Source organism: Schistocerca serialis, chromosome 5, assembly GCF_023864345.2.
Source record: "Schistocerca serialis cubense isolate TAMUIC-IGC-003099 chromosome 5, iqSchSeri2.2, whole genome shotgun sequence".
Classification (NCBI taxonomy): Eukaryota; Metazoa; Arthropoda; class Insecta; order Orthoptera; family Acrididae; genus Schistocerca; species Schistocerca serialis.
In genome coordinates this window covers 723,488,804-723,560,892 of record NC_064642.1, presented here as the reverse complement: position 1 = coordinate 723,560,892, position 72,089 = coordinate 723,488,804, and positions in this window count along the sequence as shown.

Genomic DNA, 72,089 nt, shown 5'->3' with positions numbered 1-72,089 from the left:
CGAGAGAGGCAATTCTGACGTTATGGCTAATAAAGAAAGCAAGGCTAAAGAAAAATCAAGACACTTTCATAGGATTTGTCGACCTGGAAAAAGCGTTCGACAATATAAAATGGTGCAAGCTGTTCGAGATTCTGAAAAAAAGTAGGGGTAAGCTATAGGGAGAGACGGGTCATATACAATATGTACAACAACCAAGAGGGAATAATAAGAGTGGACGATCAAGAACGAAGTGCTCGTATTAAGAAGGGTGTAAGACAAGGCTGTAGCCTTTCGTCCCTACTCTTCAATCTGTACATCGAGGAAGCAATGATGGAAATAAAAGAAAGGTTCAGGAGTGGAATTAAAATACAAAGTGAAAGGATATCAATGATACGATTCGCTGATGACATTGCTATCCTGAGTGGAAGTGAAGAACAATTAAATGATCTGCTGAACGGAATGAACTGTCTAATGAGTACACAGAATGGTTTGAGAGTAAATCGGAGAAATGCGAAGGTAATGAGAAGTAGTAGAAATGAGAACAGCGAGATACTTAACGTCAGGATTGATGGTCACGAAGTCAATGAAGTTTAGGAATTCTGCTACCTAGGCAGTAAAATAACCAATGACGGACGGAGCTAGGAGGACATCAAAATCAGACTCGCTATGGCAAAAAAGGCATTTCTGGCCAAGAGAAGTCTACTAATATCAAATACCGGCCTTAATTTGAGGAAGAAATTTCTGAGGATGTACGTCTGGAAAACAGCATTGTATGGTAGTGAAACATGGACTGTGGGAAAACCGGAACAGAAGAGAATCGAAGCATTTGAGATGTGGTGCTATAGACGAATGTTGAAAATTCGGTGGACTGATAAGGTAAGGAATGAGGTGGTTCTATGCAGAATCGGAGACGAAAGGAATACGTGGAAAACACTGATAAGGAGAAGGGACAGGATGATAGGACATCTGCTAACACATGAGGGAATGACTTCCATGGTAGTAGAGGGAGCTGTAGAGGGCAAAAACAGTAGAGGAAGACAGAGATTGGAATACGTCAAGCAAATAATTGAGAACGTAGGTTGCAAGTGCTACTCTGAGATGAAGAGGTTAGCACAGGACAGGAATTCGTGGCGGGCCGCATCAAACCAGTCAGTAGACTGATGACCAAATAAAAAAAAAAAAAAAAACTTATTGCACGGCTGAGTGCCAGAAACAAATTTGAAACAACGGCTGAGGGCCTGAACAACAAGTCAGACAAACCATTTAATATAAACTCCTCGCTTCTTATAAAAAGTTTTCGTTTAAAAAATACATACGGCTTAAGGCCTTATTAAAAGGGGTTCACGTAAATCCTCGGCTAAAGGCCACACATAACCCATCGAGCAACTAACGGCTTGCGGCGTGGATTACAAACAATTTCAGGTAGAACAAATTTTATGGAAAATATTATGTTTTTAAATGAAAACAATCTTCAAAAGATTTAACACGGTTGAAGGCCTTTATGTAAAATTTAAATAGAACTGAATTAATACATGGCCGAAGGACTCGCGCAATAATTCAAACTAAAATGAAAATCACACTCTAAAACAAACAGAACAAGTGGTGCTCAGAAGTGTTCCAAGGGTAGGCCTGAGAAGGTAGCTCGTATGTAACGTGACGTGAGACAGGCAGCCAAGAGTTGAAGTTAAATCATTGGATGCCAATCCAAATTATGGACGGCCCACAGACCGACCAACAATTTAACCAGTTCCCTTACGTCCGACCAACGGCACAATGATGGAAAATGTCGTCCGAGGACGCGGTTACGAACCGCACTACGTCTCTAGAAATTGGCGCCTAAAAACAGTCAAGGGAACAATAGCCACTCTAAGAAATATACGAACCAAACAACTTAAAAGGCTGTCTAACTGCATGCCGTGCCGGACAGCATCAACACGACGAGGAAAGACACACTGCCGGAAAACTACGCTAACGACCAGGGCAGGTAACAGGGGCGTTAACGGCCACAGGGCAGAAAATACCGCTGGTGAACTTCACTGGCAAGTAACAGTCAATAATTAATCACAATGTAGGAAGACGGCTGCAAGATTTCGCCAACTCCAACACATCATACGTTACTGCTAGCCCGAACGGCCCAGGGAGCAACAACTCGCAAATGAACGAAAGGATGTCAGAATAGCAGAGTTTTCATAACAGGTTAACAGGTTAACTTCAGCGTCCAGGTTCGGTGGGCAACGAACTTGGTCGCGCTCGCAGCTAGCGCCTCACGATCCGACAGCGCGTTCACGCCGCCCGCGGTCCAGGCCTGTGGTCTCACGCCGCGGAGACTTCCTCGCTGCTCCGTCCCAACCGACTGACCACCTCACACACCAGCACCACCTGGAAAATACTAGCGCTCACACCAATGATAGTACTACAGTACTAATACAGATAAGCGCTGCTGCTGCCACTCAAGGAGGCAAGCCAGCAACTTGGTTACACCAGTAAGTAGGGAAGACACAAGACGCCACTCGAGGTGACAAAATGCCAAAGAACATAATATATGAACTCGAGCCGCTCAGGGCCCTGGGCTGGAGGTTGCAATTAAACGATCAAAATAATTAATTAGGCAATTAATTTGAAATCAATTGGATACCAAAAGTGTAACTTCTCCACATCTACAACTGGGTCTGGGGAGGGGGAAGGATCCGCCATCATGAATAAATTAAAACTGGCCCCATATCGGCCCTATCCCCTTACTCCTACAATTCATCCTCGCAGTTGTACACGACAACAATGTGATCAGAATGTTTTATCACTCATGTCCTTTCACCGGGAATTTTAATTCAACTTCTGTACCTTCCTTGCATTTCTTTCGTTGATTCTACGCTCTACAAAGCTGAGCAGTTGTGCAGATTTACATCCCTGCCTTACACACTTCCTAGACCGAACACTTGTCTCACGTTCTTCTATTCTTATTGTATGTTACCCATTATATCTGTTCTGTTCCGAATTTCAAAAAACATTGCTCCCTTTTATAGTGCCGTAGTCTTGTTTCCATTGCGTAACATATCGGAAGCTTTCTTGTTCATTCTCGTGGCAAGCAACTTTGATATGTGAGCTGTCAGCTGTATTGTACGTCACTTCTCGCCTTACTTGCACTTGATAACTTAAGAAATGTGTGGATCATATTGTACGGATATCCCAAGTTTTCTCTGCAGATTCTTCACAATAACTTGGATAATCATTCAGCTGCCAATTCCTCTAATGTTTCAGAAATTACAAACTAACTTCATTCGCATGGTCACAAATCTCACAGTTCAGAAACTGGCTTTCACGCTGGATCATCCACGCCCTACAAATCGATACCTACCTTTTTTCTCTTCTATATTCGTAGTGTACAGCCTCTTCCACTTGTACAGTTCCTTAGCGTACTCTTTCCCCAAATCCGATCTTTCTTTTGTGATTAACATTATGGTTCTTTTTCCATTGTTAATATTAACGCCTTTGCTTTTAAACTCATCAAATGACATTTTGACTCTTCCCTGTGCTGATTCTGTCATTCCGACGATCGTTTCCTTCTCGATTACTTTTTTCAGCAGCTGTTAGGTTTTAAATACTCAACATTCTCTCTATTGATTACATTTCTAAGCGTGTAATATTGCTTTCATTTTCTCAACATTATTGTATTCCTTTTTTTCGCCTATCTTCTGAAGTGTTTCTCATCTTTCCGACATTTTCATTGCCTTTACGTTTCTTTCACCTTTATCTATCTGTCCAGTTTATATGTTCACATTTTTTGACATGTCAGTTCCTCCTCAACAAACCTACCTACTATAGCATTCAATATCGAAATACCTATAAATTGAAACACTTCTGTGTCTTACTTCCTGTCGTGATGATTGTAACCGAAGCTTCTCTTGAATTTCGGCCAACTCTTCTGCGGCAACCCTTACAGATTGGAACATAGTTGTCTATCGGGTGACGTGTGGTATGAAATTGTGATCTCTGGAATGCCTCGGGATCAAGCTCTCCTTCTACCTGATAAAACCTGTGTCCACATACAGTCGAATAAAACAAATGCACCTCTGAGGAAACTTGTCCGTACTCTTCCAAGAAAACATCACCAACTCGACTTCGTATTCTAACGAGAAAAATTACATTTGCAACATTTCATCCCCAGTAGTTGATCCCACTCGAAAATTTGGGCCCTTATTCTGAGCCGGCCGGGGTGACCGAGCGGTTTTAAGCATTACAGTTAGGAGCTGCGCGACCGCTACGGTCGCAGGTTCGAATCTTTCCTCGGGCGTGGTTGCGTATAATGTCCTTAGGTTAGTTAGGTTTAAGTAGTTCTGAGTTCTAGGGGACTGATGATCTCAGAAGTTAAGACCCATAGTGCTCGGAGCCATTTTTTTGAATCTTATCCTGATAACAAGCAGTTACGATTTTCCTATGTACAGCCTTAAGATTTCACGCGCATTATTTATTTGTACCTGGCTCCGGCCCGCTGCAGCATCCTAATTGCCCGAGCGCGAAGTGCTGTACTAGGGAGGGACTACCAGAACCCGCTTATTCGCGGGATGTTGAAGGCAAGGGAAGAGGAAGGGGAAATGGCTCTGAGCACTATGGGACTTAACATCGATGGTCATCAGTCCCCTAGAACTTAGAACTACTTAAACCTAACTAACCTAAGGACAGCACACAACACCAAGCCATCACGACGCAGAGATAATCCCTGACCCCGCCGGGAATCGAACCCGGGAACCCGGGCGTGGAAAGCGAGAACGCTACCGCACGACCACGAGATGCGGGCAGGAAGGGGAAGCGAACATACTCGCCAAACGCAGGAAAGTAATAAAAGTACGGTGAAAATATTCGCGCTGTATCGACTGCTGCCCTTGATACCTGGAAAGTGTATTTTTTTTCTTCCCCTTAAATATGAGGTCGAATTGTTGCTAAATAATGTGAACATGCTTTTGGTTCGATGGATACTGTTGTGATTTATAAATTCCTTTTTAACATAAGATTATCCTTATTCATAGAAGCAATTTTTTTGAAAAACATTGCAAGTTTTTCGTCATTGTGACTCATAAACTAGACACTGAAATGTTCAGCATGTACATTTGTTACCAGCCTTCACTGTAAGTGTAAATTCTTCTTCCCTTTCGCAGGTGATGTCTGCCAATGTGTCTACCCGCTTGTTACCAGAAATCACTGAGACTCTGTTGCTGGCCTCACACCCGTTCCACTTCACATGCAAGGTGTTTGGTATGATGCCATTCACGATTGATGCGAAAACTGGATCAGTGAAGAGATCAAGATCGGATCTGGTTACTGTGAGCCTTGCTAGCATATCACAGCTGGTTTCTGCGTACATTCTAGTGCATGCGTATTACAGACCGGTATCCTCAGTATTAAATGTTATTTCACTTTTCAGCATAGCCTGTATGTCAGCATTGACCTTCGTTTCGATATCATCAGATTTCTCCTACAATACAGAAAAATATGAGAAAATTCTAAAGCTGATAGTGTAATGTGACAAAGTTCTAACGACCCATATTGGTTCTGTGAATACATGTGAGGGAAATATAGTAAAACTAGAACTAGTCCTACTGTTTTTTTATGTTTGTTCGGTTTACACGGCCCTGTTCACTTTTATTGAAAGACAGGATCATATGTTGAGTCTAGCATTTTCTGTGGGAGGCTTTGTTGGAACCTCTTTATCCCTTCTGAGGTTTTTGAATTTACAGTTAGTGATAAAGCACAGAATTTCACTTTTTAATGTTTGTATTTACAACATAAGAAATGATAAGCTTTCTTCCTGTTACGACCACGTTTCAGGAAATACGCGTTCTGTGTGCAGAAGGAATCAACAATCATGTGGTAGGTTTCGTTTTTCCATATCAGAACAAGTGCTGTCTCTCACACGAGTTCATGCAAATCTGTGTGAATTGTCTGAGTTGGTCGCCTCTACTCATGAGGGTTTTCTAGTGTTCTACTTCATAGCAATTTCACTGCTTACCATAAATGAGGTTTACTACCTTGCAACGAAATTACCATTTCTAGCTTGGAGTAATATCAGTACCTGGCAAGGGAGGCTGACTGTGTTTCTCAGTGTAGGCCAGTTGTCACTACTTGTCCTGCCCGCTCACTGCGTGGAGACAGAAGCGAGGCGCTCGCGGAGGCTGTGCTCACAGCTGCTGCTGGAAGGGCGGCGTGTGGGCGGCGCCGCCCACCGAGAGCTGTGGCTGCTGGCCCGGCAGGTGTCCTCTGGACGCCCCGTGGTCAGCCTGCTGGGCGTGCTCACCGTGCGACTGAGCCTCGTCACTGATTTCATCTCCATAGTGACCACGTACAGCACCCTGTTACTAATCTTCTGGCCCTCAGGTATAGTAATTGTAACATTCTGTTGCGGGAAAGTAGTTGTATTGTATTGTATTGTATGTTAACCGGGGGCCTAGAAACGACGGAGAGGCTCCGTCCCCACCACAGCCGCAGTGGTCCAAACCCCACGACGACTACCGCAGTCCACTTCACCCCTCCGCCGCTCCCCACCGAACCCAGGGTTACTGTGCGGTTTGGTCCCCGGTGGACGCCCCAGGGAACGTCTCACACCAGACGAGTGTAGCCCCTACGTTTGCGTGGTAGACTAATGGTGGTGTACGCGTACGTGGAGAACGTGTTTGCGCAGCAATCGCCGACATAGTGTAACTGAGGCGGAATAAGGGGAACCAGCCCGAGGCACATGGAAAACCGGCTAAAAACCATCCACAGACTGGCCGGTTCACCGGACCTCGACACAAATCCGCCGGGCGGATTCGTGCCGGGGACCAGGCGCTCCTTCCCGCCTGGAAAGTCCGTGCGTTAGACCGCACGGCCAACCGGGCGGGCGGGAAAGTAGTTAATGGTAAACATTTACTATCTGGAGACATGGCGAGAGTGGCAACACCGTGGCTCTTACGCGTGAGAAGTAGGATGGGGAGGCAGCAATAGCGTAAACTCCAGTATTATTAGAACTATGGCGCTGCCACAAGTAACATAACCCCCCACTAAGTGAAGTGAACCTTTGGTGCAAGAAGAGACATACTATTTACAGTAAATCTCATATTATTTAATTATTTCTCTTGTAGGCTTCTGGTTCTCGTCTGCTTACAACGAACTTCACTAACATTTTGTATCAGCAACATGATATCGTAATACTCGCGCAAAATCTTTACCTTCTGGGCAATAAAAAACCAGTAACTTGATAAAGTACAGACAAGTAATGAAACACAGTCAAAAACCCAACAACATGAAATCGCAGACGAAACATAGATGCACTTGAACATGTGTTTATTGTTGATACAATCACTTCTTATGATTCAGCCGTAACCAGTGGCAGCCCACAACATCTGTCTTTGAACATTACTGTTGTGCACGACTTCATACACAATGGAAAGTAGAGGTGGGCTACCGAGTGATGCAGCAAGTAGGAAAGTTGAACTGGAGCAGAGATGATTAACGAACAAGATAACAGAGAGAACAGAAGATTTATTTAACTTGTATTTCTCCAAGCGTACGAAGACTCATTACAATGCCGTAAGAAATAGCGTCCAGCTCGCAGTGGCAACAAGGAACAGGCTCTCTGAACTAATCACAGACGACGGTGTCTGAGCTACGACTAGGCAGCACGTGCATAGCCCACGTGCGAAGATACTCCAAGAGCCAGTGCGCTGTGTGGCTGCCGTCGGAGGCAGAAGACGCTTGTAGTCCAGAGCCATCACTTCTCAGTGGTCATGCACCATTAGCTTCACCGAATCTCAGACGACTGCTATCGGCGTCTGACGGGAACCTGCAGTTTCGTTACCAACTTCGATGCCTATGGGGTACCTGTGACACGTGATACCACACTACAATACGGAAAAGTAAAATGTCTATATTAAGAACAAGTTAAAAATATTTTTTATAATGGGCCTACTTCCGAGCTGGGTAATGTAGATTGAGAGTGTAAGTGCGTCGTACTATTGGTCAGGGGCAGCATTAGTGAACAACGGTTATACATTGTTAGGCTGAGGATATTACCATAATCAGGAATTACATAGTTAAAATTGTGTATACTCTTCGGTCCCTACTCTTTGTGCTAGGTGTACATATCCACCTTAACACACGTCTTCAATTCAAATTTGTGGTAAGGTCTTATGGCACCAAACTGCTGAGGTCATCAGTCTCTAATCCCACTCACTACTTACTCTAACTTAAACTAACTTACGCTATGGACAACACACACACCCATGCCTGAGGGAGGACTCGAACCTCCGACGGGGTGGAGCCGCACGGACCGTGATAAGACCCCCTTGACCGCGCGGCTACCCCGCACGGCCATATCTTAAAGTGGAAATCCTTATAAAAGTCATAATTACAATACAAGTTCTGTCATTCATAAAATATAAGAAAGAGTACAGGACGTTAAAGTAGTAAACCCATACTCAAAACAGAGAAAAGTCTTTTCAAGAAATGGGAAATAGGAACGACGGGTACGGTACATTCTTCCGACAGCCGACGGCGCTGCGTTTAAGGCTGTGAGGTGTTTACAAAAATGGTTCAAATGGCTCTGAGGACTATGGGACACAACATCTGAGGTCATCAGTCCCCTAGAACTTAGAACTACTTAAACATAACCAGCCTAAGGACATCACACACATCCATGCTCGAGACAGGATTCGAACCTGCGACCGTAGCGGTCGCGAAGTTCCAGACTGTAGCGCCTAGAACCGCTCCGCCACCCTGGCCGGCCTGCTCTTAGTATCGGAAGGAACCATGCAGCCCAGACGGCAAGTATTCCGCTGTAGACCTCTGGCGCTGTTATTTCGGCTGTGAGGTGTTAATGGTAACTGGGTAGATGCTCGTAAGAGACGCCGCAGTCTGGATGGCGCACCGCAGCTCACGTTTGCAGACAGGTCGCATCGTCGGCAGGGCCCAGTGACTGCTTCAACTGCGTACTACAGGGATGTAGGGAACGGCACACCGACTGGAACAGATCCGCGACGAATTTGTAAAAGCATAGAGAACGTGATGTAACTTACTATGTTCGAAGAGCCGATGATGCCTACAGCACTAAGACATCAGCATCCAAAACGGGAGTACGGTATATTACTTTTGCTGTACCTGATTTTGTAGACAGAATCCATTTCAAATTGAGCAATCTGCCAACAGAAGTGGAAAAACTGGAGAATTTATTGAAACGGGATTCTGTCAGACGAGATTAATTATATCCCTAAGATACGCTGTACAAGAACTTCGTGATTATGCAAGGTCATATAGTATTGAAATACAGACGAGAATGCACAGGTAGAGTAATACGAAGGGAGTTCAAAAAGTTTGGCACGGTAGTCTCTAATTTTTTTAATTTTTGGCAGGAGGAGAATGAAATTTTTTGTGAACATACTTGGAACATTTAGCTATAAGTTGGCATATAAAAGTATTTTCTTTTATTTACAGGTGAGCCATAATGGACCGTGAACTAGATGTCAGGTTGCGACAAGGGTCGGCGATGGAGTTGCTCTTCAAAACCTGCGATGAATATGCCACATCGATTCATAGGAAGTTGCTCTATGTTTATGGGGAGAACACAGTGGATCGCAGCAGTATCCAGCGGTTTACTGGGATTACAGCAAAGGTCTTGTGTGACGCAGAGATGTGGTCGACATTCCCAAGGAGAAATTGAAAGATGAGTGGGCTCAAGAAGGCATAATTAATGTGCAAAATATATTGAAACGGGTGGATGGTAATGTCGTACAATCAGCTTTCTTTGTTTTTACCTTCAGTAGAACGAAACTCCAGGTCATATGATGTCATACACCCCAAATCAATGGTTTTAACCGCCATCCACTATGGTTACTGCGTAGGCCCAGGACAACTTTAGATTTAGTGCAGTAGAGGAGAGAATGCAATCCTGTATATGTTTTTAATATTTTATTTTCTGCCATTTTAACCAAGCACCAGAATTCTACAGCTGTATTTGTGGTTGGGTCAGAACAGGGGGACTCCGTTGGTTGCTCTGTTGTTCTCAACGTCTGACTGGCTCGAGACACTGCCTTCGACGCATAATTTTATACGATCTACAGGTACTGTAACAGGTGCGTGATTCGAGCGCTAAATTCCTCGTTGATTCCGACTCTCTGAGTGCCCTTCGCTGTCCAACAATTAATGTAGTCCAGAATATCCGGGACCACCTATTGCAGCAATAACAGCTGGGGAAGGGGGTATCTTTCTCCTGGGTATAAGGACACGTGGCTATTGTAGGGAACGAAAGGGTGGATGCAGCAGGTTCAAATGGTTCAAAAGGCTCTGAGCACTAGGGACTTAACATCTGAAGTCATCAGTCCCCTAGAACGTAGAGCTACTTAAACCCAACTAAGGACATCACACAAATCCATGCCCGAGGCAGGATTCGAACCTGAGAAAGCAGCGCTCGCGCGGTTCCGGACTGAAGCGCCTAGAACCGCTCGGTCCCACCGGCCGGTGATGCACCAGGTTAAGAGACATGTAGCGATCCTCAATTATTTCAGTGTACTGTCCCCTTGCAAGCTATCACCTCACTGTTTAGGTACAGAGTCATGCGTCAGTGGGAAAACGAGTTGTTGGAAGTGACTGCTAATAAGCTGCCTCTATTAATGCCCTCTATGCGGTCGTGGCGTAACTCCTTTCGGCCATGAAGACGAGGTCCTGCTTACTCGTCTATGCATAGGCATCTGCCCTCTGACGCATGGCTGCTTGCTCCGGCTAGACGATCTTGCAATGTGTCGTGCTTGTGGCGTAGAGATAAGTGTGCGCCCCATTTTAATCTCGGACCACAGTTCAGAACACATTTTCTGGCGCATCTGCCCTATAGTTTAAGTTACATTGAAACGAATGTGATTAGAAATGAAAGATTTTGTAATGTGTCCAATTTGCTTCCAAAAATTTTAGGGAGATGCTCTTAGCGTGTTACCAGGATTTTGGCAAGTGGGCAGCCAGTAACATTTTCTTGTACTTTTCTTTTAGCTCTTTTGTGGATTTACTTTTATTTTAATTCCACAAACACTACCTTTCACTCTCCTCGATTGTATATAAGATAGAGTAATTGTGTAATACATGTCAAGACGAGTGGGGTGGGACAGATTGTATGAGAGTATTTTCATAGATTCCGTCCTCATTCCGTGATAACAGTTTTATCCACATTCGTGTATTGTAATATATGTGTAAAGCCGCTGATAACCTCGACGTTGAGAGCCCATAAGCTCCAAACACACACACACACACACACACACACACACACACACACACACACACACACACACACACACGAACTCGAACGCGCTCGCGCGAGTTCGAGTATCCGCTAAAGCTAAAGGACAAATAAAGCCACATGTGCACAGAACCGATGGAAACGAGAAATCATTATTGTGGTATAGCCACCTGAACAATATTTAAGGAAGGCAAATAGAGCAAGCCTACATGGAACTCAATCTACAGGTATTGGATTCACGTCGCAGTCCTCCCATATCCGAAGGAAGTGTCACGCCAGCGTGAAACACAGACGTCACTGTATCAAATACGACAGTTTGCCGTGTGAAAGGCTGGTAGGTTGAGAGTGGAATGATATTGACTGTACAGAATATCGTACACCACACCATAAATGGAAAAAGCCGGCCGAAGTGGCCGTGCGGTTAAAGGCGCTGCAGTCTGGAACCGCAAGACCGCTACGGTCGCAGATTCGAATCCTGCCCCGGGCATGGATGTTTGTGATGTCCTTAGGTTGGTTAGGTTTAAGTAATTCTAAGTTCTAGGAGACTAATGACCTCAGCAGTTGAGTCCCATAGTGCTCAGAGCCATTTGAACCATTTTCTTAAATGGAAAAGAAATCAAAGATATCACGGAAAACGAGCATGTAAAGCCCAAGTACAACATCTGTGACTTTAAATGGAAAGAATTTAGAAGGACGATTTGGTGTATGTGAAGTCCATCGCTAGGCACAAATATAACGCTGAAGTGCAAGAACTGACGGTGGTCATACCAAGAGCAGCTGAGGCGTCCATTCTACAATCCTATCGCTACGGGGCAGTCTGGCGTAGGGCAGCGTCGGGATCTGAAGAGTAGTGGAGACGTTCGGAATGCCGGCAGCAACCGGCGGAGACGCCCACATAAGGGCATTTAGCACTTCATACAGCGTCGGGGTTTGAAAATGACCACCTTCCCTACAGCCTGGCTGCCAAGGAGAAGACCGCCGCTGTGGGTAAGTCCATTCAGGCAATAGGATGGCGAACACACACAAGAGCCCCTAAACTCACACAGTGACGGCATACAAAACGTCTGGCTTGTTGCAGAAAAGCCGACCGCTGTGGCCGAGCGGTTCTAGGGGCTTCAGTCCGGAACTGCGCTGCTGCTACGGTCGCAGGATCGAATCTTGCCTAGGGCATGGATATGTGTGATGTCTTAAGGTTACTCAGGTTAAAGTAGTTCTAAGTCTATGGGACTGATGACGTCAGATGTTAAGTCCCATAGTGCTTAGAGCCATTTGAAACATTTTGCTGGAGAAGAATAGCACTGCATAAGAAAAGCTTGGCAGACGTTAGGAAATATCCCTGAGAGCCATGGACGCCTGTGGACACTGAGACGACACATAGACAACGAGAGTGCCTTGAAGTCACTCAGGGACACCGTGTGGAACGTCGGGTTTGGGGCAGAGGTGCTTCATTGTGTAAAAACCCTTTGCTGACAGAAAGACGCAACGGAATTCTTGGTCGAAACACCAGCCCAAGCCTCGTGCAGAGACGGCTGTAACAAACAACTCATTCTGTCGTAGCATGACTGCTTTCATGACAAAAATGGAATCTGAAAGAGCTTCGTAACAATGTGTTGGATTGATTTTGGCTGAAAGTGGCAGTTGCTGCGACTTTGAAAACGTAAGAAAAACGCATCTTTTCGAGTCATTCACCATCACACCACGCTGAGGAGACGAAACATTCGGGAAGTCTGTGAGTTAAGGAAGAGTCAGGAGAGGCAAATAGACTGTAGGTCAGACAGCCTGAGAGCAAGACAACATAGAGGCAGTCAGGCCATTGCCTACTCACTCTTCTGATTCTAATTTTGAACTGAAATGAAATTTCGTGTGGCTAGGGCCTCCCGTCGGGTAGGCAGGCCGCCTGGTGCAAGTTTTTTCTATTGATCCCACTTCGGCGACTTGCTTGTCGATGAGGATGAAATGATGATGAAGACAATGCAACACCCAGTCCACGAGTGGAGAATTTCTCTGATCCAGCCGGGAATCGGACCCCTCGCATTGCATTCTGCCACTCTGAGCCCTCAGCTATGGAGGGGGACATTTTGAACTTACTCCAATCGAAAGTCCATCGTCACTTCGGTTCTTATTATTTTCCTGCTCCATGTAGAATAGACGAATCCTTGCGGTACATTGCTTGGGTCTTAAGCATTCGGCCGCACATTGCAGTTTCCTTATATGACGTGCATCTATCAAAAGTCTCGTCCGGCTGTTTCTGTGACGCAACCACTGCTGCTAGTCAACTCCTAAATCGTACATGGCCTCGAAGCAAAGCAGCGGAAAACAAAAGAAGCTAGAAGCTGCCAACTGCCAACTCGCCATGCAGCTACCGAAACAATTTCCGTGTCGTATGACCTCGAGTTTGCCCCACATGCCACCAAGCCACGATTGACTTCCCAGAATGGTGAGACATGCTGTTCTCCCTTTCTACCCCTAAATACACTACGGGCCATTAAAATTGCTACACCACGAAGATGACATGCTACAGACGCGAAATTTAACCGACGGGAGGAAGATGCTGTGATATGCAAATGATTAACTTATCAGAGCATTCACACAATGTTGGCGCCGGTGGTGACACTTACAACGTGCTGACATGGGGAAAGTTTCCAACCGATTTATCATACACAAGCAGCAGTTGACCGGCGTTGCCTGGTGAAACGTTGTTGTGATGCCCCCCTTATGAGTCCTCTACCTGTCTACCTGCTTCGGTTCCCCCCCCCCCCCCTCCCCTTTCGGTTTTTTCCTCTCCTCCATGCTTGTTTTCCCCCTCATCAGTCCAGGTCCTCCCCCCCCCCCCCCATCGGCCCTTGGCTATGGTGTGTCATCTTTGTGCCAACATTTTAATGTAGTATTTACAGTGCGTGTCCAGTGTTGTGTGTCTTTTCCGAAGTGTTGCGAACGGACATCATAATGTCGCTGGGTGTGATTTTTATATCGTGATAACAGAAACCAGACTGCCGCCAGGTTTTTTAATTATCTATCTACTGTGTTACCTGTCTGCTTCCTGTCTAGCATTGCCAATACTTTGTTTTATGATTTAACTTTACACAATTTTCAGCCGTTTTATCGCCTACTTTTATTGTTTCTTATCTTCTACTTACGTTTTAAAAAGTCTGTACGCTGCAGAGCAGCATTCTAAGCTGCTGCCAGCCCGCCCCCTTCGGGGGGAATCGAAATTCAATAAAGGAAAAAAAAAGCTCTGTCATCAAGTCTAATCGTTGCGTGGGTATCGACACATCGCCTCGACAAGACAGCGTGTTTATCGTTCTTTGATCTCGTTAATCGTGGACGGCTTGGATTCGTTTGGTTGTCTCTGTCACTCCGTTGCGTCTTGCGTGTTGTCGTCGTAAGGTCTTCTTCCATCGACCGTCGTTGTTTCGTGTCCGTCCTTTCCGTTCGTTTGTTTGTGCACGGGCCACTCTCAGTTTGGTCCCGCCGCGCTTTCTCCGCCACAACAGGTTACAACCCACTCAGTTACATTCTGACATGTGAAATTGGTACGTCACAATCTTAGAACACTAGAGTTTCTCATAGATGAAGCACCGCCATGTATCGTATGAGAGTGGCTAATCCAGCAATCTGTTGGAACCATCTAGTCTCTTGACTAGGGAGTACTATGCCACGCCCATATTACTTCTATAATGTAGCTTGTTGAGCACCACTCGTCAAGTAGTACCTTCACCTGGTTCTTGTAATATGCTACTTCCTATGTCTTCTGTTCAAGTGGTGCTTGTAGCTTAACGATCTACTCCGTCATAGCAGCAACAGAATACTCCTGCTTGTGGGACTGTTTTTGCCGGCATTTAGCGTATTCTTTCACTGCCCAAACGATAAAGGAATGTATAAAAGATAATACGCCGGAAGGAGGAACCAGCTATGGATTGCACTTTCATCTGGTAATGGCAACGTAAGCACGGAACAGGTTACATTAACATCTGATACTTAACCAAACGAGTAAGTTTTTTTTCATGTTAATTACGATTCAATTACTGCTAATGTGTCGTACATCAGTCATTCCACCCTATTTGATCTGTACCACAGTTTATTGAACCAAACCGGAAGTAAAATGAATGAACACAACGCCACGGCTTCTATCGTGCTGTGCGTGTGCCTTAACGATCGCCAGTTGCGCTGGGCTACACCGAGCCAGGTGTCGCAGTGGTGTGCACGCTGGACTCCAGTTGGGAAGGACGACGGTTCAAACACGAATCGTGCCAACCAGATTAAGGTTTCTGTGATGTCTCTAAATCGCTTCAGGCAAATGTTCCTTTGAATGTGTGCGGCCGATTTTCTTCCCCATTCTTCCTTAATCCAAGCTTGTGGTCCGTCTCTAATGACCTCGTTGTCGACGGAATGCTAATCACTGGTCTCCTCCTCGTCTTGCACTGCGCTACGATGCCTCGTCGTGACGCCAGGCGCTCCAGCCAATAACAAGCGGTTTTGTCGGTATGGTCCCCATCTGCGTCCTTTGCTACTTTCTTCAGAAACTCACGTTTTGTAATTTTATTAACAGAGGCCAATTTGTAAAGAATGTACGAATTCAGAGTGGACACGGTTTCCAAATGCGATGACGCTGCTAATGGCCGTCTTCACTTTTTTCGGCCGACGCCCTTATTACTACAAGACTGGTCACAGCAGATATGTAGATAAGAAAGAGGACAACACTGTCTTACACCCTGTGTCCATTTCGAGCATTCTTGGTCTTTATGCCGTTCACTGCCTACTAACTCCAAACCAACAGAGTCGGGAGAAGGGTGACACGTCAGTCCGTTTCTAATCCGACAGGAACTGCTGTAGACAGTTAATGAACGACAACCAGTTTACGAGATAACATTAAGAAGGAAAATGCACATAAATCTACATGCCTTCAACGGGACGAGTAGCAAAAAAACAGGTGGTACCTAAGTCGAAGCTTGTGGGTTGGTCCGACAGGTCGCGGTATTTCCTCTTTTCAAATGATGCAAGGTTTTGGGTGCACCGACGACCTGATGAGGAGCTCAAACCGCAATGTGGGGAGACTGTAGCTAACGATGGAGGTGTGTCAGTGTTATTATGATGGTGGTTTTAGTACCATGATTTGAGCGCACTCGCCAAGTAACCGTGAAAATTTACCCTTACATTCATTTCAACGTGCCTTTTTTCTGTGCACATTTCTGCCTTCCAAGATGACGGCCGCGGTCACAGGGCTGCATGGATATGATTCTGGTTTCATGGAATACGTCTAGGATTATTCGGTACACAGGGTCAAACGTAGCAGTCAACATCACTACAATCTAGTGCCTCTGTGGCATCTAATCAGCGATGAGCAGCTACCGGTGGAAACAGAACGCCTTTGAAAATTATGTTCCTTGACAAGCTGACGCCATTATCAATGCTAGTATCGATGTTAGCTTAGTGTCTGTTGTGGATTCAAAACTGTTTTTGGTGTTCATATCTTCAGAAACTCTGAGCAAACTTTTATTACTGTGTTCTCATATTTAGCCTGACAGTATACGTAAAATCCTGTGGAATTACCATCTTCAAAAATTTGCTAGTCGAATAGTCATACTGGAATAACCAGTGAGTGTACATGTACACGAGATATCAGGATTTCATCAATTTATTCGTGTAGATTCTGAATACGTCAAGTGCAGTCTAGTATGGAATGTTTCTTTTTGCGTATTTAAGCATTTCGTTATCTGTGTTTGAAGTGATACATTTCTTAATTTTTGTTACACTATTCATTGCAATCCAACTACCTGTCAACGTCTTACCGCAGAAGGAAATGCGGCTGCCAAAACCGCAAACTAGTTATAAGACTTCTAAAGGCGCTGGTTCACATCACCGTCGGTATACCCACATTTAGGCTTTCTACGATTTTCTTATGTAGATCAAGTCAGCTGCCGACGTGGTCCCTTTGAAAAGGGCAGTTCAGTTTCGTTCCCATTTCAAGCTTGTGGTCCATCTCCAATGATTTCATCGTCAGCCAGAGGTTCAACCTTAATGTTCCCTCTTTTTACTTTTGTATATTACATGTTTGCACCTTTTCGATGAAGACGAAACTTCTTTCTTACCTTAACTTCCTAGCAGTACAATACGATCACACGGATAAAGCCAAAAGTAGATGATATATATTTAAAGAGGTACGCCCTCGGCAAGCTTTTGTGTTGCTACAGGATAGAAGAGCTGGAACATTTCCAACAGAAGACCAGCATTTTGGTTTCTGTTCTTACTTTTACACAGTTTTACTCCACCACAAAATTTCATATCTAAAATAACTTCTGTAACTGCACAACCACGCGTGCACATCAACATGTTTACCCAATCCCATCATAACTGCTACATCGAATGGTTAAAACAGATGGTATGACATGTACACAATCGTTTAACAAGTTACACCAAGTACAGACATATCATTTAACTGAAATGTTACATACAGGTTTCACAAATAGTTTAAATGAACTGCCAGAGCATTATTACAGAACCACCTTTCATAAGTAATTATCTCTACTTGATGTCAGCAAGTACTAGGATATTTGTAGTAGACAACAGACAGCAAACAAATTGCAGTGTAACATATTCAAACGTCTTAAATTTAATTTATGAGCTTTGGATTCACCACTACTTTTAACTTTGTCTAATGCAGCAATGTAAAGTCATTTGTCATGTTGTGATATTCCTAGCCTGTGGCCGCGAGTATTTTATTTTACTATAAGCTCGCCTTGATGCAGTTTGATGCACGCGAAGTAGCATATGGTACAAAAGTGGTGTTAGGTACGAGCGAATGTGTGATTATCTAAAATATAACAAAACAGGATACAGTAATGAAAGTGTCCTGTCATCATTGTCAGTACTACAGACCTTGTCCTCTGTAGATACGGAGACTAACCTGGTCAAGTAGCATCCGATAAAAAGCACAATCACGGGTTCACGTTGACAGCATAGCAGCCTCTGCCGATGAAGGTTCCACGACCGACGAGCTATCTTCTGCGCTGGGGACACAACTTTAGAAGACGACAGGTTGGTGGAAAGAACTATTAGGGACTCTTATTCGGTCTGTCCAGATCTCTTCCAGCTTCCAGATCTGACTTCCAAAGGACACGCATAATAATGTTCTGTCACATCTGAATCTCCCAATATTTAATTCTAGTATCCGTGAGAACGTTCTTCAATTTTCTTCACTTAAGGGACCAGGATTCCTCCTTCATGAACCTTAACTAGTGTAATATGATTATTCCTTGCTACTGTAGTGTTATCTTGAAACTGTGAGAGAGGAGGACAGGCGTTCCAAGGCGTGGAAGCAGAGACAATGCTGAGGGTAGACTAAACTAGGGGAGATATTGTTACTTGAAGTAAACCATAAGGGGAGAGCCTTGCAGACGTACTCAGACGCGGTCCCAGGGCGTTGGTTACTCTTCAAGGAATTAACATGTAACTTCATATGTTTTCTAGACGCTGTGCTAGGTTGCCACCGTAGAACTTTGTAACCAGCAGGCGCGTAGTAGCGTATCAGCTTGATACCAGCCCTGAGAACAGCAACATCAGTAGGCTCACAAGGGTTAGAGAGAGAGCGAAAACGCCAAAAACTGTTGACCTGGCAGTCCCTACTCCGGGGAGCCCGAGGGGTGGGGCTGAATGACGTATAACAATAATGCTGCAAGCCTTGTTTGGTAGAGCAGTTACGTTTAGCTTTCAGCTGAACAATGTTGATACCAAATACGGACTTAGTGCAACTGCATTAACATCCCCACCTTAGCAGCAGTAGAGGGGACCTAACTAAACCGTGTTTGGCAGGTACCTGCAAGAGATCTACGAGATTGGCTTTTAAGTAGGAAAAACAGGAAAACAGGAAAAACAGTGCCCCAACGCGACTCTTTAAAACCCCTAGATTCCACATTTTGGCAGAGCTCAGTCAGACGATCTGGGCGCCGAATCCGCGTCCGTCGAATCCAGCCTCGGTCCAGATCCGCGTAGGTCTGCTCTCTCTCTTGGAGTGCCCCAGTGAACAGTGTCACATTCAGTACGTTTTGATTTGCAACTAAGTTATTGCCTTCAGATGCTCCTACTGTTTGCTACTGGGCTCAGCATCCACTCCTGGAACTTCTGTACTGGCTTCTGTTGTAACAGTGTTATTCATGCTTTTTCTAACCCTAGAACTAGCCTCCAGTGTATTAGTTAGTTCTGTCTGGAATAAACAACTATTTCAAAATCCTGTCTGTGCATGAGTCTCCACAACGAGTTCCCTACCGAGTCTCACCACTTGCATTTCTAATAAGCGCCTGTACCAGTGTTGGCTCAAGTGGAAGAAAACAATCAAATGCCTTCACTGTGAATTGTCCTTCTGCCTTCTGCTCTGTACCGCTCGGAAGCGCAGACTGACCAGTTAAGGATCAAGAAGGAAGAATACTGGTCCCTTAAAAAACTTGAAAGGATTAAAGCAGTGATAATAAATAGAATACTTCTAAATTTTATTCTCTTGAAACTGTCATAAATTTTCAGTGTCAAATCCAGTAAGGTGTTGACTCGTAACACCACTACACCTTTGGACGGTCTGCAGCACCTGCAACAGAAAAAGTGTCAAGTTTAAATGAAATATGTCCCAATGTCCCAGACATTGGCGGATTTACTGGAGGGGAACTGGGGCTTGTGCCCGTTCCCCCTCCCCAGACAGTCAGAGAGACGGGAGATGGAGAGAGAGACAGTGAATCTCGTCATAAAATTCTTACCTACGGATAGCATGCAATTGTGAGTTTAAAAAACACAGAAAGCTTGGAATTAACGTAACACACTAGTGACTTCTATTATGCCTTCATGTTTCCTTTCTGTCAGAATTTACGATAAAGGTATAACAAATCATAGCGTCGCTTATAATTTCGTAATTGTGTAGTAGGTAAATGAACTATTGTATAGGTTTTACTCGCTATGCACGTAAAGTTAATTCGTTTTCTTTCAAAATTTTTGTAACTTTTTAGGGCTGCGTTGAAGCTCACACATTCAAATATTTTCGATAAATATTTGATCCCTCTGGATTATTTTCTTGGTTAGTAAGAAACAGTACTGCCGCGTTTCAGTTTTCCGTCATCGGCAGGCTTCTTGCAGTCAGTACATTTGTTGATCTACGCGCCTTGACATTTCGGCAAAATAATCTTGTTGGCAAATAGTACCTTGTGAATATTTGGCGTTTTTTCATCGTAAAAATATAGCTGAACCACAAAAGTTAACATACGTTTTCACGTTATTTTTTGTAGAGAGATTTTTTGTTGCTTGACATCAAGTTATGTACCACACATTGTTTACGCAGCGTGTTGCTGCCGGCAAACTCATTGCTTTATATTGCAGTTATCTTTAAACGGCTGAACAAACTTTCATCAAACGTTCGTCACTACAATTCCGATTTTAGTAGCTTTCAAATAAGTAAAAAACCTGCATTGAATTCGAAGGACTCGGGTCTGTGTTATGATGCCACACACATACAAAGACTTATAACATCTGACCTCGTGCGATGGGATGATTGTGGGGGCGAGGAGAGCGGGGGCGTCGGCGCACATGGCGAGCCCTGTTTTACCGATACCTACTCACCAAAACAATACTACTGATATGCAAACGAAGCCGCAGGTAAAAACTAGATCTCCAAAATACTGAGCAGTAAAATGCCGACCTCCCTCGTTTTGAAGGAACAGCTACACGTTTGGCAACAAATAGTGGAAAATATGTAAAAGTCTCCAATAGTGGGCTATAAAAGAGCAATGGCGCTACCAAATATTAGAGTCTTAGGTCATTTGTACACATTTCCTGTAACAACAAACACTACAGTGCGGTCTTTCTCAACCTTATGCCGCCTGAAGACACATCTTCTCAGCAGGATGACAAAAGATCGTTTAAATGGACTGGCACTGATTCATTGCCATCGAGGTATTCCATCGACTCTGAACGCTGAGGAACTGCCGGATATTTTCTGTAGGAAACACAACGGCATATATATATATTGTGTGTCTCTCTGTTTCCTTATTTTAAAACTGGACTTACAATGCTTATAAGGACATACTGGACATGTTCATGACGCTTCTAATCCTTGTACCCCTTCTCTCAGAAAAAAAGGTCTGCATCCACCGCTGGTTCAATACAAGCGTGATTTTATTTAATAACTTGACTAGCTTAGGAACAGTCCTACTCTTTGTCCGTAAGAGAAATCTAATTGCTATTGTAGCTTCACATCCTGAGTTGCTATTCTGCTAAAGACCATCGTAACTATTTATTTTACCAAAGATGAATATAATAGCTTTGTCTACATTTAATACAATTTCTTCGTCTGTAGCGTCCATAACTTCAGTTAATTGCCTGTATAATACACTGCCAGAAATGTAAACTCTTATACGAAGTAACTCCTTAACTGAATTGATGTCACGTTTTTCCATGCCCACGGGATATGTTGATTAAAATTTCAATCTTGAATGACTTTATCTTCGGTATTTCCAGTACATAAAAAACGTTATTACAACTGAAGAATGGTGTGAGTACTTGATGGCTGTTAGGAGAGCCTAGTGTCATTTGAACTTTTCATGAGGAAATCTCAAGTACATGTCACATGCTTAGAGACTGTGGCAACGATTCCTTGAATGCAAAGCACAGTTGTCAGCAAGTCTTAACTTGCCTGTGGCTTTGCTGACAATGCAGGAAGACAATAAAAGTAAGCAGCAAGTAAGAGTAAGCAGCCAGTAACAGTATGTAGGTGGCACAGCTATGTCCCCTATACGCATGTGTCATCGAGAGATTTAGCTCTGTTCAGATTCAGATTTAAGTGTAAAGGACTTTACTGTCATTAGTCACCATCATTACATACTTTTGGTACTAGCGCGTTGGCATTGATTACAAAAACCATCTTTCTGCATGATGCTGCTAGAGAAGATAACCACCACATTATGGAGTACTATGACATTCCCATTTGCAAGCTATTGGTGAAGAACAGGAGCAGCTGTAGATAGATCATTAGTTTAACTCACAGTATGTAATTATAAAAAATGGGTGATTCATTTCCAATATGCGATAAAATCAGTAATTGTACAGCTGAGTCTGCTTTTACATGGAGCATTGTTTACAGAAGGGAGAAATCATCAACCTATCAGAAATCGAAGTGGGTTACGAAAAAATAAGTGCACTTTTAGATTCCGGTTGTATCGGCTGTATCACAGCCATATCTAGACAGAAATAAGAAAATGAAATTTGTAATTTTTCCCGTGAACGGTGTGAATTTTAAAACTGCCATTGGTACGCTAAGTAAACCCACAAAACATGAAGTGCCTTTAGAGTTTAGGTGTAATGGTTACTGTTTTAGTATGAGATGTTTGATGGTGAATGGTTTAGTTAAGGTACGGATTTCCTGTGTAAATAAAAATTTCTTGGATTTGTGTTTAGATAAACCATAAATTTGAACTAGAGTGCAAGATAAACAAAGTAAAGATCTGTTAACTGGAGATCAACGAATTGCTCAGACAGTGATTATTAATGTTTGGAACAATTCTAATTCTATGTATGACGAAATAAAAGAAACTACTGAAGCGGTTGAAGGTATTTCGAACTCGGAAAAGAAGGAATTGTGTAATTTGTTGAGTCGATATTAGGATATTTTCTCAGACAAGCTTTGTTAGGGGGTGGATTTTGAATATTCAGTTAAGGTGACGCCATACAAGCCTCTCATATCAAAGCTATATGTGATTGCTGTGGTGTGCATACTGTAAGACCTTTGGTACACACACCATCAGATTATTTGACTTGTCACTCTAACGAAGTAGGCGAGTGTCAGCAATATGTCTCGTGGTCTTATCGTGGCGTGTTTATCTTCTGCCATTAGGTCAGATGATAGAAATGCCACTTGCACGCTTAGAGTAGCAGATTGACGGTGACCAACTTTAAACAGAACTTGATTATTTTCACACACATTTATTAAAATAATAAAAAGCATAGACATTATGTAACTTGATTCTGGATGCTGTTTACAATTGACAATCTGAAGTTCCTTTGGTCTTGGTACGTTAATCTTATTCTCACATATCGCTGGTACTTGACAAAGTGTCTATACATTTATCTTCATGGCTATGTACAGGAATATGATAATCTTAATAGGCACAGACTGAATCTTGACTATAGACTGGTACAGACAAATGCAGACTGGTACAGAATAATGCAGACTGACTAATCGGAGGTCTGTACACTCATTATAATACCTCGTGCATTCATGTATCACTGCGCGAGTGTGATCATCGAGGAGAAAAGGTTCTACGTTTGCAGCAATCTCATTAATGCACGGATCGGCGGAAGCAGAATTCGGTCCGTCTCTAAGGCAGCGCCATCTCGTAGTGTGGAGACAGATGAGCATTGCGCCTGCACTGTTGCGCTTAGCGGGGCGCGCTCTAGTGGGAAATTTGTGTACGCGCTGACTACGTGGAACTATGTACAGAACAATTGCTATTGCTGTTTGGGAGCCAGTGAGGGCCAGATTAAAGCACATGTTAGAATGTGATGTTGTGCAACAATGTGGGAATGATTACTGCAGTCTAATTGTGATGGTGAGACAGAAGGATAACTGAATCAGAATAGTTTTAGACCCTCACAGGTTGAACTAGGTTTTGGTAAGAGAAATAGATCAACCAGGAAACATGGAAGAACTCTCATAGAATTGCCGAAATATAACATTAATGGCGAGTGTTGATTAGATCTCTGACTTTTAGCTACTTCTCCTATGACTACACCGAGCTATTCTTTTTAAACAAAGCCGTGCATAACCCAAGTACGTAAAGTACGAGTAATCACAGGCAAAGACGCAACTGGTTTGCTCACATGCGATGCTGTTAGAAAGAGCTACTACGCTAGTAGCAACCGGTAGATACTGTCGCATTTTGTAGTAATTTTGTGACGTCCTTTTTCTGTATAGATTATCAGCTATCATGGGTCATGGCCGCTACGAACAGCAATGCACGCTTTCTCTGTGGGTGTTGGGTTTAAGAGGATTTCATTAAGATGGAGGACCTTAGTGTTGATAAAAGCATGCTTTTAGCGGAATAGGTGTTAGGAAGGGGTGTGTACCACAGAGTCAATTGTGATTAGTGTCCGGTATACGTCAAACTGAATAAAACCCCTATTGGGCTGTGCTTCTAAATCCAAGTAGTTGAGTACTTTATAATCATCCATAATTTCATGAATCAATGTCAGTTTTAAGTGCTACTTACTAATATCATCTACCAATACCTACACCTCAGCTACCGAACCATTCAAAACAATAAATATGTCGTCGACATATTGACTTCAGATGAGGACTTGTATCGAATTCCCCACTTTTTAGCGAAATGCATTTCACATGGTGGACGAAACAATAAAACTACCAAGACAATTGGCGATAGCCAGGCCTTCCATTTATGTATAAGATGGGTTATTGAAAGAAGATGATTTTAACAAGCTGCTCTGAAAATTGAAATTGACTCATGAAAAATGGATGAAATTTTTTTTCTGCTGCAATCTTATGAGGTTAGCAAGACATTCATTCATAAAATGATAAGAAAATACTGAATAACTATCGAAATAAAGATTCTCTGAGTTCTGTTTTACAGTCAGAAGCACACTTGCTTAACGTGACGTGTCTTGTGCTGCGACTGGCTGGTAGAAGCAAAACGAGCGCCGGCTCTATCGATACTCTTTTTTGTGAAGCTAAAGTGCTACTCTTGGTGCTTATCATATTTACACTTCCTTACTACAAAAATAAGCAGTTTCATTGATTCTCCGTATTACATATATCTGCAAGCCGATTCGTTTTGAATTCAATTTGTTGCTTAAAATTATCGAGAAATCTAGCGTTACTGGCTAGAACCATTACCCCTTTTCCTAATTAAAACTGAAGATGGCTTTTTTACTATAGAGAAATGAATTTTTGGGTCTCAGTTGCGTAGCTGTATAGAAATATGAAGATTCGAGTACTTTCAGTAGAAATGATGGAGACAGTGGGTTGCGAAATTAAATTAGGCTACCAGTAAGTCTGTGTATACAATGGTCTCTAAAATTCCCCTCACAGACTCCAAGGAGTTGTAAAGGCGACTGAGTAAACAATACGTTGGACTGGAACCCATTTCGGGAGACGTACAGTCTCCGTTTCAAAGCTGTTTAAAACATGTTTGCTTGGTAGGTATTCAACAGGGTAGAGATGGTGAGGGGTGCGTAAGTCGGATTGACTGATGTCATCTGACGTCCATCCCACTTCTCTGACCTGGTTGGAGCCCCATTAACGTGTCTATGACTGTTAGAGCAACATGGTTGAGTACAAGTTTGCAGAGTATGCCAACATTATCTTTCTGAATGTTGAAGCTCATGGTAATAGAAGAGCTGCTCGTTGCCTTTATGAAGATCATCATCCACAACGTCTGACTCCATCGCATACCTTTTTTACCACAACAGTTCAACGGCTTCGAGAAACGGGTATCTTCACCGTCAGCAGGCGTTACTGTGTAGCTCCAAGGAGACTATACACATGGATTGGAAGATGCCGTACTGTATCACGTTCAAGAGAACTCGTCAACTAGTACACGAGCAATCGTACGTGCAATGGATGTTGCTCCCAGCGACGTCTGGAATGTTCTGCATGGTAGAAACTACATCCATATCACTTCCAAAGGATTCGAGACGATTTTCCACCAGACGTGAGTTCTGTACGCAGTTTCTGTGCCGCTGCATCAACGAGCCTCTAGTATATCCACAGCACATTCTCGTTACAGGTGGATGTAAATTTCCTAGGGATTGTGTTCTCAATTCTCAAAACAGCCACGTCTGGGCAGACGATAACCCACATGCTATTCGTGTCCCTAAATTCCGACAAAGATTTGATATCAGTGTTTGGAGCGGTATTCTCGACAGTAATGTGACGACTATACACGCTTCCACCAAAGCTAACGGATACCATCCACTTGACCTGTCTGCAACAGGTATCGGGCATTCTGTTGGATGCTGTGCCACTGAAGACCCCTCAAGGTATATGGTGTCACCATGATGCCGCATCCACTGACATTTCAGGTCATGTTCGGTAACATCTGGACCAAGGAGTCAGACTATTTATCAGTTATCTAGACTGACTAGGCGACGAATTGTCAGAAATGATTGCAGCAAATCAGGTAGTGATATTGCAACGATTAGCAGTGAGGATGCGTAATGAGGTTTGGTAAGCAAAGAGATTTCAGAACTGTTGTGGAATGTTGTGGTCTGCAGCTCGAAGATTCATTTCAAGACAATGTACTATACTGTGCAGGTCGCTTTATCTGCGTAACAACCTGGTGACTGTATTTGTCCCTTTCATGCCTCAGGATGTGTCCTGGCCACCGATACTTTCTTTTAGACAAGTTGTGCAATTCCTTTCTTTTTTATCCACTTCTGTTCAGTAGCTTCTCATTAATTACCAGTTTTTAGTAGTCTTCTGTATCAGCACATCTCAAAAGTTTCTATTCTATTCGGCTCTGCAATTTTCATCATCCATGATTAACACCTGTAAAAGGTTACAGTTGTGTCTCAGGTACAATCTACCAAATGGGAAGACGAAATTAATTACAGCTTAGAAGATTTATTCTGAAAACAAGGCGAAACGTAACTCAGCGTAATAACTCACTCAGGTCCCAGTCCATAGCCAAACTTCATATTCCGTAACCGTAAACACTATTACAGTAACAGCGTCGCTACTCAGAGGTTTTCTTTTCTTTATTGGATTTCGGTCCCCCCCCCCACCCCCACCCCCCACCGCCACCCACCCACCCGAAAGGGGCTGGCTTGCAGGAGCTTAGTACGCTGCTCTCCAGCCTAAAGAATTTTTAAAACATATGAAGATGTTGTTGTGGTGGTCTTCAGTCCAGAGACTGGTTTGATGCAGCTCTCCATGCTACTCTATCCTGTGCAAGCATCTTCATCTCCCAGTACCTACTGCAACCTACATCCTTCTGAATCTGTCTAGTGTATTCATTTCTTGGTCTCCCTCTACAATTTTTACTGTCCACGCTGCTCTCCAATACCAAACTGGTGATCGCTTGATGCCTCAGAATATGCCCTACCAGCCGATCCCTTCTTCTAATCAAGTTGTGCCACAAATTTCTCTTCTCTCCAATTCTATTCAATACTTCCTCATTAGTTATGTGATCTACCCATCTAATCTTCAGCATTCTTCTGTAGCACCACATTTCGAAAGCTTCAATTCTCTTCTTGTCTAAACTATTTATCATCCATGTTTCACTTCCGTACGTGGCTACACTCCATAAAAATACTTTCAGAAGCGACTTCCTGCCACTTAAATCTATACTCGATGTTAATAAATTTCTCTTCTTCAGAAACGCTTTCCTTGCCATTGCCAGTCTACATTTTATATCCCCTCTACTTCGACCATCATCAGTTACTTTGCTCCCCAAATAGCAAAGCTCCTTTACTAATTTAATTGTCTCATTTCCTAATAAGAAACAATAACAGCAGTCGATAAAACGGTGACATAAATTGTAAAACGGCGGAAAATTGTGGAAAGTTAAAACATAAAACAAATGGTGGGTGATGATGATATAATACACAGTAAGCAGAGAGGATCCAAAATGACACACAATAGTCAACAATCACTGGAAACACTGCACTAAGAAGTCAGCACAAAGATGACACACCACAGGCAAGGGCAGATGGAGGGGGGCACCTGGACAGATGTGGGGGGGGAAAAAGGGGGGGAGAGGAAAAACGAAAGGGGGGGGGGGAGCGACGGAGGGAGAGGACTCAGAAGTGTGTAGCAGGGCTGACACTAGAGGGAATGGGGAAAGGCAGAGGAAGGAAACGCAAAAGGACTCGGGATAGTGAAGGGAGGCAGAGAGAGGGTAGGTGGGGAAAAAACAGGATGGAAGGGTGGAAGGGAGAAGGAGCCCAGGAAAAGGACAGAGGCTACTGAGAGGAGACCTGCTCCATAGTCTAGGAGGCCCACGAAATGTCTCCCCTTCCGAGCTGCGACGACGTGACTTAATCACGTGGAGCTGCATCTTGATTGGCTCCGTCGACTCCAGCGCTATGACTGCTGCATCTCCTGTGGCGCCCCCACTGTGATCACTTTGAAGTATGCCGCGCTGCTGCCACTGGATGGTTAGCACACGGTGCTCGTGAAGGCGGCGCTGGCGTCTTACGTGTGACGACAGCGCCGTATGGAGCACAGCACAAAAGCTATATTAACACAAATACTGTCGGAAAAGACTTTCTAGCTTTTACGCTCATGTGTGGTTTTAAGAAATTTATCTTCTGTCACTGTCCATCCTATAACTTCATTTCCTACATACCATTCATTCCTCTCAACCTCTCTCCAAAGTCACTTTCTTTTTTGTGATGGATTTAAATGTCATCAACAAACCTCAAAATTTTTATAGCTTCTCCCTGAATTATATTTCCCTTTACAATTGATTTCTTTAAAGCTTCAGTGTACAGCTTGAATGACATCAGGAATTGATTCCATTTTATGTCCTTTGATAATTGGAGTCCTCTTTCTATAAAAACTATAAATAACCTTACACTTCCTGTGTTTTATCGCGGCCAGTCTCAGAATTCGAATGCAAATATATGGTTCAAAATTTCTAACATAAGACTATCAATATATTCTAAAATAAGACTGTGAATATACACTTTCAGTTTCTTAATTGTCATATGAACGAACCTTGTCCTACATATCTCCTTTCGCCCTTAACTCTCTCGTCTGAAGAACATGGCAGAAACACCCCACCAGACTAAACTCCTTTTCGACTCACTACATCGTTCAGTCACTGTCTCTAAGTCTTCCGCAGTAGCTGGAACCCAACCCTGCAATAACCTCTACATTATATCAGAAATCTGAATAACTTCTTAAGCTTGAGAAGACAGTTAATGGTATATTACCATTGTCCTCGCATGCATTCGTCACCTTTGTACATCCTTCCTTCCAACCAGATCTCCCCTATTTACCAGCGTTCTTAGGTGTCGCAGTCTCCTTGTATTTCCTTCCCCCAGAAACCGCTATATCAGAAAACCAATTTTATACACCTATAAATTCTTCTTATATCTGTCAGTATAACTGTTGTTACTGTTGTCATTATTGTTACTACAGTTATCATTATTAGTGTCAATAGCTGCAGTAGAACAAGTACTGCCAGTATTAACTTTATTACTTCATAATCACCCCGCCACGTAAAACATTCAAATTATCTGGAATGAAACTTACTGGCAGATTGAAACTGTGTACCGAACCGAGAATCGAACTAGGGACCTTTGCCATCTGAGCTATCCAAGCACGACTCACACCCCGTCCTCACAGCTTTACTTCTGCTAGTACCTTGTCTCCTACCGTTTAACACTATTTGTACTGTTATTTCTTGGGTAAATATGTTGTACAAAGTACTCTATATACGGTTTGAATCCTGACGATGTAAGAGAGGACCTGAGGGTCCTAATCATATCAGGTTAAATAAGTAAATAAATAAATAGGATATGATCGTCATACCTGCAGGAAAGAAGGTGAGAAGAAGGGCTGTGTAGGTCGTTACTACGGAGATGAAGCTGGAGACGACTTCCAGGTCGAGAGTGAGCACTCCCATCAGACTGGCCGTGGGACGGCCTGAGGACACCTGCAGCACCAGCAGCCGCAGTTCTCGCTTTGTGTCGTCTACCCAACCCCTCCTTCCCAGTAGGAGCTGCGAGCACAGCCTCACTGTGAGGTCTGCCTCGGAAGACACCCAGTGAGCTGGTAAAACGAATATCGCCATAGTACCTGCGTTGTAGATTAAGGCGCACCATGAGTACCACAAGCTGCTAGACTCTTTTGGGCCAAATAACATTGGTTTCGTAACAATGAAGTAAGTCATTTGCACAACTATTGACGATAATGCTGCGAGGTAAAGAATTAGAAAAATTTGGTGAGCAGACGCCACCAGCGCTGACAACTCACACAGTGCCACGTAACATCGACTAAGGGCACGCACAGCAGACGGTGTGCAGTGAAAGTCTCTGTCAGAGAAACCTAAAGTACTGTTCCGTTCCGAACGTCTGCCTGAATACTTCTGCTTATCAGCTGCTCTGTCTTTCATCTTCGTGAGGCACATGTTCAGTAATGACAGCCTGTTCTTGACAATCAACTGCAGGTTTGCGAAACGTAAGAGTGTCATCATGGACGATCCATAACAATTTATCATGGATACGATGTTATTATGTCATTTGGCTTTATATCTGCAGTGAAGAGGATACTGAGCATCAAGCAATACAATAATAGCACTACTGACAACTGCATCTTAACAAACTTTGATGATGATTCCCTTATCAGTCTCACGTCTATAGCCAGGCATCTATTACATGACGCTAACAAGCGAAGCATCTTTTGATATTTAGATGTGTTACAGACGATGTCGGTAACAATCGCAATGAAGGACAGGAATGAATATTGAAGAATTACTGTTACCATCAGAAATTGTACCACAGAAGGCGTCGGTCTTGTCTGCAGCACGAAGTATGACGCAACACATGCACACAGTAACTGCAGTGGACTGGCGAGGCTAGTGTAGATAATATCCGTCTGCAACCTCTTCAGAGTTGCAGTAGCGGCGTCGACCGTAAACGACATCAGGCCAAATAATTTACATGCTAGGAAAAACGGTTTTCCTGCCAACAGGAGCTGCTCCGTCATTTCGGTTACTGGCTTCATCTGAAACAAGAATACATTTTGTTAGAAAGATGCTACATACATGAATGTTATTCCCTCTTTTTCTGGTACTCAGCACAGAGAATACTGAAAATGGGATTATATTGTTGAATGATAAGTCTCACACCAATAGTAGGGGAGGGAAGCCAAAGTTATGCCAGTCTGCATTAATGCCAAATTTGTTGAAGATGGCGGCTCTTCCTGGAGGTTCCCCCATCTCCTCTGCCTAGGATGTAGATGTGACAACGATGTATAACATCTTTCACTTACCCCCTCTTCTACCACTTGCGAATCGATGGGGAAAAGTGTCAGTCAGTGCTGAGCTTCTGGAAAGGGAGGATGTAAGGTAAAGTCTATATTTATTTATTTTGGCGAAAAATGTGTTCTTTGTGATGTTACGCTGCTGCTGGATTGCCCTACAGCTGCCTCAACACTCAGCCATCCCCCAGCCCCACACTTTACTCATTGCCCCTGCCACAACATTTTCCCGGTCGCGCTGGTGTGTATGGTCGTCTCGAAGTTTGACAATAGCGACACCAGAGGGTGTCATAAAAAAATAGTAGGAATAGGGAAAAACCGACCCCAAAAAACCTCGGTAAAGGAGAGTGGAAGCAGCTGTATGCGTGTTAGCCTTGGTGTTCAGGTACAGACTAACCAGCTGAGAATGAGCCCTATCTTCCCTCCTACGTTCCCTTCTCCCCCCCCCTCTCCTCCTCCCTTAGGTAGTGATGACCAGTTTTCTGAGCTAGTCCTATCCTGTCGGTAAACAGACAGATCCAGCTGCCGACAGTCGCACACAGTTTTCGTGCTGCAGAAATCAGTCACAGACAAAAGACTCAAGAACAGGACGCTTCTTGTAAGCCGTTAAACGTATTTCTTGTAAGGACTGGCCTTCCAGCAGGAATAGTGAAATACTTGGCTGTCCCTCACGGATGAAGACCTGAATGGTCAACAGTGGTGTCCTTTCAACCGTTCAAGTTGTTTCAACACACACAGAAAGTGGTCCTCGGCTAAGTAAAACCAGACTGATGTAGTAAAAACACTGAAGTAACACGTCCTGCGTAAACGAGATACACACAGGCTTTTATACTAGTCATCTCACTGTGCGCCGATCAGCCAACTCCGCCCCCCTGATAGTGGAGAGCAGGGTCCGCCACTGCATGCGGCTGTAATCTCTCATCACTCACGTCTGTTCTGCCTCTTCATATGAACTGACTGAAGGCTGCCTGGAAGAGGTTTTAGACGCTCCACTGCACCGGATAAAGCTTTCTTTCTGTCTGTGTGTTCTCGTATAATATGGAAGGATGAGATATTCAGCTCGCCTCACAGACTGTCGCCTTATGGAACATCTATTTGAGTAAAAATGTTGCTGTCAACACTTGTTGACAAGTTCCTATGGGACCAAACTGCTGAGGTCATCGGTCCCTAGGCTTACACACTACTTAATTTAACGTGAACTAACATACGCTAAGGACAACACACACACACACACACACACACACACACACACACACACACACACACATGGCCGAGGGAGGACTCTAATCTCCGACTGGGATAGACGCGCGAACCGTGGCAAGACGTCTAAGACCGCATGGCTACCCCGCGCGGCTGAGAGAGAGGCATTTCTGCTATACAGACGGTGGATGAACAGATGGTGGAGGAATTTTACACAGCTCACATGCTCCACATGGACTATCTGCCTAAAGTGTGGCTGTGTTACAGCTCAATTGCTGTAATAACATCTCATTTATTTAAAAAAAGTGACTGAATAAACACGAACACTCCTTTGCTGCATGAAGTACTTACTCTCGTATACTCCCGAGACACATGTTATTCTTATGCCAGCTACAACGGAATATTCTGCCGACAGACGTCACCTCACATTATGTAAAGGGTGATTTCTTATGCTTTTAAAACGAATACTGTGACAGTGCAAACAGTGAATTTAGTACTAAAATCATTAACATTTCCACTTAAACAGGTGTAAAGTCACTCTGGTAGTGTGAACGTACGCTTACTACAATGAATACTGGACTGAGAACGCTGAATCTTCCGTTGAATGTACTAGAAAATAAGCACTTAACACCATCCAACAGTTCTTAAACTTGTATTCACCTAACTAATTTCACACAGTATGATGGGTAGAATACTTCGCCAATAATGTTAATCAATATTGAGCGAACATTCCGTGATGCATAGACGTAGTTTTCTTGTGAGCGGTACCGGCTAAAAGCGTCAGGATAAAAGCGTCTAAGGAGAATACAGAAGTAATCCTCTTATAATCGAAGAACTATTCAAAATAGTCAAAAAGAAACAGGAAAGCAAATTCTGTGTTATTCTGCTAGTGAACGCAAGCCTTGGTCCTACAGAAAAACGGGAAAAAAGCAGATGCTTATATACGAGGGCTGTTCGGAAAGAAAGTTCCGACTAGTAGCGAAATGGAAACTACTTTGGAAATCCGATGAATTTTTGCTCAGCTATGTTGGGTAGTGCCTATAATATGCCCTTTGATCGCGGTACGTCGCTCTTTTCAATTCAGAGATCACAGCGAGGACGTAAAGGTGATAGAAAACAGTGTCTCCTGCCAAGTAAGAGGGCCTGGTGAGGGACTTCGCCTGATGTTGTGCAGCCCACGTAACGTAACTGTCAACATTTTGTTCGTCATTGCAGTTCTCGGCCACACTCTGTAGAGCAATGAAGATGCTCCTGCAGCGTTTTCGACGTAAGTTTTTGATCACCCACACTACACAGTTCATAATTATTTCGTACTGGGTTTCATTTCTGCTCACATGAACCGCTGGCTATGAAGACAACATTTTGGCACAGATAAGGAGCTGCAGACGGGCGTAGAGAATTAGAGGAAACCAATGGCGGCTTCCTTCGAAGACGAGTGTACTAGAAAGTTGGTGCAACGCTACGATAAACGTCTAACTCAAAGCGGCGGCACTGTAAAGAAGTAGCGGCAAGATGTAGCTAACTACAGCAAGTAAAAAATTTTTGTTTTCACAGCGGTTTCCAATTACTTTCCGAATATCCTTCGTATTTTCAGCTAAAGCGAAATCACCTAATGAAAGGAATTCACCGTAGAAAACCAGCGTTGAGATTCCCTCATGCAAATGTACAGAAGCAAGCACACTACACCGTTGGTCAATTATACAATATCTTCTGTTGATTAACACTATTCCCACTGCTTCTGTAAATTATCAGCATTCTCATCCAGTGAACTAAATCGTTATGTAGTGCTCCACAATCACAAGCAGCTCTCATGCTGAGTTTAGTAAGAGAAATTGTAGCAGCCCTTAACCGCAGATTCTCGTTCTGTATGTTAGCAACCATATAAAGTGCTTTTCTTTTTGTCGAATTCAACGTCTGCGTCGTCTAAATAAGAATCCATTCTGAAAATCCTGCTTTTTAAATCCTCTGAGCTAGCAGGGACCAGAACATCGATGGTTCTCAAAGGCAATATACCATCTAGTACAGATTTAGTATTAGCACTCTGGGTTTCGTGAATAAACTCTGCTGCGTATGCATTTTATGCATGCACAAACTATTCAGTTCACAGCATTCAGCAACCCCCCTCCCCTGTCCTCATCTCAAGCAGCTATTTATGTTGTTGTCGAGCTGTTCAAACTATGGCTCCGAAGGCATAGTGTAAGTCTGTATTTCTCAGTAATTATTCACTTAACAGCAATGGCGTGTGTTTATTACTGCACATACAAATCTAGTTGGAAATACTGACTGTGAGTCTTTTGTTTCCTTTTTTTCCCACAGCACTCTGAGATGAGGAGGAGGCATGTGTGGAGAGGGATATTTCCATGTGTGGAGGAGATACAATATCTACTACACTGTTATTTTTATTGTATTTTATGGTTTTATAGACAGGATTAGCATGTATTCCTGTATTTGAAGTGATGTATTTAAATATCCATTGAAACAAAACTCGCCTTGTGCGTGTGTTTTGCAATGTGGTAATATATTGGTAAAGAGCTGTGGTGGTTTTCTTGTTGCGCGATCTTAAATCTGTTGAAAGTCGCGATGTTTGATTGCAGGTTCGAGCACCAATTTTCCCATCGTCTCTCCAACTCCAAATCTACGTAATGTAGCTGAAACTTGCTATAGTAATTAGAGTTGCTAAGAAACGTAACATCTATGTTTGAATCTCACTTAATAATTTATCACAGATGAGCACTCATTTATTTCTTCCTTGTGTACAACTTTTACTCATACTCGAGTTGTAATACGCGACATTCACAATTGTAAGTTCCTTTCCTCTTTATCGGAGCACGTATTATTTCAGACTGATTTACATTACATTCAACAATAGAGATAATAAAAACCAGAGATAAAGCGATGGTAATGTTCGCTTTTCTTATACAAGGAGTAACAACTTTGGTTCCTACACATTGCATAGTATCTTACATAGTTACTTCCGTAGTAAAATGTGATAATACTGTGGACTCCCCAAGTGTACTGGAGAGTGAGTTACGGACCGATGCTGCACTCCTGCATCATTTAGTTCAATACATTTAAATTACTGACTACAATATTCTTTATATGTTTTCACACTACATCACTACTAATACGTTCGTACGTTTACATTCCATTCTCCAGTTAAAGACTGATCATGAGTGTCATGACAACAACTATGTATTAATCTAGAACTGCATTTGCTTGTAGTGATGTATGTTTAACTGTTGCATGATGTTCACAGTCTTTCATTAAGGTCTCAACACTGAAAAAAACTATCTTGGATTATAACTTTTCTTCTCATTAGCGCAGGAATGAAGGGGAAAACCAGGAAAAACCGCATTGAGTCCTTCAGCACTGAGAACTCCAATGTGTGAATCAATCTAAATTGACTGGACTAATTAGGTTTGTTGCATAACTTGTAGCCTTTTTTCGTCGTGTAGGTGACAAATGATGTTGTGTGTGTGAAATCTTATGGGACGTATCTGCTAAAGTCATCAGTCCCTAAGCTTACACACTACTTAACCTAAATTATCCTAAGGACAAACACACACACCTATGCCCGAGGGAGGACTCGAACCTCCGCCGGGACCAGCCACACAGTCCACAACTGCAGCGCTTAAACCGCTCGGCCAATCCCGCGCGGCGATAAATGTTGAATGTGACAGAACAGTTGCCCAACATCTAGATCTAAGGAAAACGTGTTCAGCATGGGCGTTGTATACAGAGAATAACCTTCCTTCGGGTTGGTGCGGGGACAACTCGATGATGGGATAAGGAAAAATCATCGTCATAGTTTATTAGAATTTTGACACGTAATTTCTGTCAATTGCATCTGTAAGGCGTGGATGAGGTCTTATGTGTAATCCATTCTCACATGACGAATCTGTAGTCTTTTGAGATCCGGATTTAGGTTTGCCCCCAAGAATCTTAGGAATTGTTACCACAACTAATGTGAATCCTTTGGACAGCATGAATTAGCGTAAACTCGAGAGCACAATGTTCTTTCGATTATCATGAGATCACAAAATGTCTTTAGTGAGCGCTTCATTTGATGATTCTAGAAATGTAATGATCCATTACGACATGACAGTTCATTGCAAATTGTGCTATTTGTCATCCGTGACACTATTTAGCGTTCAGAATGATCGCGTTTCGTCACGTGGTAGCGCAACTGATCACAAAATAAAAACGTGAATTGTCCGGTTAAACCCCACATACAATACAAAGTTCATGTTAATCACTACACAAAGTTTGTACACACGTTTATGTGACTTTGAAAGTCATCGCAGAATAGATCACATCACTAAATTCTTGTATGAAAACGCTGTCTGTCGGCAGAATATTCCGTCGTAGCTGGCATAAGACTAACGTGTGTCTCGGGAGTATACGAGAGTAAGTACTTCATGCAGCAAAGGAGTGTTCGTGTTTATTCAGTCACTCTTTTAAATAAATGAGATGTTATTACACCAATTGAGCTGTAACACAGCAACACTTTAGGCAGATAGTCCATGAGGAGCATGTGAGCTGTGTAAAATTCCTCCACCATCTGTTCACCCACCGTCTGTATAGCAGCCTCTCTCTCAGCCGCGCGAGGTAGCCGTGCGGTCTTAGACGTCTTGCCACAGTTCGCGCGGCTATCCCCGTCGGAGATTAAAGTCCTCCCTTGGCCATGTGTGTGTGTGTGTGTGTGTGTGTGTTGTCCTTAGCGTATGTTAGTTCACGTTAAATTAAGTAGTGTGTAACCCTAGGGACCGATGACCTTAGCAGTTTGGTCCCATAGGAACTTGTCAACAAGTGTTGACAGCAACATTTTTACTCAAATAGATGTTCCATAAGGCGACAGTCTGTGAGGCGAGCTGAATTTCTCATCCTTCCATATTATACGAGAACACACAGACAGAAAGAAAGCTTTTATCTGGTACAGTGGAGCGTCTGAAACCTCTTCCAGGCAGCCTTCAGTCAGTTCACATGAAAAGGTTGAATAGACGTGAGTGATGAGAGGTTATAGCCGCATGCAGCGGCGGACACCGCTCTCCACTTGTCAGAGGGGCGGAGTTGGCTGATCGGCGCACGGTGAGGTGACTAGTATAAAAGCCTGTGTGTATCTCGTTAACGCAGGACGTGTTACTTCAGTGTTTTTACTACATCAGTCTGGTTTTACTTAGCCGAGGACCACTGAAACATCCACAACGGTTGAAAGGAATCCTAACCAATGGCGAGGTTGTTTCGTGAATTAAACAGAACTATCTGCGCATATTGCCACCATATAGAAACATAGTGGATAGATTATTCATAGCCATTTTAATAAGTATACAATAATTTGACTCTCTCGTCAACTGAAGCTACGCCAACGGAACTTCTGTTTAATAAAAAGGAAAACAATGAGTGGATCAATTGTTTACCGAAGATAAATGCTGTAATAGAACCTAGGGAGACCATGATTCGTTAAGCATTAGATAGGAAGAAGGGAAAAGCACAACAGAGGATGAAGTGCTATGAGCAGCTGTTGAAGAGAACGCAACTACAACCCAGCGGGAACAAAGCTGTTACTGAAGAGTCATCCAAAGGCGTCATTGCTTGAGAAGGAAAACGAAAAATGATCTCTTGTGTACTCAGTGCACCTTCGGATTATATCAGTACTGAATGCTGGTGCGTATGACTTATGTTACATTACTAGTACCAATATGAAGGTGATGCATCTGCATCAGGATGTAAAACCATATTATTATGAAGACTGATGTAATCAGTGAGAAAAATATTCTCTTATATTGTTTAGTGATTAGTTTTGGGTTAATGGTTGTTCTCAGATACATTCGTATGTCACTGACAAACAATATTGAGATACATCATTCGTTCAGACACAATATTATGTTGTTTGTATTACATATATATTAATATAAGTGTATATGACATTGTGGCAGCATTTTTATTATGCAGTTTTGTATTTCTTGTGTTATTACGTTAGCAATGATTTGTTTCAACTTTCACTGAGGACAATGCAAGTGATTATTTCCATCATTGCAACACACAGAAAACAGACTCAGCTACCTCTCCCACATATCTTAATTTTAGCTGTATCCATCTATTAGTTATACGGATATCTGGACGATGTCCGTTCGACTCCTTTTTTTTACTTTTAGTGATTTTTTTGTGATTAGAACACCCATCTCCGTGTGATGCGTCAGCAGACACGGATATGAACATGTACAGCCGCAATCCATGCAAGTGTCCATTGTAATTTTGCATACTTTAGCTTACCTGTAGTAAAGAGCATAAGGCATGCGTGTACAGGAATGACTGTGTGATTATCTGTATTCTAAAGGTAGTGTTATAGGCCATTTTCTGTTCCTTATCTATATAAACGATTTGGGAGACAATCTGAGCAGCCGACAGACGTCACCTCACATTATGTAAAGGGTAATTTCATATGCTTTTAAAACGAATACTGTGACAGCGCAAACAGTGAATATAGTACTAAAATCAATAACATTTCCACTTAAACAGATGTAAAGTCACTCTGGTAGTATGAACTTACGCTTACTACAATGAATACTGGACTGAGAACGCTGAATCTTGCGTTGAATATACTAGAAAATAAGCACTTCACACCATCCAACAGTTCTTAAACTTATATTCACCTAACAATCTGAGCAGCCGTCTTATGTTGTTTGCAGATGACGCTATCTCTTATTGACTGATAAAGGCATCAGATGATCAAAACAATTAGCAAAACAATGTATAAAAGATATCTGTATGGTGCGAAAATTGGCAGTTGACCCTAAATAACTAAATGTGTGAGGTCATCCACACCAGTGCTAAAAGGAATCCGTTAAACTTCGATTACACGATAAATCAAATCTAAAGGCCATAAATTCAACTAAATACCTAGAAATTACAATTACGAACAGCTTAAATTGGAAGGAATACATAGAAAATGTTTTGGGGAAGGCTAATCGAAGATTGCGTTTTGTTAGCAGGGCACATAGAAAACATAACAGATACTAAGGACACTGCCTGCACTACGTTTGTCCGTCCTCTTTTAGAATACTATTGCGCGGTGTGGAATCCTTACCAGATAGCATTGACGGAGTACATCGAAAAAGTTAAAAGAAGGGCAGTACGTTTTGTATTATCGCGAAATATGGGAGAGACTGTCACTGAAACGAAACAAGATTTGCGGTGGACATCATTGAAACAAAGGAGTTTTTCGTTGCGGCGGAACCTTTTCACGAAATTCCAAACACCAACTTTCTCCTCCGAATGCCAAAATATTTTGTGGACACCGACCTACATATGGAGAAGCGATCAACATGATAAAACAAGGGAAATCAGAGCTGGTACGGAAAGGTATATGTGGTCGTCTTATCGCGCTGTACGAGATTGGAGAAATAGAGAATTGTGAAGGTGCTTCGATGAACCCTCTGCAAGCACTTAAATATGATTTGCAGAGTATTCATGTAGATGTAGATGTAGATAAGATGGAAATTTTGTATGCTTAATTAATTTTACTAACATATGTAATGCTGCATAATCACTCACATGATCTGGCGCTACATTCGGGTACGGTGGTCTTGGTATCTGTACTTGCTCATGTTGTTTAAAAGATTGTTGTGCAGGGTGCTTGTGACTAGCTCTCATTGTCATGCTCTCATTTCAGTAATGAACGAGTAATTATCCTGCTAAGAATCACGTAGATTGTTCATTTGCTGACTGACGTCTTCTATTTGTGGTTACGCCAGAACACAGTAGGGAAAAAATATTGACAATAATGCATGAAATACGTAAACAGAATGACAATTGTTTATTGACAGTGCACCCGTAACTACTTTATAAACGGAAATATGATTTACGTAATTCACAGTCATGAACGATGTCGACACAGAAATTTGTTTCTATATGTAGTAATTCATAAACAAATAATTTGTGTGGGTGGCGCTATTTACTATATTAGAAGACGCTTTGGGGATATCTAACTTCGACGTCTCGGTTACAACATTCATAAAACTGTTCGCTTAATTGAGTTCGAATTTCTTGCAAACCTCTGACAAATTCTTAGCTAGAAATATCTTATCTTACCTGACTTCTTTTACCGCTGACTGAATCTTCCGCACAACAGTAGTTGTCAGCTGGTTATCTTTGTCCTCTGATGGGAAACCTCCACAAACTGCTCTGCTTGTTGTGTGAGTTACTTGTTGATAATACCACGCTGTCCACGAGTAACTTCTCCTACTGCTTGTGACAGCTCTGGAATTACAGCTGAGTTTATAGTTTCTTCTTGCAATAACGTGCTTGATTGTAACTTTGAAACAGCACATCAGAAAAAATCTAATGCGGACAGTGTAGCATCAACGTCGCACATATGGTTGACACAAACAAATCGTTCACACTGACTACGTCTAATCTACAATAAAAGTGCCTGTCTGCTACTAATAACCCGCTTCTAAACCCTTTAAAAGAGTCGGCAGTGACAGAAATGAAAATATTCACCTGCTTTTCGTGCACTAGGCAACGGCTTTGCCGCAGTGGATACACTGGTTCCCGTCAGATCACCAAAGTTAAGCGCTGTCGGGCGTGGCCGGCACTTGGATAGGTGACCATCTGGGTCCCCATGAGCTGTATGCATTTTTCGGGGCGCACTCAGCCTCGTGATGCCAATTGAGGAGCTACTCGACCAAACATTAGCGGCTCCGGTCACAGAAAACGATCGTAATGACCGGGAGATCAGTGTGCTGACGCGGGCCCCTCCTATCCGCATCCTCACCTGAGGATGACATGGCAGTCGGATGGTCCCGATGGGCCACTTGTGAACTGAAGGTGGATTGTGTGCTTTTTTTTTTTTTTTTTTGTACGCTGCCGTGTAATCGTCCAATGTTACAATTATTCGATCTTAAGTTTTGCTCCTGTACATGTATCTTCTCTGCAATACTCCATCAATCGTACATGCAAAAGAAAAACAATATCAGTAACATGTACAAAATTTGTAATAAATACAGTGTGTTGTAATGTATGATGCAAACTCAAGATCAGTCCTGTCATGGTAGACAGATCGTATCGTCATTTTTACTGTGTTTTCTGGTTTTATTAACAAGATAAGCATGTATCCTTGTTTTTAAATGGTGTACAGAAATGTCTATTGAAACTAAACTTGCCTTGTCTGTGTTTCGTCATGTAGTAATATATTGATATAGAGCTGAAGCAGATTCCTCTTGAGTCCGTTGAAAGTCTCCGTGTTTATTTGCTGGTTCGTACGTCAACCTCCACAGCCTCTCTCCAACTCCATGTCGACACAATATAACTGAAACTCTCTATAGTAATTAGAGCTACTAGAAAGAGTAAGATGTTCGTTCGAGTCTCATCTCATTTTGTATCATGGATGAGCACTCATTTATTCCTTCTTGAAACTTCCTGGCAGATTAAAACTGTGTGCCCGGGCGAGACTCGAACTCGGGTCCTTTGCCTTTCGCGGGCAAGTGCTCTAACAACTGAGCTACCGAAGCACGAATCACGCCCGGTACTCACAGCTTGACTTCTGCCTGTACCTCGTCTCCTACCTTCCAAACTTCCTTGGATACAACTGTTGCTGTTATTAACAAGTTGTAATGCGTAATATTCACAGTTATATATTTCTTTCGTCTTTATCAGAGCAAAATGAAAATCGGAGTAATTACAATTACGTTCAGCAACAGAGATAACAAAAATCAGAACAATGCTATGATAAATTTCACTTTCCTTATGCAGGCAGTAACGTCTTTGGTTCGTACTCAAAGCACTGTATCTGACACAGTTATTTCCATAATAAAATGTAGTATTACACACCAGTGAACACAAAGGAACTTAACGGAAGCATGTGATGAAGTCGTTGCGTAGCTGCAGTCAGCAGATACAATTTTGGATTAATAACTCCCACCCGGTCGAAGTGGCCGAGTGGTTCTAGGCGCTACAGTCTGGAACCGCGCGACCGCTACGGTCGCAGGTTCGAATCCTGCCTTAGGTTAGTTAGGTTTAAGTAGTTCTAAGTTCTAGGGGACTGATGACCACAGCAGTTAAGTCCCATAGTGCTCGGAGCCATTCAGACCACAAGCCAATAACTCCCAGTGATGTAATTTCTTTTTCCTTTGGTATCTGCAGGCGACTTGCCACAGGTGGTGGTGGATGGTGAGATGGAGTACACCATAGTGTTTACCACTAAACCGTGTGTGTGTGTGTGTGTGTGTGTGTGTGTGTGTGGGTGTGGGTGTGTGTATGTGTGTGTGTGTGTGTGTGTGTGTGTGTGTGTGTGTGTAATTAAAGTGCTTTCTGTGCAGCTGAAAATACTTATCAACACTTCAAATCACAAATCCATCAACAAGTTTAACGATATAAGCAATAAATCTTTTGTTACCCGCAGAGCACGAGATCCTGGTTGAAATAGATGATCTCCTCAACGCGATCGAGTGGCGGGAGGAGGAGGTGGAATAAGAGGAGGAGAAGGAGGACACGGAAGAGGAGGAAGTGGAGTGGGTTGAACGTAAGTACATAACCATGTTGAGTACCACAGAATTTAATCTCGCACGCTTTCTGCTAGGATGAAAATGCATCTCGTCATGCAGATGAGCTGTGTGTCGATTTCGCAGTGCGTATTTTTTTTTTATTTCGGCCTTAAACTGACAGTCTCTGTCTTTGCAGAGTTGTTCGGATAGTTAGAGTTCCAGAGGACCTCATGCAGACTATTTTATTACCTCCCCATAACTGCACTGTAGCTCATCCTTAGTCATATCAGATAGCTTGATTTCAATCCCCTTCTTTGTGTAACGATTCATTCAGTGGTATTGAGAAGTTTCTGGAGGTTCGACGATTTAAAGAGGGGTTATCACAGATGGACTCAGTGTCAACGGCGTTGCAGATACGTTAGCAAATCAATCCTGTGCTTAGGGATGAGGTGTGATCTGAGTTCTGAATGCGCTGAGGCTGTGTAACCTAGTGAGTGATTGCATATTATTACTTTGCTACACACGGTTTTCTGTCACAGACATCGGAAGCCAATGTTGTAACCGAGACGTCAAAGTTAGGTACCCCGAAGGGTCTTCTAATATAGTAAATAGCGCCACCCACAAAAATTAAATCTTTATGAATTGCTACACATAGAAACAAATTTCTGTGTCGACATCGTTTCATGATTGTGAATTACATAAATCGTATTTCAATGTATAAGGCAGTGTCGGATGCATTGTGAAAGAGCAACTGGCATTCTGTTTACGTATTTCATGCGTAGTAGACAATATTTTTTTCCCTACTGCGTTCTGGCGTAACCACAAACGCCGTAACGAAGATGCGAAACGAAAGACCAGAAAAGGGAGTGAAGAAACGGCGGCCAATGGTGCGCAGAACACACCGCGCCATGCCAGGCCCGCCCCATGCACAAGCTGCATTAAACGCAGCTCCTGCTAGTCTGACTGTGAGCCGCACAAGATCGACCCGAGTGTGCAACGTGATTAGTGCCACGCTTTCAGTATCAAGTGTTTCCTTGGACTCTGTGTATACCAAGTACTGTATTGTTTTCACGTCGCCTCTCGCTAGCGATATTTGCTGTAAAGACAGTTAACTATTGTCAGTTTGCTTTATGGAAATAAAACTACTAATCTTATTTGTTTGAAACTGTTATATAGCATTCCCAGAACGCTGCATCCCGTAGACACCCAATTAGCGACGTGCGGGCAAGACCCCACATAGTGCATCTGAATGCCACGTATCAATAATCCGTTGAGGTGCGGTGTTCTATGGAAGCGGTAAGAATGATGGTAACGGGGTGGATGAGCGTAAGTTCGACTCTCAGATTAGTGATTCAATGAGGTGCTGGTTGTGTAAATGCTGTGTGAACTTTGTTCTCTCATACAAACCTATAGAGGTGCTCCATTGCGCTGCACATATTTTGAAATTCATTTATACTACGGTTAAAGTAGTTTATATATTCAAGCAGATAAGGACTATATGATGCGATAAACTGAATTGGTCCATGTTTTCATGAGGTAAAGTGAACTGAGTGAGATATGGCTCATAGAGACGTAACCAGAAAAATGCACTGTAGCCGAGGATCCCTTGCCGAGGCAGCGTGTCAAGAAAATACAGAGTTGGCTCGGTCGGTAGCATAATAAGGCCGAGGATTCGCGGCACAGACTTCATATGAGATGACCAGCCACCAAGATAGTTTCATTTGCTTTTATCCTGTGGGAATTGAATGTGAAGTACTATGTCTTGATGTAATTATCATAAGCAAAATATTTGCAGGTAACTCTTGTAAACAGTTATCATTATTTGCAAGTGGAATATCAGATAGTCCACAGCCACTGAGACCGATACCCGATTCAAAAAAATCACCACCACCACCACCGTGGTGGTACCCACTGCCACTCAATGATAGCCTCCACTCACCGACGCCACCACTCACGATATCAGACTCCCCTGATCGCCCTTACCACCACCGGCACCGATGTCGAGTATAACACCTTATGGCGTAGAGGATGATGTTATAAAAATTTGAGAAATAATAAAAATAGATTAAAAAAGATAAACATATTTTTCTTCTCTTACATACCTAACATCTTCTGCAGTTCCAGTCATAACATGGTCGCTAGCGTCCAAGCGCGCGCGCGCGCGTGAGTGTGTGTGTGTGTGTGTGTGTGTGTGTGTGTGTGTGTGTGTGTGTGTGTGTATGTGTGTGTGTGTATGTGTGTGTGTGTGTGTCACCTTAAATATGATCGCATTGTTCAGTAACAGTTACATGGACTGTCATAATACAGTACAGTACAATCTATCATGTTTGTACGCTCCCTGCTGATGTAGGAGATTTTACAGGATTCGCAGATCTCCAACTCAGGAAATAAAATGCATAGTGTGAATAACTTCGTCACAGATAAAAAAAAAAGATCGTATCCTCTTCCTATTTCACTTTGAGTGCAGCGCCATCTTTGTGTCACGAATAGTGACACCGGCACAGTACATGTGTGTTTCGTCCAGTCGAAGTTCGTAAACCGCACTTTAACGCGTTTCATTGCATTTTAGAACTCTATCAAACCACACACATTCACACACACACACACCCACACACACACACACACACACGCACTCATACATACATACATACACACACACACACACACGCACACACACACACTCACACTCACACACACACACACACACACACACCGATCGTTGCCCATGTCGTATGAGGATCACTCCTTTCCCACCGAACTCGTGTGATCTCAATGCCAGATACGCTCCTGTAATTAATAGGAGTTTTGCTGTTCTGCTTGGCAGCAAATTTTTGCAGAACGGTAGTCACGGCATTGGAATGAGAACAGTGCAAGTTTCCTTCGGTGTCCATACCATGGTGTAGGTGTTAGAGCTGTATCTTTACAATGGGGACGTTTGCAAGACAACAACCATCTGCAAGAACAGTTCGACGACGTTTGCAGGACTATCAGCTCGGAGACCGTGGCTGCGGTTACCCTTGACGCTGCATCACAGACAGGAGCGCCTGCGATTGTGTACTCAACGACGAACCAGGGTGCACGAATGGCAAAACGTCATTTTTTCAGATGAATCCAGGACCTGTTTACAGAATCATGATGGCGCATCGGTGTTTGGCGACATCGCGGTGAACGCACATTGGAAGCGTGTATTCGTCATCGCCATACTGGCGTATCACCCGGCGTGATGGTATGGGGTGCCATTGGTTACACGTCTCGGCCACCTCTTGTTCGCATTGACGGCACTTTGAGGAGTGGACGTTACATTTCAGATGTGTTACGACTCGTGGCTCTACCTTTCATTCGATCCCTGTGAATCCCTATATTTCAGCAGGATAATGCACGACCGCATGTTGCAGGTCCTGTACGGGCCTTTCTGGATACAGAAAATGTTCGACTGCTGCCCTGGCCATCACATTCTCCAGATCTCTCACCTATTGAAAACGTCTGGTCAACGGTGGCCGAGCAACTGGCTCGTCACAATACGCCAGTCAGTACTCTTGATGCACTGTGGTATCGTGTTGAAGCTGCATGGGCAGCTGTACCTGTACACGCCATCCAAGCTCTGTTTGACTCAATGCCCAGATGTATCAAGGCCGTTATTACGGCCAGAGGTGGTTGTTCTGGGTACTGATTTCTCAGGATCTATGCACCCAAATTTCGTGAAAATGTAATCACATGTCAGTTCTAGTATAATATATTTGTCCAATGAATACCCGTTTATCATCTGCATTTCTTCTTGGTGTAGCAATTTTAATGGCAAGGAATGAATTTGCGTCAGTACTTACGAGCTTAGAAAATATGACCTAAGGTAGTCAAATGGTGATGCACGCTCTACAACTGCTTGCAGTAGTGATAGGAAATTCTTCCTCTGATAAATCATTCCATTCCTTCACCAGTGAGACTGACAACGGATGATGCACTGTATACCGTCTGTGCTTGACGAGATTTGTTTCACGCCGAATATCGTTTCATGACAAGAGTGCCTCTACAAGTTGTTATGCGTTTTAGCTTTGAAAGACGTATAGTGTCACAGTAGTGTTGACGTTATCTAAGGAATTTGTGGTCGTGTCCGCTGATACCATATGTTTCTGGGTTCATAATGCGTTTACAACTTTCACCAATACTACACGGCTGTCACCTGTGAAGCGCACACGATCCCGGTCCCAATGCTCCTCACCTCTTCGCAAACGGTTTAGCTATCGACAAAAAGCTAAGTACAGGTGATCGGAATCCTCCGCCACGCAGATATCCTGTGCAGCTGCATCCTTTTAAATGCGGTTTCAGGTTGGGTTCTTGCACAATGCAGAGGTCACCGCTTCGTAGTACCGGTAGATTGTAAACACTCCGCAATTGGTGTGAGCAGTTGCAAACCCGTCGTCCTTCTTCCAGTTTCCTTATGATGCGAAGTCTTCCAAATTCAACAATTAGAGAAACTACCGTAATTTCTCACACTGCCATTGTCTACTGTCTGGTGTTGCGGGAGGCAGCGCCGTTTAACGGTGGCCGTACCCCGTGTACACGATCAGCGAATCTATGAAAATTCTCTCTCATATCCACCGAGTAGATAACGCACCGTCCAGTCGCAGTAACTCAGCCCACTCTGTTCTTCCACAAGACGTAGAAGGTGGTAGATATAGCGCGTCGTGACATCTGGTCACTGAGTAAATCAAATTGGAACGATCACATAGGCAGTGCTGCAGGGAGTGGGGTCAAAGACTAAGTAACAAGTACAAGGTACAGAGAGACCGATGAGATACTTAGGAGAGAGGCTATAAAAATTTCAAAGAAGGGGCAGCTCTTTTAGAAACAGGGACGAATATGCCATTGATATGAGCCTTCAATTGGGTTGGTAATCATTAAAAGGACATCTCCAACACAAGCATACGGTTGAAAAGAAAGTCGTGTTTCCATCGTAAACATCTTTTCCGTTAGAGATACATTATGTCAGTCGTACAATTTTGTGCTTTTCTTACTATCTCAGTCTAAAGCCCAAGCTAGCGCTAGATTGTGAGTGATCCCTCACATAGCACAACGTTTGTTGTACGTGATCATTCTCCGTCGAGCATCACCTACAACCCTGTGAACATGTCATCACTTTATAAATTCGGTAAGGTGCATCACTTTGTTACGATCTTACACCATGTAGCGTCCTGTTTTCTGGCAGCACGATCCTGCACGTTCCACTGAGTGATTAATATGGTCAAAGTCAACGTGCAATGCGGTATTTGCAGCTGCTAATAAAAGGCTGTAGTTTTTAATGAATTATAGGAAGTAACACTCTACCTCTATAGTGTACTCACAATCATGATTTATAAAACGACATATAGTTTTAACATGAAAATCGACACAGAAAATATCTGTTTCGTCTTCCTGTAGAATCAAGGCTGGTGTGCACTCGCAGCGGAACAAAGACGCTGCTGTCCTTCATATATATATATATATATATATATATATATATATATATATATATATTTGCTCCTAAGACGCACCAATATCACTCATAAGAAAAGCACGTCTATTCATCACGGAATATTCGTTCAATATTGGTTATCGTGTTATTGTTTGGTCCTTCTAGCATTACGACGTTGGCGAAGTCTTCTACTGTGTGGAGCTTGCTTACTGAATGAATGTTAAGGGCCCTTGAATGGTGTTAAGAGCTTATTTTGTAGTACTTTCAACGCAAATGTTCACGCTTCAATATTCACTGAAGCAAGCATAATTTCATACCATGAGTGAGTTTGCACTTATTTACCTGGAAATTTCATTGATTTTAGTGCTATACTCACTATTTGTATCCGTCATAGTATTCGTTTTTATGGCCGAGCGGCTCTAGGCGCTTCAGTCTGGATCCGCGCGACCGCTACGGTCGTGGGTTCGAATCCTGCCTCGGGCATGGATGTGTGTGATGTCCTTGGGTTGGTTAGATTTAAGTAGTTCTATGTTCTAGGAGAGTGATGACCTCAGATGTTAAGTCCCATAGTGCTCAGAGCCATTTGAACCATTCGTTTTAAACGTGTAGGACTACACCCTTTATACGATGTGAGATGAGGTCTGTCGGAACAATATTCGTTACAGCAGGCATGAGAATCACGTCTGGGGAATACATTGTCGTAATGCTTCACGCAACAAGTGAGTGTTTGTGATTACTCAGTCAATTTTGTAAGTAAATGAGTTGACTTTACTGCAGTTGAGCTCTTAGGAATAGCAACACTTTAGGCAGATGCATAATGTGTTACTCTACGAGGAGCAAGTAAGCTGTGTAAAGTTCCTCCACAGTCTATTCATCCACCATCTGTACAGCAGGAACACCACCCTTTCAACACTAACATCCCTCACTGGTAGTGTGTGCGCATTCTGTCTGCAGCAGTTTTCAACCCCGCAAATTGACCTAGTGTGTTGTCAACAAGCCTTTCACTTAGAAGAATGTTCCTAAAGACGACATGCTGTGAGGCGAGTGGAATATCTGATCCTTCCCAGTATGCAAGAACACGCAGAAACACACAAAACTGTCTTTCGGTACAGTGGAACGTCTGAAACCTCCAACAGTCAGCCTGCCCGTGGACAGTTTACATGCAGTGATTATAGCCACATCCAGTGGTGGACACTGCTATGCACCATTCCGGGGAGGGGGGAGATGGCGGATCGGCACACGCTGAGATGACTCGCGTAAATAGCCATTTGTATTTCATTTACACGGGGATTATTGTTTCAATATTTTTCCTACATTAGCCTGATTTTACTTTTCTGGGGACCACTTTCAGACTGTGCTGGAGCATCCACAACGTTTGTACTGTTGACCATTGTTTTTCATCTGTGATGATAGCTGGGAATTTCGCTGTTGCTGCAGGAGCGCCAGTCTTTCCGAGAAATACCTTTAACGGCTTGCACGAAAAGGCCTGTTCTTAAGTTTTTTGTCTGTGACTGATTTCGGCAGACCAGAAACAGTATATCACTGACAGGCTAGAACAGGTCTAGAAAGCCGGTATCATTACCTACAGGGGTGGGGGAGGAGAGGCACAGAGGTGGATCGGTAGGAGGAGAGGTTGGTTCTAAGCTACTTCATCTGTAACCACATATGTGCAGCTACCATCGCCCTCTCCTGGCAAGATAGTTTGTTGTTAGTTTTTTGAGTGGTTGTGTTATTGCAACGATTTGCCTCAATTCTCAGTGAATGTGTTGCATTATGGTCTGTTGTTTATGAGTGGTGAATTTCTCATGTTATCAGAGCAGTGAAGTATTTTCCATCAGCTGTGGTAGCGAGTAGTGGCCTTCCTACATGTCAGTGATAGCTTGCTGTCGTATCCCTTCTTTTCATGTGTCTGTGAACACTTTCCTCAACTTCAGTACACTTGTCGATAGGTAGGAGGCAACTCTTCCTACACCTCATTGATAGTTTGCCATCGTCCCGTCTTACCATGTAACTGTGTACAAGCTTCTGAGCAGCTATTTCACTTGTTGTTCGGTAGGAGACAGCTCTTCCTACACTTGAGTGACAATTTACCGTCATATTCTTCTTACCATGTATCTGTGTACAAATCCTCAGAAGCTGCACCAAGGTAACCTCTCAGGGGTAGTGGAATAGGACGAAATTGATGAGAAATAAAGAGAGCACAAGGGCTGCCGAGTGTTTGTCGTATAGGGCGTACAGCAACGCAGCGGGAGGCATCTGTAGTGAGCTCCAACAGTAAACAGCCAGACACATGCTATCAGTAAATATCGGCGCCTGAGGGCTGCGGCAGGGATGGGAACTTGTCGCCTGCACTGTGGATTGATCAGCAATTTCAAAAAACACAAACACCTCTAGCACAGACAATAGTTTATATGCGTTGTGAAAAGCATCTTTATTCTATACCACAGCATCACCATTATTTTCCGAAAAGTATTCTCATTACACTCGTCCATTATCACCTGCTTCCATTCCCTTTGTAGAAGGCTGAGGATGCAGTGCTCAGCTGTTTGCTTACAGTTAATGCAGTGATTAAACTCCTCTCCGACCAACACCATCATCTCACCTATTGAACACATTTCCCTCCAATTGTAATGAAAATACCTTCCACTCCCAACAGCTGATAAGAATGGGCAGGGGGAAGACCTGGATACTTTCAAGCACAGTCTGTCATGGGCTAGAACAGTGGATCTTCAGACATTGATGAGAACATGCATACACGTGTGTTCGAAAAAGTGGGAACAGGGATGGGATCAAGTGTGGGGGCGGTTGTGAAATGGTTCAGAAGTAGGGTAACACTACCAGAAACACACTTACCACTACAGTAAATAAAGACTGTACCTTATATCTTTCCTCCCAAGTAGCTCAGCACTGACTGACGCTTTTTCCCACCAAATCAAAAGTGCGATATGGGAGGAGAAGTGGAGAAGGGGATGGGAAGTGGGGTATGGGAGGGGGTGAAGTGTGGGTGGGGAGGGGAAATTGAAGAGGTGGAAGGAGTGGGGGTGATGATACCACGTCATATTGCCACATCTGCAACCAGGGAGAGGATATGGGTGGACCCCCCACGAGAACTGCCATCTCGAGTAAATTTGACAACAGTGCGGACTGGTAACACTTCACCTTTATTTCCCTACTGCTGACGTGCCAACGCAGTATTACCACCTGCTTAGTAGCATGTTGATCCATTTTCGGCACTCAATACAGCAGTAGTTCCGTATGGCCTATTCTACAAGTGCTTTGCCGGTTCCAGAAGTATGTATCACCAAATGTCTACGCAAATGACAAACAGTTTCAGGAAAATAGGATACAGAGGGCTTAGGCCATGGACAACGCCCCCAATAGCATGCCAGATGTGTGCTTCAAATGGCTCTGAGCACAATGGGACTTAACATCTGAGGTCATCAGTCCCCAAGAGCTTAGAACTACTTAAACCTAACTAACCTAAGTATATCACTCACATCCATGCCAGAGGCAGGATTCGAACCTGCGACCGTAGCAGTCGCGCGGTTCCAGACTGAAGCGCCTAGAACCGCTCGGCCACACCGGGTGGCAGATGTGTGCTATTTGACTGAGATTAAGTAAATTTGCTGTCCCAGACATTGACACAAGTTCTGCATCATGTTTCTCAGACCACTGTAACACGATCGCTGTTTGTGACATGGACATTTATTTAGCAGGTAATTGCTATCGCATGAAGCAATGGAAGTGGTCCGCAATAATCACGTAGTACTCAGTTGTCATGGTGCCATGTTCCATGGAAGCCCAGGAGAATTTGCCCCATAGTAAAATGTTGCGTGGTATGCGTCCATGGCACAATGTGTGACTCCAACAGCCATTTGCCTGGATAACGGAATACGCTGACACAGCTGTCGATCTAGCGTACCAAGAAATATGATTAATCCAGTCAGCTGACACGTTTCCATTGATATACGATTACATCTCGGTGCCACACAGCAGATGTGATCGACTATGGTGTTGGATCTGCATCAAAATGCGTGGAGAGTGACTGCTGCAGAGCCGCATGTTTAACAATGCACGCCAGACTGTGTGCTTGCCGGCCGCGGTGGTCTAGCGGTTCTAGGCGCTCAGTCCGGAACCGCGCGACTGCTACGGTCAAAGTTCGAATCCTGCCTCGGGCATGGATGTGTGTGATGTCCTTAGGTTAGTTAGGTTTAATTAGTTCTAACTTATAGGGGACTAATGACCACAGATGTTAAGTCCCATAGTGCTCAGAGCCATTTGAGCCGTTTGAACTGTGTGCTTGCATGAGGATTATACTCTGCCACCAGATCTTCCACATCTCCATCGTGCTTTACTGGGAAGGGAACCATCAACCTCCAGCCTCCAGGTTCTTTGGAGGGAAGGAAGCTTGCGTTTAACATCCTGTCGAAATCGAAGTCATCAGGGAGTGAGTACAAGCTGGGATTGCGTGGAGGGTGGGGAAGGAAAACGGTTGTGCCCTTTCAAAGGAAAAATCCCAGTATGTGTCTGGAGAGATTTACGGAAATCACAGGAAACCTAAACCTGGATGGCTCGACGCGAGTTTCTATGTTCTGTGATAAGACACTTTGTCGCATACTTGTGTTTCAGTGACATTCAATCACTTACCGCAGATGCCTTCGACTGTAGCAAGTCACAGCCGACCAGCCTCGATACTCACTGGTGGCGAACCATAACAACATGCCCTTGGTCCAGTCGACGACGTCAGTTTATTTACGCACTTGTTGCAAGTATCGTCGCTGTAAAGATTACTCGTTCATCTCTACTCCAGTTACATACTTTCTTATGGCACCACATGCATGCAGGTTCACCAGGCAGCATCCACTCTCTGTGGGCAGTGGTCATAATATTCTCGCCCGTTAGTTTCCAATATGTTGTTCAGTAAGGAATTCCAGACTGATTGCATCAAATCAATCAAAAGACTGATGACCGAAATGAGGGTTAAATCTTCCTTTATTTGATTTGCAGACGACATGTTTGTAAAAACCGTCTTTGCTGTGACTACCAAGTGATTATAACTAAAGTGCAACTACTCGCAGTGGTCCGATGAAGGCTGTAATTATCGTATAGCAGTGAAACTTGTTAGGTATTCTAACATGTTAACACGAAACTAATTTGCGCTGGAAAAATATTTGTCCCAATTATGGCCACCAGATTCAAATCTGGCGCTATGAATACAATAATGACATATAGAAATAATTCCATATGTAATCGATTAGGAATGTCGTCTGGGCAGATAAAGTTAAACAGGTGAGAAGGGCACAACATTGGTTTTATTATTAACTGCTGCTTAACAATTTGTTCGATATGAACGTCGGATGTATCGACGAGACGCAGTACAGTGGCAAATTTGCACTGGTTGGCCAAAATATGAACTGATTTTTTCTAGCATAAATCTGTTTCACGTGAATGCAGTAACACATCTACCAAGTTTCGCTGTCATACGATAACTACAGCCCACATTGGACCTCCATGTATAACTGTACTTTAACAAGTCGCGCCGGCCGTTGTGGCCGAGCGGTTCTAGGGCTCCAGTCCGGATCCGCCCTGCTGCTACTGTCGCTGGTTCGAATCCAGCCTTGGGCACAGATGTGTGTGTAGTCCTTAGGTTAGTTGGGTTTAAGTAGTTCTAAGTCTAGAGGACTGATGACCTCAGATGTTAAGTCCCATAGTGCATAGAGCTAATTTTTTCAAAGTAACCCACCTGCTAATTTCAATTGGCAACCAAGGTTCTGGTACCGCGCGCCGCGGTATTTGAATCCCCGCCAGACGTCATGGACGCTGAAGACCCATAGAGGTCTCTGCACCATCGCGCCACAAGCTGTGGTGGTGCGCGCCTCCTGGCCTGCATATAGTGTGAGGGCGCCACAGTGGAACACGTGGTTGCAGCGGCCAATAGCGGCGCCCCCGGTAGAGTACTTAAGCGCCTGCCTGTCGCTGAGCCTGCCATCCCCTACCTTTTATAAATCCCTTCAAATCCGTGAACGCCATGCTCTCCGCCTCGCCTATCACATCCGTCTCTCCTCCCCCATGCGGATCCTGTACGATCTTATTCCGTTCCCCCACCTCCTCCTTTTCCTTGAAAGGATATGGATCCTGTACACCTCCCGCAAACTCGATTCTCCTCACCTGCTTGTCTCGCCCATCCTCTCCCACCCCACCCGCTGCCGCGCCTGTATTCCCACGTCCCACCCGGTCTCTATCTCTCCACCCTCCTTACCCTCTCCCAAGGTGGCTTTCGCCAGCTCCCTCTCCCTGATGATGCCCTCCTCCCCTCCACTGAGCGAGGTGGCGCAGTGGTTAGTACACTGGACTCGCATTCGGGAGGACGACGGTTCAATCCCGTCTCTGGCCATCCTGATTTAGGTTTTCCGTGATTTCCCTAAATCGTTTCGGGCAAATGCCAGGACGATTCCTTTGAAAAGGCACGGCCGATTTCCTTCCCAATCCTTCCCTAACCCGAGCTTGCGCTCCGTTTCTAATGACCTCATTGTCGACGGGACGCTAAACACTATCCACCACCACCACCATCATCCCCTCCATCTACCTCTCCTACCAACTTTGATCCTTCCTCCCTCTTCCTGTGTTTGCTTCTTTGGGCACCTTCCCACCCTTCCTCCCTCTTCCCTCCCTCCTCCATTTCTCGCCACTCCTCCCACAGGCTTCCCCTCCCCTGTCCCTCTCCTCTCCCCCCCCATCTCCTCAGCCATTGGCATCCTTGTTCTCCCCTCTCCCTCACCTCACCGTTCTTCCCCTCTTGGCAGGTCTCCAGACTCGCACACGCTAAGTGGACATTCGCGCGACGGAAACCATCGCCATCAGTGTCTCGTGTGTGCCATCATGTTTAGTGTTCAGTGCTCACCGTCTCACTCCATCGTTCACCGTCGACATCTTCAGTGTTTGTGCTTCGTGTCAACAGTTTGTAGTGTGGATTTTCATCGAGTGTGAACGGCTTCATGTTTTTTATGTTCATGTTTCTACTGTTTTTTGCCCGTCGTTTTATTCCAACCCATGTGTCTTCTCTGTTTTCTCATTGTACTATCTTTGGCTGAAGAGCGGCGTATTGTGCTGCTGCCAGCCTACCTGTTCTACTGGTATTAAAATCACAATAAAGGAAAAGAAAAGAAAAAAAGCTGAGCCTGCCAGTCTAACCTCGCGTACGCCTCAGGACATACCGCCTCACGTTAGACACCGTATTTACTTTCGTGTTTCCTTTACGAGTGGACGTGGTTGTCTTGGTTTTCTTGACTCTGTAGTTCTTGTTGTCGTAAGGTCCTTCGTTGGTCGTGTCCGTCCTCTCCAGTTGTGTTGTTGTTCGCGGACCGCTCCGCAAGTCCCGCCGCGTTTCCGTCACTTCAACCCCGTGACTGTTCAAGTCGCCGTTACAACAAAGGTGCTACTGGATCCCAACCCATCCCTTCTGACAATTTTACTTTGATTTAAGCCCTGGTGACAGTTAGCTGTTAATATTTACAAAGTTACATTGATTATCAGTTACTAAGTCTGCTCTGAAGGAACGTCTTAAAACATTACTTGTGAAAACTTATTACAAGACAACTCACTTGGTGGAACCACAAGATGCATCTAAAATACACCGACAATGACTTGTTCTTTCAAACACAGAAGCGAACAGCTTGATGCAACAGGTTGTTCAGATTGTAATTAATGACTGAGAAATGCAATTACAATCAAAGAATCGAACCGATTAACAGCTAAATGTAACTATAGGGTCCCTCTTTTCTTTAATGGTAACCTGTACCATAGTACAATTGTTCCGGCTGTATTTACGAGCAAGAGCCGATTAATTAGAACATTAATCATCGGGTACAAACCAGAAAGGGAAGGTAATATAATAGTGGGAGAAATTTTCAAGTGATAACTAATGTCTTAGTACACTACTACTGCCTCTGTTGACGACCAAAGAGCCGACCGAGTAAAACTCTGAGGGTTAGGTACAGAGCAGAAAATAATTAGGGCAGGAGACAATGAAACTAATCACTATAAGGATTACAGAATGTTAATCCCCTTTATCAGCAAACAGTTCTACGGATCCAAGGTGCGTCGCAGTGGTTACAGAGTGGAGCCGATGAAAGCCAAGTAGAAGAGGGCACCAGGCCACGAGCGGTCGTCTGACACGAATGTTGCCAACCAATGGAAGGGACGTCGGCCTGCTGCTTGTAGTCGACGCTTCGCTCTGCGCAGGCCCTCCTTACGCAGCTCGTGGCTTCAGCAGCTCAGACCTCGTGACCACCTCTTGTCGCGACGCTACCGCCAATCCAAAAACTTTGTGCCTCCTTCTCGGGCCGGCGAATCCCGTATATATAACGGCAAGGAAAGACCTTCTAAGGACACAACCCACAGAGACCAACTCTTCCTCATAGATATTGATAGTGGGGGCCGCAAGAGGGATAGTCGATACTACACCTGAGTCAGTGGCGCCAGACAGAACAGTCCACTGACTCAGTGGCGTCACGGCTCACACACGCATTGATTTGGGGTGATAGATACAACTGCGCTGATACTGGAGTCAAAAACACGCTCAGAGATCTTCATGGTGTGACAATGGAGTTGATCTGATGGGTACTGCGAGCATTCTGTCACATCACCTTTTCGCTTCCAGATTTTCAGAGTGACACTAGTTGTTCAGACTACTGGGACCATATCTATGATTCCGTTGAAGAGGGTAATAAGATTGAGATACCTTCGTGTCCCAGGATCTTCCATACTTCCTTTCTTGACTGCCTAACAACATAAATTTTCTCAGTTGAATCAGCACGTATCAACAGAAGATAAAATTATCGTTATGGTTCATTAAGAGGCAGGGGATAGGGAGGAAGAACATTCAACATATATGAGCACGATGCTAACGTGTATACACTTGGGAACGTAATAAGTCCCAAATATTTCCGAAATCCTCCCATTTACGTCAGTTAATCAAGCAAAGTTACATGAAAAGAAGACAACTAATGGACAAAAGCATGTCAATGAAATTAGTTCCAGAGACTGAGATCTCCGTAGTGACGGAGGTTCTAATAATCACCGCTGATTCTCAAACTACTGAAGTCTTCATGGCTTACCTACAGTCATGATGTTCCAAGACTGAGGAGAAAACTGTGCCATGGCAACATGATCGCTAACAAGACACCAAAAAGTCATTCTTTGAAAACGCAGAGAATACTCATGAATGTGATCACAGAGTTAGAAATCGATCATGGTACTCATTCTGCTAGGAGTGCTCACAAAAGCACGTTTAGTTCAGTTCATGGGTACAGCTTCGATGTGTTCGCCAAAGGTTTTGGAAAGCCACCTCTGCCCTGTTATGAGTGATGCGTCCAACGAGAAAACGCACTGGCGGCGCCAGCCTTTCACCAAATCCGGCAGGTGCTGGGAAACCTCCATTAACTTTGTGACTTGTTCCCACCGAAACGATTCTGACTATATTCGTACAGAAAGCTAAATGTAACGTATCAGAGCTTCCCGTGAGTGCTCTAAGGTTGTCAGTGAAAGGATGTACTTCTTAAAAGCAGACGGAAGCTTATTGCCAACGGTTAGTTCAGGCCATGTGCCAGATGTAAAAAATGAGTCAACTGATAATTACAGATAGTCTACGAATAGGAGAGAAGAAAAAATTACGTCGATTCTCTACTTACAAACAATTACTCAATCACGCATTCATTCAAATATTGCATCGCGTTTTCTTGAAGAGAAATATGGTATAAGGTGGGCATAGGAAAGTAAGAAGACCTACAAGATCTGTTAAAAGCAATGGACAGTCTAATGAGTACAGGTTGTGGATACAGCGGTAAAGGAAAAAAAAAGCAAAGTAAATGAAAATAACAGAGACGGAAAACCGAGATGGTTCAAAATGGTTCAAATGGCTTTAAGCACTGTGGGACTGAGGACATCAGTCCCATAGACTTAGAATTACTTAAACCTAACTAACCTAAAGACATCACACACATCCATGCCCGAGGCAGGATTCGAACCAGAGACCGTAGCAGCAACGCAGTTCCGGACTGAAGCCCCTAAAACCGCTCGGTCACAAAGGCCAGCTAAACCGAGATGCGTAACATCAAAACTGGTGGTTACGAAGCAGACGAAGTTAAGGAATTCTGCTATCTTTGAAGCAAAAATAATCCATGACGGACCAAGCAAGGAGGATACAAGAAGGCGACTAACACAGGTGAAAAGGGCATTCCTGGCCAAGATAAGTCAACTGCTATCAAAAATTGCCTTAATTTGAATAAGAAAATTTTGTGAATGAACAATTGGAGCACAGCGTTGTGGGGTAATGGATCATGGACAGTGGGGAAACAGGAACAACAGAATCGGAGCATTTGTGATACGGTGCTTCAGAACAATGCTGAAAATTAGGTCGTGAGATGACGTCAGTGAATGAGCTCTATTGTACTAGAAGGACTTGAGAAGGGTAGAAACTGTAGCGAAAGACAAAATTTGAATTCATCGAACAAATTTTTGAGGACACAGGTGGAAGTATTACTTCAAGATGAAGAAGTTACTGGAGGAGAGGAATTCGTGGCGGGCACCATCAGTTTAGTCAGAAGCCTGATGAACGAAAAGAAAAAGGAATCGTTCCTGCATAATGGAGAGAGAATTTCGTGTTTACAGTTCAACAAAACCTTCGTACATACTGAAAACTTTATAGTTTTTTAAACGAATTTTCTTGAGTTGCGTGGTGACAAAACTGCACAAGATACAAAAGAGAAATTTAGATATCGACTGTGTGCCCATAATATTACGCATTAACATTAGTGTAACACCAGTGTTACTGGCTAATGGCAATTTGTTTCTCTTACATTAAGCAGAAAAGAGGGTGGACACTTTAACCAATAGCTTTTTGTACGTTATGTTTACGTTCCATGTAGTGGTTTCAAGGACCTACTGAAAGACCCCAGTACCTTCAAAACATAAATCATTCATTTGATTCTAATAAAAGAACTAAAAGTAGAGGAAATGTTTGAAATTATGTGAAATTTCTTCTTTTATTAAGACTATACGACAAATTCTTTACCACTACGTTATAAAGAAAAAGGGAATATATACTTTGGAAGCACTTACGTTATGGATAAACAACCGCTTCATGACGATCTGAGTATCGAACAGCTGGCCAGGTGTTCGTTCACATTAGTTAATTGCTATAACAGAGTGTGATGGTATCAGTTAGGAGGCCGATGAAATCTTGAGATTGCTTTTATAGGGAAAACGAGGACAATAACGATTCGTTTAATGTAATTAGTCGCTTTCGTCAAGATGTTAGGGTGCAGATATAGATTATTATTAGTTTCTTCCTTGTGCAGTTTGATTTGTTGTGATGTGGAATATGATATCTGATGAAACCACAAATATACACACTGTATAATAGCATTACTACGTCGTCCGTAAATTCTGTCACTTACTGTTTGAATTACAGTAAATAATTGTGTCAGTATTGTGTAGTATAATATTCGAAAAAGGAAAGAATTAGTTTACATTTATCATCCATCCGACTTCATGAATAACTGTATAACTGATGGGAATCTTCTGTTGTTTGTTACTTAAAACATTTCTAACACAGAATCTAACTAAAGAGTTAATGGTTGAAGAGAATATTCTTACGATAGATCACTGAATTTATGATGCAATTGTAGTTTCCAATTATGATAATATACCCTTTTTTCTCACACTAGAATTTATTTTTCATATGGAGAAGTTCAATTGTATACCATTAAGTAGAATATTAAAGTGAGAAATATAATTGGTCAAGGTCTTAAGTTGCGTTGTAAGTGTTGTCCAATGTGTACGTCTCAGAGGTAGCTTCTGTACGTAGCAAGAACCTAAAATATGATTTCTCCGACGACTGTGTTAATTTTAAAAAATTGCTAGTTCCCATTTATGTGTTTGTCTTTTCATTACACTTAGTTACAGTTACAGCAGAACACTGCAGTATAAACAGTTACCTTTTTCATCTAAGTTAAATTGTCGTACATTTCAAAAAGTCTCGATGTTTACCGAAATCATTGTACAGAATAGACAATATTGCACAGTTACGTGAAGTGTTGACTGTAAAATGGCAGTTTACATCGCTACACGGAAATAAAACAAAATTCAGAACGGGGAAATATTGACACAGGCCTCAAATGTTAAGTAGGGGAGGTTGGGTAAAGCGGCCATTGCAAAAATAAAGCCATTTCATATTTTTTGCCCTGAACTGTGCTGTTGCCTTCCTGGAAGTGGTCACACTTACTCTAATATTGTGGTGTGCGTACTGTAAGACCTTCGGTACACACACCATCAGATTATTTGACTTGTCGCTCTAACAAAGTAGGTGAGTGTCAGCAATATGTCTCGTGGTCTTATCGTGGCGTGTTTATCTTCTGCCGTTAGGTCAGATGATAGAAATGCCACTTGCACGCTTAGAGTAGCAGATTGACGGTGACCAACTTTAAACAGAATTTGGTTAATTTTCACACACATTTATTAAAATATTAAAAATCATAGACATTACATAACTTGATTCTGGATGCTGTTTACAGTTGACAATCTGAAGTTCCTTTGGTCTTGGTACGTTCATCTTATTCTCACATATCTCTGATACTTGACAAAGTGTCTAGTCATTTATCTTCATGGCTATGTACAGGAATATGATAAACTTATTAGGCGCAGACTGAAACTTGACTACAGACTAATGCAGACTGATGCAGACTGATGCAGACTGCAGACTGGTACAGACTGGTGCAGACTAATGCAGACTCGTACAGACTAATGCATACTCGTACAGACTAATGCAGACTGACTTATCAGTGGTCTGTACACTCGTTGTAATACCTCGCGCGTTCAGGTATCACTGCGCGAGTGTGATCTGCGAGGAGAAAAGGTTCTACGTTAGCAGAAATCTCATTGGGTGCGTTACATATTAATACGAGGATCGGCGGAAGCAAAATTTGGTCCGTCTCTAAGACAGCGCCATCTCATAGTGCGGAGACAGACGAGCGCTGCACCTGCACTGTTGTGCTTAGCGGGGCGCACTCTTGTGGGAAAGTTGTGTACGCGCTGACTACGCTGAACTATGTACACAACAAATCTACACCTTAACTGTTGTCAGCAAGTTTGACAGAGGAACCTTGTTGCGATTTTGGGTCGTCTGATAAAAGTAAATGACATTACTCTCGTTATCCCACTCAAACGCAGAGTAAGACTATCTACAATATCAGTATTTAAACATATCTTTGCTTCAAAACTATAATTCCTTGTTGTTTCCCTCTCTTTTATAGTGTCATCTGTGAACTATTAATGCCGACATGGTCCCCGATTGGGAGAAGTGGTCAAGGCGGCCACTCTCATAAACATTTCATTTTTAAGCTGCTTACCTCAGTAAGAGTTAGTCACTTCTGTATACCACACATATTACTACAGACTGGTCTCTAAATCCCTTTACATAGAATGCCACCATCCGTCATTCTATCCCTCCCAAGCCATATTTAATTAATTAAACAACTTTATTTAGAATCATCTCTATTCTGGTGTATTTTACGGTCTGCTGCTGCCTCTTGGTATTCTCTCAGATGCCAGGCCACCAAGATGCCTACGGAATATCTTCAGAAATCACAGCAAAAAGCATGGGACGGTGTGACGATGGAAAATAACATTGCCCCGGTAAAGGATGATAGGATGCCTTCTTCTGCAGCGCTAAAGCAATTTAATGTTCCACTTACTATGCTGAAAGGAAAAACCTGGAAAAAACAGAGGTGCAGTAGGTGGCAGAAAAATTATGGTAAGCTTATGGAGAGTGTCCAAAAAAAGAGCAAAAATAATATATCCTTGATTTGCTTTTGAAACGAAAAACCGATTTTATGCATTTACATGGAACGATCTACAGGGAGCGAAAAAATACATCATTGTAATTCGGCGACGGCAGGCAAAGACGGCGTCCTAATATTAATCTCAGGAAACATATATGAAAGGCAAGACAAGCTTTTAAACAAGTAAACGTAGACGAGTTTTCATACGCTAAAATAGCGGAAGATAAGTAACATCATGCTGCTCAATATATTTTTAATGTGGATGAAACACTTGACAATTCATTCCAAGAAGAGCAGCAAATCAGTTGCACTTAAAGAAAGACGCCAAGCCGGTGGCGTTACTTCACTCGAAAAATGCTTGCTGCCTACTTTCGCAGTATGTACACAGACCGAAAAAAATTGCAGCACCGAAAATAATTAATGTAGAGAAATAATATTTCTCTAATACATTTCTGGGGGGTAACATATTTAAGTGATTAACATCATAGGTAAGCGCGACGTAAGCCATTGCAGATGCGAAATACAGGTACATGAATAACCGGTGTAGCCGACTGAATGTTGAATGCAAGCATCTAAACTTGTGTGTATTGTGTTGTACAGGTGATGTATGTTAGTTTGTGAGAAGGTGTTCCATACCTCTTGCACTTGGTCAGTCGATACGGGGACGGTTAATGCTGATTTTAGATGTCGCTGGAATTGACGTCCACTGAAGTGCTCGACTGGAGACACATTTGGTGATAGAGCAGGTCAAGGCAGCATGTCGACACTGCAGAGCATGTCAGGTTACAAGTCCGGTATGTGGTGAGCGTTATCCTGTTGGAAAACACCGCTTGGCATGCTGTTCATGAATGGCAGCACAATAGATCGAATCACCAGATTACCGTACAAATTTACACTCGGGATATGTGGGATAAACACGAGAGTGATCCTACTGTCATACGAATTCTCACCCCATATCATAGCTCTTGGTGTAGACCTAGTGTTTCTAGCTCACAGATACGTAGCACTAACCATGGAGGTAAAAAATGAAGGGAGATAGCCTTATGAACTTACGGTGTGCACTGATTTGAACCCAAAGAGAGTAGCGCCTGCCACGATCTTAAGTAGCTCAAAACATTAGCAGATTACTGTTAATGAAAGCTTCGTGTTCACTATTTCTGTCGTGTTCACGCAACAGCTGTTTTAAATACTTAGCATTCAGAATATATATGAATAACATAGTTTCGGGAAGACAATTTCTAACGTTTTTCTGTTCCTAACTGTGTATTTGCTTTAGTAATACAATGCATTTCGCCTCGTTAATGTAACTTGTTCTTTGTTAACTCCTTCGGTAACTTCGCATAACCAAGAAGAAAAGGATTTGATGTGAAAAGAATCGTTTCTTAATCCATTTAATTCCACTTTTACTCTATTTGTATCGCAAGAAAACGAAGCTTGAACTTTGAAACTATGCTTGTTTGTTTACTGATACTGCTTCTTGTTAGTTATATTTTCACCTTTCGAGTCGTACGCATATTATCAGTATTCACGTTTAAGAAAAAGAAAAAAAATACCTACATGCTCTTTGTTATCTCATAAACGCTTACAAAGAGGAAAGGAGCAAGGCATGCTATCATATTTTGTGTATGTCCCCAAAGTGCACGATTACTGAAATGTGAAACAAACAGAATTGTATAACATGCAGAATAAAGTTCTCGTTTTATTAGATTGTCAGTGCATTAGTCTCTCTGCAATTAACAAATGTTTTCACTTCGAAATCTTGCCTATGAAGCTTCAGGGAATGTATGACCAATAATAAACACGTTCGAGGATTGTACAATATTAGAAATGGGATAGGAAATGGTCTCAAAGCCTTAGACCCAATAAAATTGATATGTTACTTTAACATTTGCGTAAGCCTTTTAAGTTCTTATTTTTGCTTTAGTAATGATAGAATAACCAATAACATACCATATTGGCTTACCTTTCCAATAGGAGCCTATTTGCTTCTTTTTGCGGAATATTTCTTGCCAGTAACTCTGTCAATTTTTCAGGAACATATGACGATTGGAATGTATGTCTACTTTGATAACGTACTTAATTTTACTTTCGGATTTCATTTTGAGATTTTGAAAGGATATAAGCCCATTGCATGTTTTGTGATGTACCAATAGTCAGTTAGTTTCATGTTCCATAAATTATTTGCGCGATATATAGTAACAATGTGGAATGAGTCGTTTTATGTCAACCTCAGCTACTTTTCGAATTTACCTCCATGGTCGTCATTTATTAGGTTTATGTTTCCTAGTTAAAGGAAAACATATGCTAGTCAGCAATTCCTGCCCATTATCTTTAACACACTACAATAATAGATAGTGTTGTGCAGAATTTAAAGAGTTGTCAGAGGAAACATTCTCTGTTTACTGGCAGATTAAAACTGTGTGCCCGACCGAGACTCGAACTCGGGACCTTTGCCTTTCGCGAGCAAGTGCTCTACCAACTGAGCTACCGAAGCACGACTCTCGCCCGGTACTCACAGCTTTACTTCAGCCAGTACCTCGTCTCCTACCTTCCAAACCTTACAGAAGCTCTCCTGCGAACCTTGCAGAACTAGCACTCCTGAAAGAAAGGATATTGCGCACACTCCGCTGCAGAGTGAAAATTTCATTCTGGATTCTCTGTTTAGTTTCAAATTTTGCTTTGTTATCTGTCAGGGATTTTATGTCACTGGGTAAGTAATCACAACATTTCGTTGCATTGTGAACCCCTGTCTGGTCTACAGACAACCATTTTCTTCTTCTGCTAATTTAATTGTTGTAATAAGCCCGACCGCGGCCACTTCCGCCAACGCGTCAGGAGCGGCCGAGGTGGAGGAGGAGGGAGCTGAACAGCCTAGGGCATTCTACAGCACGGCTCGCGCAGCTGCCACTATTCACTTCAGTGAAATATATATATATATATATATATATATATATATATATATATATATATATATATATGCTTCCCAAAGATCAGTGACGAGTACATTATACGAGGTGCATTCAAGTTCTAAGGCCTCCGATTTTTTTTCTAATTAATTACGCACCCGAAATCGATGAAACTGGCGTTACTTCTCGACGTAATCGCCCTGCAGACGTACACATTTTTCACAACGCTGACGCCATGATTCCATGGCAGCGGCGAAGGCTTCTTTAGGAGTCTGTTTTGACCACTGGAAAATCGCTGAGGCAATAGCAGCACAGCTGGTGAATGTGCGGCCACGGAGAGTGTCTTTCATTGTTGGAAAAAGCCAAAAATCACTAGGAGCTAGGTCAGGTGAGTAGGGAGCATGAGGAATCACTTAAAAGTTGTTATCACGAAGAAACTGTTGCGTAACGTTAGTTAGATGTGCGGGTGTGTTGTCTTGGTGAAACAGCACACGCGCAGCCCTTCCCGGACGTTTTTGTTGCAGTGCAGGAAGGAATTTGTTCTTCAAAACATTTTCGTAGGATGCACCTGTTACCGTAGTGCCCTTTGGTACGCAATGGGTAAGGATTATGCCCTCGCTGTCCCAGAATATGGACACCATCATTTATTCAGCACTGGCGGTTACCCGAAATTTTTTGGTGGCGGTGAATCTGTGTGCTTCCATTGAGCTGACTGGCGCTTTGTTTCTGGATTGAAAAATGGCATCCACGTCTCATCCATTGTCACAACCGACGAAAAGAAAGTCCCATTCATGCTGTCATTGAGCGTCAACATTGCTTGGCAACATGCCACACGGTCAGCCATGTGGTCGTCCGTCAGCATTCGTGGCAACCATCTGGATGACACTTTTCGCATTTTCAGGTCGTCATGCAGGATTGTGTGCACAGAACCCACAGAAATGCCAACTCTGGAGGCGATCTGTTCAACAGTCATTCGGCGATCCCCCAAAACAATTCTCTCCACTGTCTCGATCATGTCGTCAGACCGGCTTGTGCAAGCCCGAGGTTGTTTCGGTTTGTTGTCACACAATGTTTCGCCTTCATTAAACTGTCAAACCCACGAACGCACTTTCGACACATCCATAACTCCATCACCACATGTCTCCTTCAACTGTCGACGAATTTCAATTGGTTTCACACCACGCAAATTCAGAAAACGAATGATTGCACGCTGTTCAAGTAAGGAAAACGTCGCCATTTTAAGTATTTAAAACAGTTCTCATTCTCGCCCCTGGCAGTAAAATTCCATCTGCTGTACGGTGCTGCCATCTCTGGGACGTATTGACAATGAACACGGCCTCATTTTAAAACAATGCGCATGTTTCTATCTCTTTCCAGTCCGGAGAAAAAAAAGCCGGAGGCCTTAGAACTTGAACGCACCTCGTACATACTGATTGTTGGTTCTGTGGAAGAAGGAAAGGTGCAAATCTTATTTTTGTATATCTTATAAGTCAAGGAAACGTGTGCACTGATGAAAAAACGTAAAAGTACCACTCGTCCCATCATATCTAGCATACTCATATCAGTCCAATAAAGTGTGTCATCTGAATATTTATAGTTTTGTGCGACCATATCTTTGACTTGACATCCATTCTGCATCGATTTTATAGCGTTCATTGATGAACAATACCACTTTAGGTCAACTGTTATGTCACTTGCCTTATTTCTGTCTTGTGTGTTTTTCATATTGGCATTTCCCACAAAACACTTTTATAAACATTATTGCTGTGTAAATTTCACTTTTGTTTCACATGTCGTAACTCAGCGTGATTTTCAGTTGTCTTGATTACATGCTTATTTTGCACGTGTCTTACGTAAATCTGTGTCATTATCATCACATCCATTATGATTTGTGTTCTTTGTATATTGTTCCATTGTTTTGGATTTTTATTTATTTGTGCATTTCTTGAGTATGCTTATCAAGGACAACAATATATGTAAATAACCGCCTAGGGATGACACACCAGGGCACTAATGAAAGCGTAGTTTCCCGCAATATCTCACATCAGTGAATGAAGTGTCAGTGTAACTGTTAGGGAGTGAAGATTTTTGATTTTATTCGAAGTGTGTGTGCGATGGTCAAGTGAACATAGATGAGCTACTCTGCCATGACTTTCCACCTTCCGTATCTGAAGCTTAACAATCATGACAATGAGCTGTGTAACACGTCCGACCGCGACCGCGAGTGGCCAAGGAAGGTCAAGGAGCCGGATGTGAGGACACTGCAGTCATTCTGCAAGCACACAGCTATAAGTCGGGTGGACGCCCTCGCCTCGCTCAAGGAGGGACGAGTTGCAAAAGGCTTGTCTGACAATGAGAAGGCTGCCGAGAGCTGATGACACCTGCAGCCATTGGGATGCAACGTAAAGAATGTACACGGGAGAGCATGTGAGTTCTTCTAGCCTGGCAGCAGTCATTTTAACTGTCTTACAAAGCAGGAATGGGTGAAACATTCCAGAACCCCACGGGCAAAGGGAGGAGCGTACTCAAAGCGTGGGGAATTGGCGCAGGGAGGCATCTCAGCATTCATAAGAAGCTGTTTTTCTCGAAAGTAAGGACATTCCTTATAAATCACAGACGCCGGCAGAGTCTGAGACGAAGTCTGAACGTGAACCTGTCCATGCCTCGTTTACAAATAAGTGTTGTATAGCTGCTCTCATAACAGCCTCGGAATGCAGAAAAACATCGTAAAAATGTGAAAAAGTGATAAAAATGCCAATTGACGAGGCATGGACTAGTACACGCAAGATAGAAAATTTCCCTCCTGGACAGAGAGGCATGGCTATTGAACAGCGATCTGTCATTGGGCTGCACTGAAAATTTTTTCCGCCAATCACAACGCCGAAAGGAAGAGAATTTCGAAGAGGAATGGAGCTGAGAGATGGAGGAGGAGCGAAGGGGGGAGTCGTGGAGACACCACAGAAGCTACAGGACATGGGCGCTCTTCCGCCCATCGGCAACATCCGCCTTCCGACAACGTGATATCACAGCTTCGGTCACGCAGCCGACAATTGGCATACAATGCGAAATGATTGTTGAGTGACGAGGACAATCGATTCGCACCGATCAGCCCCGAGGCGACGCGCTGTACTGATGCAGCGCCTACCGCCGACGCAGTACACAACGAACGATAACGATTAATGGCGAGACTATTCGTCTCCCTCCCCCCCCCCCTTCTTCCCCTTAATAACTGAGTCGTCTCCACGTCCAGTCAAAGCGGCCCAGAGACTTATAATTTTGTTTCGCTTTGTGTAAACAGCACGGAAATAAATACATTCCTTCCATGGTTTGATCATACGAGCAACCTTTTATATTCATACACGATTCCCTTAATTTTGTACCTTTTGTGTTTGATTTCATTTAATTATTGATATCAATTAATTGTTGGCTCCTAACGCGGCACAACCTCATTAGACATATGTTCGTCATTTCATGTCCGAAAGCAAAGAAGAATTCTCAGTTCACAACATTATGTAGATCACTTTCCTGTTGAAGTGCAGTGGACTATTTACAACAAACTTCATGAGGGAATAGCTGTACTGTGAAGCGTATAGACTGCTACTCACTCGTCGGGCAGCAGGTAAGCATATTGAAAAGAGTGTTCACATAATTTGCCGCCAAGACCTCCTTCAGAAAGGAACCCAACCACACACACACACACACACACACACACACACACACAAACTCACACAAACATGGCCGCTATCACCAGCTGTTTTTTATAGAGGGAGGAAATGTGAACAATGAATAATTATCGGCGGGACGAACTTAGGGCATGAGATGATACAACTAAGAAGACAGTGTGTTGTGTGCGGGCGATACCGTTGATAGTGTGGCTCGGATATCGGAGCGTTTGCGGGTTGGTAAGCGATAGAAAACACAGGAAAAAATAAAAGCAAGCAGAGCAACCATATACAAAAAAAAAATATTGCTTGAACGGCTACACTTACGAATAAAATGTGACTCCTTTAAAAGTTATATTACGATCGGACTATGGCGAACACTGCGTTTCTTTCTTTACAGGCCCCAAAATATTATTCACATAGAAGATTGTATTTATTCAAGTTATTCTTTAAACTGTATTTTAGAACTGATTCTATTGCTTTAGACAATGATGATGAAGAGTAATGGCCTGTGGTTTCCTCTGTCTTCGAGTTAACTTTCTTTTACAGAGCCACGTTTCTTGTGTGTTTCAACTATTCTGAAAAGTGCTCTTATGTGAATGACATCTTTATTATGTTTTGTAAGGGAACTTGTATAATCTGTATGCATTAATTTACCACGCAGACTGGTACATCATTTGTCTCTTGACTCCTTATTTTTTAGATTTTGTATAATTTTACTGACTTCATGCTCTGTGGTCGCTAATAGCATCATTACAGTTCGTATTTATTTACAGTTGTTGATTTTCTTGGAATTTTTCTTGCAGTTTCCGAGTAATACTTGAAAAATGCACGTTCACGTACTTTGACAGCTGTATATTATTACGCTTTTGTTTGATTCTTCATGTTACCTCTTTAATGAAATCCCTTTTCCTTCATTCTCTGTATATTATTTGTATATTATTTTGCCATTATGTGGTTCTTTGCAGCATTCAGGACCTTCCTATTAGTTTGTACAAATCGTAGAAATCTTAGAACTATGGCTCAGGTCTTGGGGTTGCACCGTTGCGTCGACCATGTAGACTGTCACCAACCGCAATGACCAGAAAGGGCCACTTGTGGTCAGTTACTGCGAGTGTTGCGACAGGAACAAAATTAAATTCATGGAGGGAAAACATAAATGGAGTTCTACAAGGCTCGGGGCAAACGGCACACTGCTGCATAAATGATATACCAAAGACATTCAGAAACTGTTATATTTGTGGTTGAGAGCAAGACAGACATAGCCAGGAAAATAGTGGTTCAGGTTTACAAATGGTTGAAGACTAACAGCTTCACTCCTAGTCCTATAAAGACTCATAGTATTTGGTAACAAACAAATCAAAACTACTTATTCGTGCCAGAGGTGGAATGAGTATGCAGCACCCCTGCGTCGAGATGAATAATAAATTGAAGGGAGAACAGCACGAGAATAACTTAACCAAAAAACTAAGTTCTCCCTGCTTTCCACTTAGAATTCTCTCGCTTTGCATTAGAATACAGTCGGGATATTTAGTAATTTCGCGTACTTTCATTCAGGCTTTAGGAGCCACGGCAGTGAAGTTCCAAATAAAATATATTCTGTATAAATGTGTAGTAAGAATATCTTCTTCAACGTCGTTCACAATTTTACTCTTATGTCCCCATATATTTACACTCCAGTGCTATATGGCGTTGATAAGAATGATTTTTAAATAAACTATAAAGCTAGAACCCCTATATGTAAAACCTATTTTACGTAGATTATGCATCCTGACAATCAGGATGGCGTTTTATATTCCGGTGAACAGTTATTGCACAAGTAGCTAGAAGATATCAGTAATTATGTTGAAAATCCCCCCCAAAAGTTAATTTATTAGACATTAATTCTCTTGGCTATCAGAATATACATAGCATGGGATGTAAATTCCAATTAAGCTTAATGTTCAATCTGAAAAGGTTCTAAGCTTTTCACAATAGAGACTACTGACAGTGTTCCAATGTGTAGAGTGCAAGAAAACTATGTATACAAAATTTTATAGTCTTTAGAGAGGACACAAAAACACTTTTCATGTGATAAAGACGTCTTTCCACGCTAGGCGTTTATGAAGGATTTGACGCTAGAGGAGTTCAGACATGCTTTTCAAATTCCTGCGTAATGAATATTATTTCTTTTTGTGAAGGGTGGGCGAGGGTGGGGCTTGTGCGGGGGGGGGGGGGGTGAAAGATTAAGCGTTTCCAAATATGCTGACTGTTCGTTTGGCTACAGCTGTAGCCATTATTCGTGCGACATATGTATGGCTGGTTAGAGTGTTAGACATTCATTAGTGCCGGCCGAAGTGGCCGTGCGGTTAAAGGCGCTGCAGTCTGGAACCGCAAGACCGCTACGGTCGCAGGTTCGAATCCTGCCTCGGGCATGGATGTTTGTGATGTCCTTAGGTTAGTTAGGTTTAACTAGTTCTAAGTTCTAGGGGACTAATGACCTCAGCAGTTGAGTCCCATAGTGCTCAGAGCCATTTGAATCATTTTTGAACAATCATTAGTATCTCTGATGCCAGTTGCGCAATAATGAAAATCGTTGACTTTTTCAACATTATCTCCATATAATATTTATCACACGGTAGTATGAACACCGTATGTGAACACTAGTAGCGGACAAACATTCATTGACCCGTGGCGGGGAAACGGAGCACCTGTGACATCTTTGTTCCTCTAATTACATTAAAAACTCTGTACATAGTTTCTCTTTGTACTGGTTTTGTCATGTGTAAAATTATTTATTTAAAAACTAGAAAATAGGAATTTTGAGTTCGCCTTGGTGCAAAACACTTTTTGTTATTTTATTTACTTATTTATTCCTTCAGCGACAACTATCGCCATCATTAGTGGGTTCCTTAAATCCTATCTATTGTACGTTATAGCACGTTTTTAATTTCAAATGGTTCAAATGGCTCTGAGCACTATGCGACTTAACTTCTGAGGTCATCAATCGCCTAGAACTTAGAACTAATTAAACCTAACTAACCTAAGGACATCACATACATCCATGCCCGAGGCAAGATTCGAACCTGCGACCGTAGCGGTCGCTCGGTTCCAGACTGCAGGGCCTAGAACCGCACGGCCACTCCGGCCGGCCGTTTTTAAGTGTTGCTGTTTGCGGCGTATTTTTGTGCTTTTTCTCTAGCCATTCTTTTCGGCGTACAAAATGGCATGACGTTTGCATCATAAACGAAGTGCGAAAGTTTTGTTTTTCTGTGTATAGAATTAGCTGCATGCCGTCCAACGAACTTGCAGAATACGTGATGTTTGCCGAGAAAAACGATACAGGAAAAACACAGAAAGTATACCGCAAGCAGC